Source organism: Anguilla rostrata, chromosome 1 (assembly GCF_018555375.3).
Source record: "Anguilla rostrata isolate EN2019 chromosome 1, ASM1855537v3, whole genome shotgun sequence".
NCBI classification, from domain to species: Eukaryota; Metazoa; Chordata; class Actinopteri; order Anguilliformes; family Anguillidae; genus Anguilla; species Anguilla rostrata.
This window is the reverse complement of record NC_057933.1, coordinates 4,340,830-4,400,102: the sequence shown is the minus strand read 5'-3', so window position 1 is coordinate 4,400,102 and position 59,273 is coordinate 4,340,830. Positions and strand designations below refer to the sequence as shown.

Here is a 59,273-nt window from a genome sequence, read left to right as displayed (position 1 = left end):
TATGTATCTCATGCAGATGCACCAAACATAAAGAAAACACAGGCCAAGTGTGAGTTATAGTAATACACCCATATTGGCACACACACACACACACACACAGTGGTCTTTCTTCCCCTTCCAGACAGAGGTACCCTGCAACGCCTCAGGGTAGCTGGTGGAGACGGAGGGCGTGAAAAAGGTGCGCTGACTCACCCAAACAGGCAGTGGGCCCATCTGGAACAAACCTGTATGAACAACAACAGCACCATGGTTACACCCGCACTCTGCCCCCCCTCGCACCCTCCCAAAAAAAACAGACCTGCCTGAAACCGAGCCTCCTCCCCCCCACCCCCCCCAAACACAGACAGGACCAGATGTGGACACAGGGGCTGGATTGGTATGGGCCGACCTCCTCACCTGTCCCCCAGGTGACACTGCTTCTGTTCTCTTAAATGTGAGATGGGGCGGGGCTGCGTTTCTTTGGGACGTCCGTGGGAACAGCTGTCTGCAGCTGCCATCCTCTTTCAGTGTGTGTTCCCCCTGCTATCAACCAGACCTGAGCCAACTATGTAATTTAAATGCTTTAACTCTTTAAAGTCTTTCCCCTCCACCAATTCACCTCTTTCCCCATCCAAATTTTCCACTTTGTTCAACTCTTTAACCCTCTGTTAACACGTTACCAGTCAGTTTAGCTGACTGGTAACGTGTTCTTCTCTGGAATTGAGACCCCCAGATGCAAATCTCACCTCGAGCGAGTGCTTCTCACCAGTTAGACTGGAACATTAGGAAACACTCCTGCAGATCGCTGTAAGTTTCAATGAATGTTTCATGTTAGCGAAAAAACCAACACTCATACAAAGGAAGAATTATGATCAGAATATTAGCAAAAATAAGCATCTTTTTAAATGAACAATATTCTGCATTGAATGTTACTGGTGTCTAAAATATTTCGAGTAATTATTTGACACAGGTCTGCCATTTACCCAGACAAGACAGTTTTTCAAACTGCAGGGCACACAGTTACCGTTAAAGCTGCCGGCTTGTGTAAATTATTAACGCTATGGTTTCAAGAAATAAATAATTATCCTGGCTTACAAATGCACACGCTTGCAAATTCATAAATGATCATTTTTGCTGTGTGTGACACCTGTTGGTGAGACAACTTGAACATCAGTTCAACAGTTTGTTGCAGTGGCCGTCATTCCCCAATTGACCAGCAGGGGGGAGAAACTGGCAAGATGCCTGATGGAGAAAGAATACTCACGGCTACTCCCTGCCCAATAACCTGTTCTGGCCATTGATGTAAACATAACCTAAGTGTACCTGGAGAGACGGCAGTACCTGGGTCTCTGTTTATATCGCCGTATAAAATTTGAGTTTGTGTGGGTGCTGGGGGACGAGGGAATTAGGATAATAGAGCCACAGAGATATGAGCACCCCTGTTGTCTTTCTCAGACACATGACGTGTCTCTCGCTGTCGTCTTCAGATGAGTTATTCGCTAGCCGCACGGAAAGGGAGGGAAGAGAAAGCAGAAGGGCAGGAGAGAGAGAGCACTGTCCTAAAGTCTCTAAACCCCTCTCCTCCTTGCTTCCTCCTGCTCCTCCAGAGGCGATTAGAGAGAGACCAAGAGGCCGGCTCGTTCTCGCGCGTGTGGGTGCCATCGCAACCTCAGAGGGTTTTCCAGCAAGCGAGGGACAGGAGTCAGCTGAGATACCCCAACGTCTCCAAAAAGCAGACCGCACCAGTTTTGTTTTGGGAGCCTTTGAAGAACTTGACCTGCCTCAGGTTTCTCCGGGGCAATCTGCTATTCAGTCTCATCTGATAATCTCCCCGGTCTCCAGGGTGGATTTACAGCACCCCCCCCCCCCCTTTTACTGAATGGGACCCCTGTCTCCCCCCTCTCCAATCTTCCCAAGAGGGTAATCTCTGTATTAACTCCACCAACCCACCCCCCCCCCCTTCCCTTCACTTAGCATAGATTTCCGAGGGCACCAAATGTGATTAAAATCAAGAGAGGCCCCTTGTTCACATTTCTGGGAATAAAGTAATTTATCTAAAGGGTGATATGTGGTTTTAGAAGGTCGTTGGGATGGCCGATGGCGAGGGGAGGGGGGCAACATTGTGTTAAACGGTCCAGGATTGCGTTAACCTTTTTCAGTGTGCAGATTTGTTTGTTCGCAAAGTGAAAGGGGTTCTAATTCACACCTTTGGAAATTGATTGTTTTGACAGTGATCGCGTCTTTATTCAGAGCAGATAATCGCAGCTATTGACCTGCTGGCTAATGCAGTGGAACTCCTGTCAGGGGCATTATGAGCTAATCTATGGTCTATTAGTCCAGACAGCTATCTGTGCCTCTTGGTGATTCATTTTATAAAATGCCCATCACTGAGACAGAGGATCTGCCTCTGCGTATGGGTTCCCTAACTGGGGCCTGGGCGCCCCAAAATTATTGATTTTTTTCCATAAGTATTTCATTTATAATTCTATGTTGCATAAATGACTCAGTCATTATTTTTTTAATTTGCCAAAAGCATATTTTATGGTTCAGACACTTTATTAGTCACTTTGGATAAGAGCATCTGAAATGACTAAGTGTAAAAATACATCCTTGGTCATACTGTGATTGTTAAATGTTTCTATTAGAATATAATTTTCTTGTAGCACTGTAAGCACAAAAAATAGTAAGAACGTGAGGCATTTAAATGTATCTTTAATAGTGTCTCTCGTGTATGCAGAAAAATCTTTCATTAAAAATTTATATTTGTTTTTCTCAAATCGACACTTTTCACTGGATGATGCAATTCAAAGACATTGTATAAATAAAGAAAGTGTGTTATCAGCAGTCATCAGTGAGAATGGGGAACCTGGTCAAAGTGGGAGACAGAGGAAGAGGAGGATGAGGAAGATGGGAGGTGGTGGGGGGGGGGGTTGTGGGACAGGATCACAGTCCCACTGTCTCCATCCCCCCACCCTCCACCCCAAAGCTCTGTCTGTATCAAGTTTCTGTTTCCACAGCTGTTAGGGATGTTAGCTTTTTCTCCGCTCCTGAACAACATCTATGGGGGGACTTAACCTAAACCCCCCCCCACCCCCAACCCACCCCTGCCCCCCACACACCCCCTCGCCTCCCCTCACACCCCCCCCCCCAATTCTTCCCTCCCCATCCCTGTTCCTCCAAACTTTGAGTAACTACTCATTCGAACTGTACATGATTCTGCTGTCTGAGGACTATCACCTCAGCGGCAGTGCTAGTTTTCTGAGCTGCAGATCCCTCCCCAGTCAATTCCCCAAAACACACCACAGCACCCCCTTCCTCCCCCCACCCCCCACCCCAGTCCAGAGGGGAGGAACTCCATTGGTTTACACTGAGAGTTTGAGTCCAGAGCTGATATAACTAGAGGTTAATGCTGCAGGGATAAATCTGCATGTAGAACGTCAGAATTCCCATTACCTGTATCAACATGGTGGACAATCAGTGGAGTCAATCACATTGCTTGTGCAATAAATAACTATATACAGCCATTTTGATTCTGGATGCAAATATATTTATGTACCATGAATTGGTAATGTTGAGGAGTGCCACAACTGTATTAATAACTAATTTCTGACAAAATTGTCAGTCTATATAACCCTAAAAATTAGGCTTTAGGATCAGAGGTGAAGACGCAGAGCTCAGCCCCTCCCCCTGGCCTGGCCCCTCCCACAGACATCCACAGCTCCGGCCCCCCAACCCCCACCCAGTGTCCTGTCATCGACGGCGTCGTGAATTCTCTCTGTGCGGCCCACGGTCCAAGCTTGCGTCATAAGAATTCCGTGAGGTTCTGTTCCCCCACGGCCCCATTCTTCACCCGTCCCACGCGCCAGAGGGTCTGGGGTGCCCGGGGGGGGGGGCGGCGAGGGTACGTGTCAGAGGGCGAAACCATAGCAGGATGTCAGAGGGGGCCGTGGGGTGGAGTGGGGTGGGGGGATGGGGGGGTTCTGGGGGGGTTCATGAAGGTGGAAAAGGGCGCAGTCCCAGGACCCTGGCCGACGGTCAAGCTGACAGTTGGCAATGGAGAAGAAAAACAGAAGCAATTTCACCACCTGCTGCAGCAGTGCTCAAAAGCGTGTGTTATCCTGGGGGAGGGGTGTGTGTCGTGTGTCGCATGTCGTGTGTGTGTGTGTGTGTGTGTGTGTGTGTGTTTGGTGTGTGTTTGTGTGGCCGTGTGTGTGTGTTTACGTGTGTGTGTGTGTGCGTGTGTGTGCATTTGGGTGTGTGTGTGGACGTGTGTGTGCATGTGAGTGTGTGTGTGTGCGCTTATATGTGTGTTTGTGTGTGTGTGTGTGTGTGTATGTGTGTGTATGGGTGGAGCGTCTTATTTTAATCTCACTTGAGTCCTTACAACGACCGCCTAATCAGCTAAGCTGCTGATTAGATTAGCCCGAGCCCATTTACTTGCTCTCGATAAGCGGATGACGTGAACGGACTCTTTGCAGAGGCTGAAAACTCACCTGGGACAGCCGAGACGGGCCCATTAGCACGTGCGCCTTCCCGAGGACGAGGGTGGGTCTGCCTGTGTGTGAACTTCCTGCCTGAGTACTACTCCCTGCGGACACTGCGCTGAGCTGGGCGATCGGGGACAAAAGGAAGAATTTGCCCGGTCGCACCGGGACCAGTTTTGAACGGTGGGGTTCAAAGATTTCAAAGAGCACCATCCATTTACTGAACGAATACAGTGACCCACCGCGTATCAAAATTTAGCCCAACATCATAGTTAAATACGCATATTTCACATAAGTCCTCATTTTACCTTGGCATTCTGATTGTGATCCAGGTAACCATGCCTACCACTGCAATATGAGCCTTCTCCTGTTAAAGCGGAAATACCTTAAGATATATTTTATTAGTATATGTCTTGTTTCTTTTATAGACATGCATTCATCTTAATGTTATAAGCATGCAGGACCACGGTAGCTATGTCTCATTTGAGATTTGAACTTGCAAGCTATGATTTACAGCTCCAGTTCCGTAACTGCTGCACCCTCTCAGCGGACCCCACCCAGTTTCCGCCTCTCTCTTAAAGGGGAAACGCACCGGACTGCTCTCCACAGGCCCCCAAGCAGATGCCAGCGTAGTGTAAGTTCAGTTTAGCTCACTTTGATGGGAAAAAGGCAGATCAAACTAATTAGAGGGGAGATTTGACCTTTGAACTGGAGGTGGGAGGAAGGCCCCGCCCCTTAAAGTCTCCTTGGCCTATTATTTTTGTCCTCCTTTGCCTCAAGTGGCCTCAATAATGTCCAATCACCTGTTGAAATTTTGTTTTACCCCAAGCTTTAATTATCAGCAACTGAAACGTTGAAATTACACCTGAGGGGGGTCTTGGCAGAGCTGGAGCAGTTGCCGCCGGCAATGGGACGATGCGCGAAACGGGGGGGGGTTATGTGACGCTGCGGTGAAGAGCCGTTCCTCGCCATGCCGACCAGGCCAGGGTTATAAATAAGGGACCCGGAGACAGAGGCCGTGGGCGGGGCCACGCTATTGGTCGGCTTTGATGTGCCCGCGCGGCCCAGCGGAGGACCAGCAATCATCCCGCCGCCGAACATCGGAAATCCCAAATGAGAGATATCTCTCTCTCTGTCTCTCTCTCTCTCTCTGTCTGTCTCTCTCTCGCTCACCCTTTCTCTCATTCTTTCCCTCTCTCTTTTTATCTCTCTCGGTCAACTCTGTTGCTCTTCCTCTTTATCTCTTGCTCTCCCTCCCTCATAAACACAATTACAAACTCGACTATCCCACAGCACCACCGTGAACACACAGGCAGCACAGACAGACAGACAGACAGACAGACACAAACACACACACACACACACACATTCACACGCTGTTCCCCTGCAGAGGGCCTACCGTTTGGAATAGCCTGGGCCTCGCCTGCTCAGCGAATGCCCGTCTCTCCCTCCCTGTCCCCCTGGTCCCCCTGCGCCGAGGCCCCTGTGATAGCTGCTGCTATGGGAGAGCGTGTGAACCGTTGCCCGCAGATAAACTGCTGCCAATTACAGACGGAGACGAGAGCCTGGAAATTACCCTCCAACACCCCTCCCTGTCCTCCAGGGTTCCTCCTAAATTTAGCCTGCTGTTCCCATGGGTTTACCTCACTTCCACCAGCTATGAGTCTGAGGCCTGGTCTGCTCCACTGCCTATTCATTTACACAGGACAGACAACATGGTTCACAGACTTTCCTGAGAGCAGGAGGATATCAATGCAAAAATAACTCACACACACAGACACACACACACACTCACGCACACATACACATAAACATACACATACACATACTCACACACACACACACACACACACACACTCACGCACACATACACATACACATACTCACACACACACACACACACAAACACGTGCATGCACACATATGCAGCGCCAAATGCAAATATGCGCATGCAGACACAAATAAAACCACACATCCATGTACACACACACACACACACACACACACACAGGCACCCTGGTATTTGGTATTTCCAGGCCACACAGTGATCTGACGAAAGAAACTCATGGAAGACTCCATGATTTCCAGTATTTCACGCTATAAGGACGATATGAAAGAAAAGAGATGAAAGTCGGTGTGTAAATGCTAACTGTACTAGTGGAGCACATAATGGCGTAGGGACAGCGTGGACCCATAAAAACCCCAGCAGGTCCAGATGAGCGGCTTCGTTAGCACCGGCAAAACAGTCACCAGCTGTGCGCCAGCTCTCTGCTTCTATCAGCTCCAGAGCCCCATCCGGATTCAAACCTGCAGGTCCAGCTTGTCCTCAACTGCCACGTCACTGTACCACGGCAAACCCTCCACCCCCCCCCGCCCACCACTCCATGGGAATTTTTAACACGGAAAAATGTAGATTTACTAACTGTCCTGCGGTAGCTTGTACGCCCAATATTTCAGCCAAAAATCATACCTGACAGAATGGCCCTTTCTCCCTGTATATTTCAGCATATATTTTGTGTGTTAAAATTCCTGACTTCAAGTGGCTGCACTATTCTTATCTTATTCACCTCAGGAAATATTTTAAATATTTTGCTGAACAACAGCAATAAATAGTACCAAGTGAAACACGTTACCAATAATACAATATAGAGGTGAGGCAGTAATACAGCATAACATTTCTCCAACATGCAATAAAACACAAGAAACTGCGTATAATTTAGGCACTTCGGTGAGCGTTACTGGTTTGTGGGTGAGACGGTGCTGCTCACCCTAGCAAAGCCGGAGCCAATCGGGACGGGTGACTATGCTTTGCGGACCCAACCGACAGTGTTCTGCACTAAACCAGGCTGGGTCCGTCATACGGATGCACTCACGTTGCCTTTTACATTAAGTCATTTAACAGACACTCCTATCCAGAGACACTTATACAGATTCCTTTTTTTTTTTTTTCAGACAATCCACTTATACAGCTGGATATTTACTGAAGCACTTCGGGGGTAAAGAACATTTGTTCAAGAGCACGGTGACTGTTCCTCACCTGGGAATCCCAACCGGAGACCTCACAAGCCCAGCTTCCTGAACCGTCGTACCGCAGCACTGTAAGCTCCTCTGGCTGAGAGCAACTGCCAAAGAGCATCAAGCTAAAGAGCGGATGCTAAAGATTTGATGCTAAACAAATGTAATGTCGCTTCTTCTCTCTTTCTTCCCCGCACCAAAGAAATTTAACCCTCCTGAACCCCTTAATCGGAAACACTGGGATTATTTTGCACAACGCTCCATTCACCAACATGCCCCCCCCTCCCCCCTATCCTCCCCCCCCCTTCACCACCCACCCATTCTCACACCAGGACATCTGTTAATGCAACTAGCTCACAGTATTAGCGTGCGCAGTGTAAGTATCATGGAACTCTAATGCCATTTAAACGGCTCTTGATCACTTAAATCCACCTTAAATTCCCTTAGCGAATACAAAAGGGGAATTTGTGGTGGATACCAGTGAAGGATCATCCCAGAATATAAAATTAAGTTTGATGGGACATGCTTGCAAGGACGGTAAAGTGGATTAATTATTTTGTAAACGGTTTACTTAAAAACGAAACGAAAATCCAACTCACCCGTGCCCCCAAACCCGACCAGCCCCCACCCCCCAGAACCCTGTCACCAACCATATCACATGTTACTCTTAAGTTTCGGTGTAACCGCAACGTGAAACTGTCCAGCCTTTGTGCCACAATGGGTCAATTGACCTGACCAGAGAGAAAACACCCTTTTCTAGAAATTTCCATGGGGCCGAGTTTCCTTTAGCATCCTGTTGCTTGTGTGACGTGCTTCTAGTGTTTAAAAAAAAAAAAAAAAAAAAGTTAAAAAGGAGTGGAGCTATTTGTCACAGTCTAGGTTCCCACAGAGCAGAACCGGGAGCGCTGATTGGCTGACCTTCACTCCTGAAAGGTCACGGGTGAGAGAGGGCAGAGAAGAGGACCTTCCTCTGATTTATGGCCATGCGAGGCCATCGGATCCCCTTGTGCTCAAAGCTGTTTTTTGTTAAGGGGGTGGGTTGGGGGGGGGGGGGGGGGGGTTCAGGCGGTTGGGGTGTCGTGTTTCCCCATTACCCCCGTGGGACGGGGTAGGGTGGGACCCCGGAACCTGTCCAGATGGCCGGGCCCAGGACATGGGGGTGCGTACTTCCACCGCGCGGTTCTGGATACAGGCTTCGGGACCTAAGAGGGGTCACGGGTTCCAAACCCTGCTGTGCCACTCCCCAGCTTCTTTTGGTTGAAAGGCTGAGTGGCATATAAAAAGAAAACAGAATCTGCAAGAATTGCGCTTCTCACCAGTCAGGCGAATACATTATTTACTTTAAGAATACTTTTCTTTTTTCTTTCTGTTTGATACAATGTTCGTTCACTCTGAAGAAGGAGCTTCACTCCGGAGTGCTTGAGACTTTATTTCCTTGCCTGGATTTAATAGATTGTTCCAAGAAGAGGGCTGTCCTTAAGCTTCACAACTCCATGCTCATTTCCAAGGAAGGAGGCTCCTTCTCGGTGTATGCTTATCACTGAATTTTCCTGAAAGTTCAACGCCGGCACCTTACCTTATTCTGGACATTATTTACATTATTTAAGAGTTTAGCTGATGCTCTTGTCCAGAGAGTTACCTTGCTTACATGTTCATACAGTGTCTTTTTTATATCTAGCTGTGTATTTACTGAAGCAGTTAAGGTCTGGTATCTTGCTCCAGAGTGAAATATCAGTGACCTCCTAGGGAGTCCTATCTGTAGTAGTTTAGCCCCTGTGGTGCTTTCAGTTTTCCTCTCAGAAATTCTCTTTTTTAATACAAGGCCTGCATTGCTGGTACTTAATCTAGCACGATCACATTAGCATATGTATGTCATTAACAGTGAATGTAGTGAATTAGCCCGTGATGACTGTGCAGCTTTTCAGCCTCAAAGCCGTCGCCTCCTGGCCAAGCTGGTGCACCTCGGGGAGTTGTGGTGGCAACGCGTGATATTCATGGACTTACATGGCGGAAAGTCCTTCTCCGCGGGGACGTTTAATGAGCGCCTCCTGCCAAAACACTTCCGCTCTTCTGCCGAGAGGCGCTACATCAAAGCGACCCTTTTTTTAAGGAATTATAAGAATATGTGTTCTGCTCGAGTCACTAGAGACGCTACAGCAGTGTAGGAAATTCTGAGTGCTTCTTCGTCGTGAAGCTCATTCCCAACAACCTCATTGACGCAACGCACGCACTTCGCGTCTGCGAACACAAAATCATCCCAGATGTTGTATGTTTCGTTCAGTTATGACAAGGGGATTGCGAAGTGTATGAATTTGTGTTTTATAAATGGTCCGATAAATCCGCAAAGTTAAACAAAGGGAAGTGACCGATAACAGTGGAAGTGTTAACAAAAATCCTAATGGAGCTAGTTTTGCACACTTTCGGCGTTTAAAACAAACACTGTAAAAAAAAAAAATTTAAAAAACAGAGCGAAATTGTTGCCGTGGAAACTTCTGCACAAGCAGATCCGTCCGGTGTTCCAGCCGGGAGAGGGGCTTCAGGTATTGATGGAGGAGTGACATTTCATGGACCCCCTATTGGTTGGAAGGGCAGTCAGTTGTCAGTTACTGGCTTGATTGAACCAATCAACAGGTTTTGCCCTCCATAACAAACCGCACTGATTAAAAAACGAGCAAGTCACATATCATGTGATCGCTCCACACATTTTTTGGCTATGTGAAGTCTCATTTTCCTACCGTTAGCTTGAAGCATGTAAGACTTCAATAGAGTACCCCCGGCTTTTCATTTTGGTTGTTGACAAGTGCTAAAGTGAGCGTGCTAGTGGAGTGCTGGAGGGCTCCCAAAAAAATGGGCCGAGCTTGAAAAAGCTCTCCTTTAATGTGTTTACTTTTCTTTACCACGTGTTTTGTCTTCTTTCAGGGTGAGTCTCCACGCTCCTGCTGGTGCGTATTGTAAAACAAAGGGCTGGGTAAACGACGGTGTGCTCGCGTTGCGGACTCTGAACGTGCGGCCTGGCTTTTTTCACAGAAGGCTTCCGGACGGGACTGTTCCCGTGTGAGAAGTGAGCAGGAGAACTCCAAAAATTTTAGAACGAGCTCCTCAGCACAGAGAGGTCAGTGTTCGGGTCACACATGTTCTCTTCTGTTTGTTGGTTCCTGTCGCCGTGGTGACCACACTGCCCATAGTGTGCACAGTAGCTTGGTTCGCTGCTCTGGTCTGTGTGTAAAGCTTTGGAAGCTGGACTTTGTCAGCTCAGCTGGTGTTTAATGTTTCTCTGACTGCTGACTTCAGGACATGGCAACCCTGGTACCGGAGAGCCACAGGGTTCGTTGGGGCCCCAGCCCTGGTCCTGGTGAGCCGCAGGGTCTGCTGGGGTCCCCCTCAGCCCTGGTCCCGGAGAGCTGCAGGGTCTGCTGGGGTCCCCCCCAGCCCTGGTCCCGGAGAGCTGCAGGGGCTACTGGTTTTCATTGTCGCTCAGCACTTAATTAATCTGCGAAAGCAGCTGAATGAACAGTTAAGTCACCTCAACTGCTCTCTTGGGTCTTACCCCTGCTTGCTAACTGTATGGTGGGTTGTGAGGTTCCCCAGGCCCAGGGCTGGGGTCCTGACACATGCTGTTACCGTGTGTCCTATATCAATGTCCTCTCTTTTCATTGCAACACAGTAATAGTCATGACAAGGCAGACATCATTGTGACCGTGGCAGATGTTCTTGGCATCAGGAAGTTTTTTTTTTTTTTCTTTCCGGAAGGATCTCTGCCAAAATAATGAAGTAGTACACAAAGGAGCTCACTCAGGTGCAGTTGTGTCAATATACCTTCCTGCCTGTTCTCCCTAAACGAAATCCCACATCCTGTGTGTGTGTGTGTGTGTGTGTGGGGGGGGGGGGATGCAGGGGGTTGCCTGTCATCAGCTCTCCATTTCACCTGGCCTAACCTCCCCCATTCCCACCCCCACCACCAGCCTCCATGCCCCCGCCCCTCCCCCTACCCCAGTCCGATTTTTCAAGTACATTACCCCAAATGACTCCAGCAAGCAAGCTCTCTGAAAAACAAAATGGCCTCTGTCATGCTTCAACACATCTACCCATGCCCAAACAGTGCCCTCCCCACACCCCCCCCCACCCCCCAAAATGGCCATGCGCTCTTGGCTTGCACGAAGCAGGTTCTGTGTTTAAGTGCCGGTCGGTCGGATTCCCCTCTGCGTGGAGTTTACACGTTTTCCCCGTGTTTTCGGGTGGGTTTCCTCCGGCCCACTGCGATTTCCTCCCACGGGCCAGAGGTACAGAGGCTCCAGGGCTCGCTTGCAAAAAAAAAAAAATTGGCTCCCTTGTCAATCTCAGTGCGAGAGCGCACCGGCTGAGTAAAGCTTGAAACACACAACAAATAAAATAAATAAATCCGCCGAACGCGGACAGTCGGGCTTCTCTCATGCGTGAGCGGTGCCGCCGGGGCTCAAGCTGCTGGCTCCGGGAGAACTAGGCCAGATTTTACACACTTCACAGGCCCTCAGAACGCTGGCTACTCCACGGCACACATCCCTTTATGCAGAATAAATGCGAGGGGAGGAAAAAAAACTAAACAACAATAAAAATTTTAAAAAGCGCTCTGTGATTCTGCGACTGCGAAAATAGCAGGACTCTACAGAGGGGCTCGTATGGCCTCGTGCTGATTCACATGTACCTGTCTGAAGGAGGCTTTGGACCGAAGGTAAAGATGGGGTTCTGACAGAGGTCTGCCGGCCTTTTGGATCGACGAGCTGCGGTGTATCTCGTCCTCCCTTCGTTTCCCGCTCGTTCGTTCCCCCGGCTCTTCGTGTCGTGCGCCTGAAGTGGGTCACTTGTGTTTTTCTGACCGTCACTGCCTTCAGACAGTCCTCCTCATCCTAATAAAATGCTCACGGTGGCTGGAATGTGCCGTGAAATTGCACCTAAACACAGGCCTGAAATAATACGCTGTGTGAAGCGGCCGACTTCAAACGAAGCGCGGTGTACGGGAATCAACCCGGACGAGATTACAGAGTGAAATTTGCAGGACCTGAACGACTGTTTGTGCTTATTAATAGCTTAATAATTTTTTATTACCAGTTCATGCCGGGCAATTTTCACTCTGTAGTCTGGTCCCGTTTGATTCCGTACGTTGTGCGTTATTTGTGGTCGCTTGACTTTCAGAGGAAATTCTTTCCAGGTCTGTTGCTGAGGTAACCAAATGATGTTGATAGTCGTGTTTTCTGACCCCCCAGAGTTTAATGTTTGGGAAAACACTTGTCAGCATCCGTCCCGGCGACGGGCTGGCCTGTCTCTCAGGGGTTCTGTGAATTTTACGGGATCATGACATCAGGGACTGATTTGAGATCTGGGAGAGCGGTTAATTGGACATCTGCTCTGCACAGCACAGCTAAATATGCTCAGAGGTGTGCCATCACAATTATGTGATTAGAACAATCTAATGCTGATGTAACAATCACTACTTGTAATTGAAAGCAATAGAATTCTAGAACAATGACTTGGAATTTTGAAGAAAAAAGAAACATTCCAAAAAACCCTGCTCTTTAAAGGGTTAAGAGATGCTATTTTCAGTTTGGGTCTGTCTGCAGAACAAGGAGGCTAATGCTTGGAAACCAGTTAGAGGTAGATCCAGGTGACAGTCTGGTCTAATCTGAATTTCGTCTGCTACCATCCGGCTCTGGGTTCGGACTTCCTGTGATAAAAAGGAATAGCCCCCAGTGTTCTTCCATTCCAATTCCCAACTCTCACAGCTCACTCGTGGAACAATGTTGGAAACTATTTTGACATAAGCACGCCAAACACTCGCTTTTTATCGCATGCTTATTATCATGTTATCTAGCATCCGTGGAACAATTTTTCGCCTGTACTTCTGCACAACTTCAGTCCATGCAGTGTTCTGTAATGAAGGGAGTTTCATGTGAAGAGTATGTGTTTTAAATTACAGATGGTTTTTAAAATCTTTTTTACAGCGCATTTTTTTTTCTTTTATGTTTCGTGTTGTACATGTGGTCCTGCCTGCAAATCCACTTTCCCTACACAGAGTACTAAAGACCGGTTGATTGATTGGGGCGGTTGATTGATGGCATTTGCTCAGGTTTGTTGGAGTTATTACTGTATGACATCAGCAGGACTCAGACAGGGAAGCAGAAACCAGTGGAATGTTCAAAACCAGGCCTGACACAATTCTGGACGCACATCGGATGGTTGGTAAGATGTAACGCCAACGTGGACTGGCTGACCTGTTCTCAACGCTGTGCTTTCTCCTGCATCTTAAAGCTACAGGCCCCTAAAAAGCCAGAGTAGTACCAGAAAAATTTGCTATGAGGGTGCCAAGGAGATTCTGTGGTTAACATGCCCAGTCACAGTCACTGGTCATGTTATTGGTCTTGTGTGTGTTAAAATGGTTTCAGGCCCTGAGTCTCCTTCCTGCATCAGGGACTGCATCAGCCTGCAAATAAACAGCGCACATCCCCCCCCCCCCCCCAAGATTTAAAACCTCGGGGCTAAGCCCTGGCAACGTGACCAGAGGACCTGACAGGGCCCACCCAGGCTCAGGGAGCACGCTCTGGTGCCCCTGGGGTCAAACACCAGCCCCCCCTCTCTGCCCCTCTCTGCCCCCAGGTGCTGTTTGTTATGCCTAAGAGCTGGGGCACGAACGGTCAGGAACCAAACATGCGTTAAAAACCTTGTTTTACACAAAACTAAACAGGACGTGTCTGCCTGGCCACACCGACACTTACTGACTGACTTATTGACTGACTGACTGACTGACTGACTGACATAGGGAGACTGTATTCCTCCAGGGAAGCCTACAGGACTGGAGAAAAGAGAGAAAAATAGAGTGAGGGAGAGTGGGAAAGGTAAAAAAAGATGGAGTGAGAGAGAGGGGGGAGGGAAGGAGAGTGGGAGAGGGAAAGAGAGAGGGCATGAGGGAGTGAGAGAGGGAAGGGGAGTGGGAGAGGGAAAGAGAGAGGGCATGAGGGAGATAGAGAGGGAGGGAGAGGGAAAGAGAGAGGGAGTGAGGGAAAGAGAGAGGGTGGGAGAGTAGGAGAGGAAGAGAGATGACAGGACAGAGATATATCATTATTATTAGTAAGTTTTATTGTTGCACTTTATTTTTTATTGCCCATGTATCTCCCTTTCCATTCTTTATTTTTCTTCATTTTATTTATTTATATATGTGTTTATTTATTGCTATTGCCCTGCTTCTGTCTTATGTATTGTTTCAGTGTAGTGCTTTGGCAAACCTGTGATGCCAATAAAGCGTTATTGAATTGAAAGAGAGAGAGAGAGAGAGCAAGAGAGAGAGAGGAGAGGGGGAGAGAGAGAGAGAGAGCTAGAGAGTGAGGTGCATTGAAAGAGGGAGAGAGGACAGATGAGGAAGAACAGCTGCACAGAAGAACAGAAAAGCAGGAAGAGAACGAGACAGAGAAGTAGAAAAATATGGGCTGAGCTACAGCCAGATGAGAGCGGATGAAATAAATAAGAAAATGTAGAATTTCCCGTCCAGCAGCACATTGAAAATGTACGAGACACATGCTCACACCTCAAATATAAAAAATAAGAAAAAGTTGGAAATATAATGCTGCACTTAGTGGCTGCACTTCATTTTCTTCCTGTATTATTCATTTTGTGTTTATTTTAAGTTTTATTTTATTTTGACTGTGAGACTTGAACACAAGTATAAACCATCAGGAAAGGTTCTGTGATTTGTCCTGTGATGATATGTTGTTCTATAACACATTTCTACACTTTGGCAGTGGATGCTGTATTGTAGTTCAAGCCAATAAAGAGAGAATGAGACTTTCTATATTTCAAGCCAATGAAGAATATTGAAAGCAAAAGAGAGGGGGGAAGAGACAGAGACAGAGAGTGTGTGAGAGAGGGAGTGGGTGTGTGTGTGCGTCTGTGTGTGAGTGAAAGAGAAAGAGAAAGAGAGAGAGAGGGGTTGGAGAGAAACAGAGACATAGTGTGTGAGAGAGAGGGAGTTGGTGTGAGAGAGAGAGAGGGGGAGAGAGAGAAGGAGAGTGTGTACATTTGTGAGACAGAGACAGAGTGCACGAGAGAGGGAGTCTGTGTGTGTGTATGTGAGTAAGAGAGAGAGAGAGAAAGGAGAGGGAGTGTGTGTGTGTAAGAGAGTGAGTGAGAGAGAGAGTGTGTGTGTGTGTGGTGAGAGAGAGAGAGTGTGTTTGTCTGTGTGTGTGTGTGTGTGAATGAAAGAGGGAGAGAGAGAGAGTGTGTGTGTGTGTGTGTGTGTGTGTGTGTGAAAGAGAGAGAGAGAGATGTGTGTGTGTGTGTGTGAAAGAGAGAGAGGAGAGAGAGAGAGTTTGTCTGTGTGTGTGTGTGTGAATGAAAGAGGGAGAGAGAGAGAGATGTGTGTGTGTGTGTGTGTGTGTGTGTGTGAAAGAGAGAGAGAGAGAGAGAGAGAGACTGGCTCGCAGGTAACCTGACTCTGGCCAGGCGGTGGCCTCCTCTTCGCCGCTCGCTGTGCCCGTTGCTACTCGCTCGCGTGCCTTTGTCAGGGAGTCGGAAAAAAAGCTCCGCTTACAGGTGTTGGGAAAACGTGAGACAGGAGGTGGGAGGACAGAACAAAGCAGTAAGGGCCCCAGGCCCAGTCCAAAGCCTGAGTCAGCCTGCACCCCTCCACCACTTCCCTTCTGTCGCTATTACTCTGTGTGTGTGTGTGTGTATGTGTGTGTGCGTGTGTGCGTGTCTGTGTGCGGGTGTGTGAGTGTGTGTGTGTGTGTGTATGTGTGTGTGTGTGTGAGGTCGCTCCTCACCAAAGTAGCATAAACACCTACTAATGCAGCTGGCTTGGTTTGGGTCAAAAAAAAAACAATGAAAAACAATGATGGCACAATGGCTATAAACTCCCAAATACCCTTGTGTACAATACAGCACATTGTAAAACCAGTAGACACTATATGACCAAAAGTATCTGGACACCCCTTGATCTGGGGCTGCTTTCATGGTTTGGACTAGGCACCTTAGTTTCATTCAAGGCAAATCTTAATGCTACAGCATACAATCACACTCTAGAAGATTCTGTGCTTCCCCAACAGTTTGGGGAAGGCCCTTTCCTGTTTCGGCATGTCAATGCCCCCAGGCACACAGTCAGGTCCATATAAGAAAGGGTTTTGTCGAGAATGGTGTGGAAGAATTTGACTAGCCTGTATAGAGCCCTGACCTCATCCAACACTTTCGGGACCAATTGGACAGCCAACTGTGAGGCAGGCCTAATTGCCCAATCAGTGCCGGCCTCAGTAATGCTCTTCTGGCTGAATGGAAGGAAATCCCGGCAGCAATGCTCCAAGATCTAGTATAAAGCCTTCCCAAAAGAGTGAAGGTTTTTATAGCAGGAAAGGGTGGACCAACTCCTTATTAATGCCCATAATTTCGGATGAGATGTTGGATGTCAGGTACCCACACACCTTTGGCCATGTAGTATATGTCCGAACCTGTTTCATGGAGAAGTGAGCGTTAGACTCAGGGATGTAGGTAAGGCCACAGATAATAATCAGTGTAGCTTTTATAGTTGTACATAATTATCTAGAAGAACTGCTATTCAGGTGCAAGTCAATTTATACACCTGACTCATACATTCATATGAAAAAAAAAATGCAGTCCTATGAACATGCCAGAATATATTGACGTACATGAACTAACTTGATAAATGGGCATTTAAAGCATGCTACCCATTTCTTTTAAATAACACAATTTTACAATGAAGATCTAGTCACAAATTGCCTAATTACAAACTTGGAAAAGACTACACAATCAATGTTCTTTAGTGTTACATTTCATTTAAGGTTTAACATGTGAGTGGTAAATAAGTATAATATATGCGGTGTGCTGGAGTATGTACGCATGCCCATTCAAAAACAACAAAGAGACATTTACAGACCAAAAATCTTTATTCAGCTTCATTTTTCGGTGTAATTAATACACACTTCTCTTTGGGGAAAAAGGAAGTCCTCTCAAACAAAAAAAAAGAACAAAAAAAACCCCAAAAAAAAACAAATGAAAAACGAACAACACATAGGCTGCACACAGCCATTCTGTAAACATGCAAAGAGAGCAGGTTGTTTTTTTTCCAGAAATGAAGAGTTCCAGTTTTTTTTTTTTGGGTTCCACAGATTTGAATGTAACTGGGCCAGTGCTTTTTCTTTTGTTTTTTTTTCGAAGAAAGCGATTGGTGGATTTATCGTCTCCGTTCGGCCCTCCTCTCCCGCCTCTGGAAAGGCCCTGTGAGGTTTTGTCCCAGGTGACCTGCGCACGTCACACCTGACCGTCCGTCATGTTTTTTTTCAAGTGCATCTCCGAGCCGAAAAAAAAAACACGCCGCGACCCTTTTCAGAGTTCAAGCTTTTCATTACGAAAAAAAAATAGAGACGCGGGATTGGCCGCTGGTGCAGGGGGCGGAGCCTGAGGCTGAGTCTCAACCTTCAATGATGTAACACCCCCCCTAACCCCCTACCCTGGGAACTCAGTCAACAGCCCACAGCTCTTTGCATCAAACTCCTAGCAGTTGTGACTAATGCCATCTGTCAGGACAGCCATTATTTTGGCCATTAAATGTATGTATTTATACATTTTTCAGTCTGGCGATGTGCCACAGACAGTAAATCAATTGAACCTCCTGTCCTACTTGCACACAGCAGCTAAGGCTGTGAAGGGGGGGGGGGCGGAGGCGGGGTGAGGAGGAGCTAGAATGACATCACCATCACATGACTGACAGCTCACGGCTCTGAAGGGTGTTCTGTCACAGCAGTGTCCAGAGAAGGAAGCCACCAGGCCAACCAGTCTACCAGAGGTCTGAGTTTGAATGGCCAAGACAAAATGGCCGCCAGTCCCCAGGTTCCCTTGTACATATTTTACAAATGCAATGAGCTTTTTAAAAAAAACTTATGCTTTAAATAAAAAAATATATATGTTGTTCTTTTCTCTCTCTCACGTAGACTCCCGCCCCCTCCCCCCTCCCCTCCATCCTGTTCAGTGCATTAAGGGCCCAATAGGGGAGCCTTGCATGTTTGTTCCAACGCCTGCGTCAAAAAGTAGTTGAAAAAAACACACACACGCACGTACACACACACACACACACACACACACACACACACTGGGCCAGTTCGGGAATGAGGTAAGCACGGTACACCTAACACATCTACGTCTCCGGTCTACAGAAAACAAAAAAATACCAAAAAACAAAACAAAAAAAAAAAACAGCTTAGTGGTTTTACAAAATAAACTACATGTTGAGAGGAAGGGATATGAGGATTCGCGCACATTTAACATGACAAATGATTGCGGCAACACACGTGCTGACACACAGTTCTCATCTACTATAATTTATGTGCCCTCTTATTCCGGGGTAGCGGGGAAGAAACCAAGGAGATGACATCACTGAAGAGATGAGAGTTAATTGGCTAATTGTGGAAGAGCAAGAGGAATGAATACGGGTGGGGAGTGGGGGGGGAGGGGGGCAAGGATGGAGTGTTCCCCTAACCATCGTCAGGACGACCGTTCATTCACAGACAACAAACATCATTAGCATGAGAATAGGATTCCACTTGTCGTAGAGGAGTAGTGCACTTATCGCAGAAATGCCCCTCAGAAACCCACCTGCCCCTCCAGAAAAAAAAAACTAAAAACATAAATACAGCATAACAACCTGTCTAGAGTAGAAATTCTACAGTCCAGGAACAGAGCCTCAGTCCAGCCTACAGGCCCAAGAGGAACCCTCATGATAATGCAATATACCGAAAAATATATTCAAAATATATGCTATCAAGATACTGCAACACTTCACAATATAAGGGCAAATATAAAAATTATTTCCAGTTGCAGATATTGAAATATATATATATATATTTTCCTATTTCACAATACGCTGCTGTGAAATATATGTATCATTATAGTCCACATATGTACAATATATTGCAGTATACTCCGTTGTCAGCTACACGGTGGACTCTTTGGGGCCCTCGTGGACGGCGTTCTTGCAGCTGTACAGCCACTTGATGACGCGGGCGTTCCTCTCGATGATGGACACGCCCGTGGGCAGCTGCTCGGTCAGCTCCTCCTGGAACAGCCCCTCCCCCGAGTGGCGGGAGAACTCGCTGGCCTCCGAGCCCCCGCCCCCTCCGCCGCCGCCGACCCCGCCCCCACCGCCCCCGCCCCCGCTCACGCTGCGGAGGACCAGCGAGAGGGTGTCCACCGAGCTGGCGCCCGACAGGAAGTTGCGGGGTCCGAGCCGCTCCACCAGCTCCAGGTCCAGGCCGCAGAAGTCGAAGAAGCGCTCCTGCTCGGAGAGCGCCAGCGAGCCGCGGAGACGCAGGTCCGACTTGGAGCGCTGGAGCCCCCCCCGCGACCCCCCACGCCGGGGCACCACCGGCTCCCAGGGGTCCCCGCAGTCCTGCGCGGCGTTCCCGATGGCGTTCCCGATGGCGTTCCCATTCCCGTTCCCGTTCAGGTGCGCCTCGTTTCGAGCCCTCTCCAGCGCGCAGGTCCCGGCGGGCGTGGCCGGCCGACGCTCCGCCCTCCTGCTCTCCTGCCCACTCTCATTGGTCCAGGACATGCGGGAGTCCACATCGCACGAGGGGGTCCTCTCCTCCTCCCTGATCACCATTTTCGGGGAACCCCCCTCCACCCCGCCCCCGCTTTTCTCCCGCATGGAGCCCTGGAAGAGCCGGCGGACGAAGCTGTACCCCTTCAGCTCCCCGTTGGTGCCCGTGCCCCCCCCTCCTCCGCCCCCCCCGCTGGGGGTCTTGCACTCCTTCTTCTGCCGGTAGATGACCAGGGAGTCGGGTCGCAGCATCCTCTTCCCCGTGCTCCTCCGAAGGACGGGGGCGCTGTGGGGGGCCACCAGCGGAAGAGGGGTCGCCATGGTCGTCGTCGTCATGGCGGTCTTCATCGGCGTAGCGAGCGCCGTAAACCCCGCCCTGTTCGCGTTGCTACGGTTGCGCTCCTCCACGTCCAATCCCACGCCCACCTGCCGGTTCTCCTTCTTGGCGTCGTTCTCCTCGTTCTCGTTCTCGTCGCGGTCGCGGGGGGCGAGCCGCCCGGGGGAGGAGTAGGGGGCGGCGGGGAGGCGGCGGGGGGACAGCCGGGGGGTGGAGGAGGCGGTGGTGGACGCCCCGGGGACGGTGAGGGGCCGGCGGGGGGGCGGGGGCGGGGTGGCGCAGGGCACCAGGACGGGCTCCTGCTTGGCGTTGATCACCTGCTGGCTCTTCACGTACTTGGCCTTGTCGGCCTCCAGCCGCTCGACCGCGCTGACGGAGCGGCCCCGCCCGCCCCCGTCCATCTGCCTACGCAGGTAGTCGGGGCCCTTGTTCAGGAGCCGGAGGGGGGAGGGGGACCCGATGGGCGTGAGGGGCTTCATGCTGCGCCGCCCTGCTGGTCAAAGACATCAAAGCAAGCGGAGGGGCGAGTGGGCGTGTCCCGGAGAGCGAGGACACGCCTCTCTGCGCGACCACTTCCTTCGCCTTCCGCCGACGCTCCGCGACGCCTAGGGGACTTTTTCTTGTCCTCCTTTCTCTTGCCAGAGCTGGATATCGGGTGCGGGAACGTTCCGGTCAGGAGCTTCCGGAAGGTTCTCCTTCTCGAGTCGGAGAGAGGCTCCAGGCGTTTCGCGGGGTCCGGGGAGCCGCCCCTCTGGAGGAGGCGACGGGGCGCCGATCTCCTGGCCCGGCTCCTTCTCCGGGGCCCGGCTAAAGTTAGCCGGTTTCGCCGGGTTTCCTGTCGGAAGTAGCCAATCGCGCTGATATCCGTATCTGGTATTTACGCGGCACCCTCGGATGGACGGGCCGGACGCGGGGAATCCTTTACTCCGCCCGCCAAGTTCGCGGCTGAACCAGACGCCCTGCTAGCCCGCAGGAAACCCAGAAATAGCCGCCAGAGTTCACTTTGAATGGGCTGCTATTTTCTGCCTCCTTTTCTTATTTCTTCTCTCTCTTTCTCTCTCTCTCTCTCTTTTCTCTATCTCTCTGTTCAGCTCTCCTCGTTTAATGACGTCCTCTCCTTTGTGTAGGCGGCTGTCGGATGGGGGGAGATGAAGCTAAATGGGCTCTAATATTTGGTCTCGAGGGCTCTTTTTGTTATGGGAGGGGAGGCGGGGGATTCCAGGGTCAGAGGTCACAGCGTACAGGGCAGCACCAGGATGTGCTCCCCGACCCGGGCGGTGCTCGGCGGACGGATAAACGCCCTTCCTCTTCTCCTCTGCCTCCACACCTCGCTCCAGTCCTGACTTCACCCGTCCCTGTGAGAAGAAAAAACAAGACCCTCGTTAGGAAAAGTTATGTGCAGATGTGTTTTGTCTCCAGGATACATACATACACAGATGTTCCCTTAAAGTGACAGTTGACCAAGTTTTTAAATATTTTTTATATTTTTTGCTTTCAGTGCAATTTACTGCACGTCTGAAGAAAGTGCTTTCAGCAAATCTGCTGTCCGTGCTAACACTTGCTGGCATCAGTGTCTAAAAACCACAGTAAGAGTCTATGAATCCACGGGTAGCGCGCACTAAAACTGCAAGTCAGCACGGCCTCCCAGGAAGTTCTTTCCGAGTCGCTCAGTCATACGGACCGTTTGGAAGCGGAGGCGCGCAGAAGACACGCCCGCGAGCCGAGCCCAGCATTTTTTTTTCTCTCTCTCGTCCGGCGCGGAGCGGTGATGACTCACGGCCCCAAAGCCCTCTCTTCCCACTCACTGACCCAGCGGTTTTCCCGTCCGTCGCCATGACGCCACCGCTCAGGCGGCCAATGGCTGGCAGGCGCCCCCCCACCCCACCCCCCCCGGCGGCAGGGACCATAATCCCCGGCTTATGGCGCAGGAGGGCAAACACGAGGAATTAAACTGCGCATTTCACATCCGTAAAACCCCGCCTTCGCCTCCCGCCCCCCCCTCCCCCCCCCCCCCCCCACTCCGTTCATCCGTTTCCCACACGTTACGTAACCGGAATGGAAGTGGGATAACTCCTCCACGCAGAACAACATGAGAGCGTTAATCCGACGGACGTCACAGACGTCCCGGGTCGAGGGGAAAGCGGGAAGCTCCTGACTCGGCTCGCTGGAGCGGCATGGCGAATGTGCGTCGTCTCACGCTCGGCGGGGGACGGGGAAAAAAAATGCTTCTCTCGCTCTCGCACCGAATAAAACCGCCGAAACGCTAAACTTCTAAAAAATTCCCACGGCATCGACGCACCTTCCAGGCCGGCCTGCTGACTCTGAAGGACCACAGCCGAGCACTGAATGAGATTAATGTTTACACACAAGTGTCAACATGTTTACCCCGAATGTGGTGTGGGGCTATAAATCTGCACCATGCAAACTTATGATGGTTTATGGGGGGACTTATATGGTTATTTGGAGGGGGGGGGGGAATGCACAAATTATATAATTTTTCTCATCCCAATTATCATGCTATAATAACACACACATCAGCCTTCTCAACACACAAACACACATGCACATACATGGCTACACTGCACTACACACAGTATCCTTTTGTTTATTTGATGGGGACATTGCAGTTAACAGTCATACAACGTTTTAAGATCTGTCCAACGCATTGCTTCAGTCCTTATTGCACTAAATGTAATTTAATCGGAAACGTCCATACATATTTACAAATATAACCCGAAACGCTACTCTCATATTGCAGGTTTACTATAGACAGGATCACAGAGCATTTCACAAATTAGTTATAAACAGCAGTGGCTTCGTGAAATTACATGAAATTATGAAGTGGCTGTGGTCTGGCCAGCCGAGCCGCTGGCTGTAAACTTAGAGAGCAGTTGGCTGGGCGTGAGCTGGCAGCTCCCGTCAGAGCGAGGCATTTCAGCGTTCGCATCTTCCTGCCGCCGCTGGCGTACGCCGTCCGTGTTGTAATATTAAAGGAAGCTTTCACTTTTAATCGTGTTTTGCATGTTCTTTTTCAGTCTTTATCTGAGGAATTCACTTTTTTTTTTTTTAACAGGAGCTGCACGTATAGTGCAGTCCATACTGTAAGCGTCTGGACAGTGACACAATTTTTGCAGTCTTGGCTCTGTACTCCACCGCATTGGATCTGAACCGAAACAATGGATATGAGGTCAAAGTACAGACTGCCAGCTTTAATTTAAGGGTGTTTACACCCATGTCCAGTGATCCGTGCAGGAATGACATCCATTTTTATCCAGTGTGCTGGAGTAACAGAGCCAACTCAACAAAAACTGCGTCAACGTCCAAATACTTACAGACGGCGCTGTAATGTCACGGGGTCACATGACTCCCGGAACAGGAAGCCGTCAGAAGGCGGAAATGCTTGGGCGAAAAACTTCTTTTTCAAAGAGAAGCAAGAAACGAGCGCACGACCAGGCTCGTCAAACATCCGAGGTGAGCAGAGACACCGCGCTTCGTCTGCGTTCCTGCGAGCGCCTCGTTAATAATGAACGAGTCGGAGGATATTTTTCTAAGCCGCCAAAAAAAAACAAAAAAACAAAGGCTTAAAAAAGCTCCAACTGTAAAAAAGAAAGACGATGTTTTTTTCAGACCCCATAATGTCAGTGTGTGAGCAAGTACAGATGGAAACGACACACTCCAGTGTGTATTATATGTATATATATATATATATACAACGGGTAGCCCAGGATAGCCAGCAGTCAGAAAAAGTCAGTTATTTTTAGGCTATAAGGAGGGCGTGCGCGTGGTGGGGTGACCCAGCGAGCCAGAAGAGGTTAGCAAAATAGTCCTAGTGAGGAGTCCCTGAAGCTGGAAAGAGGTTCTCAGCAACGGCCGAGCGTGTCATCGCTTCGCCACAACGCCAAGCCCCACACAGGAGAAAGGGGTTTCTGTCCGCTCGGCTGGTAGCAGATTATCAGGATTGTGTGGATGCCAGTTTCTTTCATTTATATATTTATTTTTATTATTATATGAAAACAGGTGGGAGGAAAAAAGGCAGTTGAGTCTGCCGAGGACAGAAAAACCACATCCGTGTTTCCTGTGCTGCTATGAAACCTGGGGGGGGGGGGGGGGGATGACTACTTTTCATTAATCCCCACCCCCCCACCCCAAAAAAAAAAAAAATCCACAAGCTGGCAGTAAAAACATTTCTTTCAAGCAGAGTTTTTTTTTTTATAAGGAACCACATCTGTGCCTAATGGACGAGCTGCAGACTCCAGCCCTGGAGAGTAACGGCATTGGCCGGTTTTTGGTGTGTATCAGCAAATTGTGATTGGCTGTATTCCACGTACACCGTTTCCAAGGCCAAAAACCGGCAACAGGACAGAAAGGAGTTTGTGACCTCCGGCCTAATGCAGCTGACGTATCAGAGACGGACTCACTGTGTCTGACCCCTGACCTCTGAACCTAAGCAACATTCATTGGAGGGCATAAGAGCCTGCCGTTCGATGACCTTCGTTTAGAAACGATCGCTGATTCTGAGCACATCTTGCGCTCTTGTAGGAGGTAAGAACGTCTGGCCGGTCCGGGCCGGCCGCACATACCGTACTGCTTACGCTCTGTTTTCAAGTCCTCTCAAAAAATTACTGAAGGATAAAAGAATTTCACAACGTTATTCAAAGGTACTCACTTCAAAGCTCGAATCCCTTGCAGGATACTTTTGTAACAGCAGTTCAGGGATTGGCTGCCCACCGCATATTGACTGGTTGTGATGTAACAATGGGTGTGGATTTTTCTTTTTTTGTGTTGCTACATTGTTGCACAGTTCACGTTGTTACATCACAACCAGGTTCCCACAGCCTCAGGAAATGAGAAGGAAGAGCCCCCCTCACCCCCCCCCCCCCAGTACAGTAGGGTGACCACCACTTCCTGGTTTGTAGCGTAGCACCGGGAAGAGTCCTTGATTCAAGCACCAGGTGTGACTCAAGAAACACGAGAACATAAAACACACACAGAGCCGCTAATTTTGGTCCATCCTGTGAGAGAAGAACAATGGATAGAACTATTTTTTGAGAGGAAATATATTGGTATTCTTGCCGGCCGTAGAGGAATTCAGGTCATATAATGCTGCAAAACAGCACAGGGCTTCCAGTAGGACGAGGGTCAAAGGTCATTAAGGCGACTGCCGCCTATTATGCCGGCGATACTGATGAAGCCCAAGACAAGCTGGAAGTTACAACGGGGCTGAGACGTTATTTTTGGCCAGCCTCAGAAAAAGCTTGCTGCGTTCGCTACAGAATGTAAGGCATGAGTTAGACAGGCAGGGATATGGGAGGAGCGTGGGGTTGGAGAAGAAGAAGAAGAAGAAGAAGAAGAAGATAAAGAGGCTAGGAAGGAGAGATATAAAGAGGCTAGGAAATACTGGAGATAAAGAACACCCAAATTCCAAAATCACCTCAAAATGAGAGAACTAACACAATCACGTGAAACGCCTGCAAGATGACTATGGGTGCCCTGCAGTTATTTACGAGTCCTTCTACCTCATAAGAGACTTCCACACCTTTCTAATTTTGACTGACCCCCACTCTGCCACCCCCCCCCCCCCCCCCCACATCCCTGCCCCCCCCATCCCGCCAACCCTTCAAAGTGGTCCGCTATAAATCCAGAGCAAAGGGGACTGCAACATTTTCCAGATGTCTGCCAGGAAAGGGTCCTGCTCCTGGGAAGGTTCTGGGAAGGAATTTTCAACAGGTGCTGGGGTGGGGGGAGAGGGGGGGCGGCGGGGGGCAACACCCTGGCTGGGGAACATAGTAAAGCATTAGGCATTGTGGTAGGATGCAGGGCGGGGGTTGGGGGCACCCTTTCCCTTGTGTAATTTAGGATTTTCGGAGCAGGCCTTATGAACAAAAAAAAGGATTGTGGTTTAAATTAGTGTATGAAACCGCCAACATATGACATTGTCATCGTTGTGGTACGCTCACAAGCCAGAACGTGAACTTCCTGTTCAAAATGAAATTTTTTTATTTGATTTTCTTCTTAGTTGGCGACAGGGAGACATCTCCCCCCCCCCTCCCCCTTACAAGGCTAACCGTGGTTAATGCCTTTTGAGCGTTTTATTCCAACAGGAACAGAGGTGACGGGTGCACTGTGAAGACCAAACGGTATCGCTACGAAGCTACTGCTCCCCATGGACGTTTGGGTCAAGGGTGAAGGTTTCAGGCTGGGCTGCATGTGATTGGCTTGGACGTGGGAACAGATATAAGCCAGACAGGCGTAGGATCATACACGAGGAATCCTTGGCCTTTGAATGGAAACTAAGCCCTAATCCAGTATTATTTTATTGATCCCTGAACTGGTGAACAAAAAGTTTTTAAAAATCATATTTCTAATTTGAGACTGTCAAGATATCTTATTTTCTGCATCCAGGGTCTTTTAGGATGACAGCTAACTAGAAGATTGGTCTGTAATAACATTTATTTATTTATTTATTGGACAGATCAATTTACTGTCAAAAAATAATTCTTGAGTGAAGCTGGGGATTTCCTAAAATTCCTCAATTTAATAATTCCTGTTCCATGAATTCCTTCCTACGTTTTTCAAAATCAATTTTTTTACTGAAACGCTGGTCTCTTCCAAAGAGAAGCATTTAATCTGGGAGTCCTAGGTAGACTACACACCTTGCTCAGACCCCCTTACCTTAAAACACAGACGACTTTTGGTACATAATAATAATTCATTATTATATTGTGGTTTTTTTTTTTTTTTTAAATCACTTTTTAAATTCAAATTTAGCTTTGAGTTGTGAAAGCAACTGCCTGAGGAGAACCAGTCAGTGAGTTCTATGGTGGGGGTTTTACGTACAGTTGCACAACTGCTGGTCTAACGCAGATCGATGCACATTATCAATATTTATTACAGACCCACACCCCCAGTCCTACGCGAGACACTGCCCATGGAGGAAACAGGACTATTTATAGCCTCTGGCCAGCAAGACTGCTGGCAGAACCTTGTTCTGGACACACAAGGGCATTCCAAGCCTATATAACAAAACTGTAAGTGCTAATGGACCTATAGATCAAAGAGATCACTGCAAAATAGGCACATTAAAAGTTCATAGCATTGAATGCTGAGTGAGTGTGCAAAAGGTTTAAGGCCTTAGGAACATCAGGATTTCGGGGTCACTGTCTCCCTCTATTTAATCACCTTCTGTCAGTCAGTGAAAGGATAATAATAATAATTATTATTATTATAATAATGTATAAAGTACATTATGTAAGAAGCACTTTGCAAATTAAAGAACAAGGCAACAATAAAAATAATAAAAAATAGAATATATAAAAATTGAACAAGGCAGTTAAAAAAGCCTCTTAAAATAAGACAGTATGTTACAAGTAAGCAGAAGTGATCAGATAAAGTTAATATGAATGGAAAAGAAAGCCCAGTTTTAAAACAAAAACAGTTTCAGAAGAGGATTTAAAAGCAGTTAATGTTGACTGAGCTGTGATGCCTCCCTGGCAGAGATGTCCTCACTCTAGCGGCCTGCTGGGGGCCGGGGGGGGGATTGGGGGGGGGGGCATGTCCACACTTCCCCTCTCACGTGGGGGCGGGGCATCCCCTTCTCCCCGGCCAGCCCACGGTCACCCTAACGGCAGTTAGTGGCCAACAACGGCCTCCATTGAGGACAAGGACACAAACCTGGACTCCGCTCCACCTTTTTCTGCCCCTGGTCTCCGTGTAAAGCCCCCAGATTTCCCAATAACGCCATCAAGACCTGCCTTTCTCCTCTCCCTTTGAGAAGCAATTAACCCCTGCTGTGCCCCCCCCCTTTCCTTATCCCTCCGACCCCCCCGTGGATCTCCCCGGGCCTAACGTTCTGTCCAGCCTGCAGGGCGGGGGCTAAGCCCGGTTGTTCTCCGCCCTCCCCCCCACCCCCTCCCGGAAGAGGAAGAACACATTCTGTGTCTCACTGCTTCAGAGAATCTGGACAAAATGGGCCCTGATGCAGGAAGGGGCAGAGAGAAAAGAGTGGGTGGGGTGGGGGGCTGGGGGGGATTTGGGTAGTCACATGATGATCCTGGCTCACCGTTAGACTGGGGGGTAGGTGAAGCCAGAAAGGGGGGGAATGGGAGGGGTGGAGTTAGGTCCCCTAAAAGCACGCTCAATTTAGGATTTTAATCAATTTCGCGTTTTAATTATCTGACTGCTCCAGGCAAAAGCCCCCCCCCCCGGTTTAGGACCGTGAAAGCAGGAAAGGGTCGGCGGGGGGTGGTGGGGGCGCGGAGGTGGAGGGGTGGGGGGGGGTCGCAGCAAAGTTCAGAACAAGGTTTGTGCAGTGAGGACAGTACAAAGGAGCCTCTTTAACCGAGCCCCTCTCTGTTAACCCCCTCCCGTTCACCCAGTGCAGTGTGCTTGAATTCTCTGAGCTACAGTCAGATAAGAGACCATCTCTTTTCCCCCTGAAGAGGGGGGTGACAGGACTGCAGGGAAACAGTGGACTTATTCCTAGAGTCGGGGAAGGAGCTTGTTTTAAATTTCGGAAAGCTTCTGCGTTTAAAAAAAAAAAATCTCTGTCACATGATCCACCCCTCCCTCCCCTGCCTGAAAACACACTCTCTGCCCCAGCAGAGCCCCAGCTTTGAAGAGGGGCATCTGGCGCTGCTGCTTCGGGAACCGAGGGGCAACTTTATGCCTTGTCTCCCCCCCCCCCTCTCTCTCTTCCTGAAACATCTGGCTCCCCTCTGCTGTGCTACGGTGTGCGTGAGTGTGTCTGTGTGTGTGTGTGTGAGTGAGTGTGTGTGTGTGTGTGTGTGTGTGTGAGTGTGTGTGTGTGTATCAGTGTGTGTGTGTGCGCACGTGTGTGTGTGTGTGTGTGTGTGAGTGTGTGAGTGTGTATCAGTGTGTGTGTGTGTGTGTGAGTGTGCGTGCGCACATGTGTGTGTGTGTGTGAGTACAGCCATGTACTGCATTTTCTGTCTGAATGAAAGCCAAACCTACAAACTCTATAATCTCCTGAAAGGCCTTTTTTAACAAGCCACCCGCTCTTGTTAACACGTCTGAGGGACACAATACCTTCAAGGAACTGTGCCCTTCCAGGACTTCATTTTGACTTAATGACCACAATAATTATTCATCATCAAAAATGAAAAAAAAAAAAAAAAACACGCTGGCCTTTAATTGCATTCAGCCATTAAACCAGCAGCCGCAAAGGAGCCGGACTAATTGTCCCTGAGGGGGCCTGTCGCGTGATTAAAAAGAGCGCCTTTCATTGCCAACCTCATCAGAAAAAAGAAGAAAAAGAGAAATAAAATGTGCGTTATTGATGGGCGCAGACAATGGCGCTGCCTGGCCGGGGCGATAAGAAGTAGTTCCAGACGTCACGTCTCATTATTTCGCCTCCCGAAAAACAAAAAAAAAAAACTCCGGGGCAATAAAATAAAAGTAAAGACAGAGCAAGGGGGACGCCCCGCGTCACCCACCACCACCCCCCCCCCACCACGCCCCCAAAACACAAAGTGGTCCGGCGTAAATCTGACCGCTCTTTGTGCGCCCTTGAGTGTCGTTCGGACGGGCGATGTACGGGCCTGTACGCCCCTTCCACTGTCCCGCCTGACAAGGGGGGTCACGGGGGACAACTTAGAGGGCCACCCCCCCCCCCCCCCCCAAAAAAAAAAAAAAAAAAAAACACGAGGAGGGTACTTAACAACGTCCAGTGCGCCTCCTTTGTCATTCAAAGCTAATGACCGTTAAGGCAGAACAGGAGCATCATATCCTCCTGGCAGAGCAGAGGCGCATGCACAGACAGGGCCACCAGCGGCTGGCCTCGTACCCGCTCCCAACAAAGGCTCCGGCAGAGCAGGTCTCCCTCAGCCCAGCTCTGGGCTTTGTTCAGCTGCTCTACGTGTGAAAAACTAGCTTTACTAAAAAAAAAAAACCCCGAAAAGCTTAAAAGCACTTGCTTCCGCCCCCCTTCCCGAAGAGCCGCAAAACCCGGGAAAATTACCTGGGTCGTTTTTGTCATTTTGACGTTCCGAAAACGCTGGTGAGTGTGTGCGGCGTTGCCCCGTCTGTACGAATTAGGGCCGGTAGTGCAGGCCATTGTTCGGTTGAGGGTTCGGTTGAAGGAAAGAAGATCTGGAGTGTAGCACAGCGGGTGAGGAACTGGGCTTGTAACCGAAAGGTCACAGGTTCGATTCCCGGGTAAGGACACTGCCGTTGTACCCTTGAGCAAGGTACTTAACCGGCATTGCTTCAGTATATATATCCAGCTGTATAAATGGATACAATGTAAAAATGCTATGTAAAAAAGTTGTGTAAGTCGCTCTGGATAAGAGCGTCTGCTAAATGCCTGTAATGCAATAATGCAATCTGTCCTGCTCCAGCACTGACCGAACGGAGCAGCGCTGACACAGCACTGACACGGCACAGACGGCGGAGAGAGAGAGACGGGACACAGGCGTGATGAGAACCGCACGACGAACTCCCTTTTCTCCTCCGCTGCAGGACCTGAGCTCAGCACACTCTTTAATCTGGGTGACCCACATCGTCACAGTCATGTTGCAATCTCTCTTCCCGCCCAATTTGGCAAGATTCTTTATTCTTTTATCTCGGCCGAGATTTAGATTAATCCCCCTCCACCAAAGAGACAACAGAGCCGCCACTTCAAAGGACTGTAACTCACAGCTTTAGACCTCAGTGGTCTCGGTAAATTAGGCCAGACGTATATATTTTCTAAAAAATTCTGCCCTCATTTTCCCCCCAGTTAGGAAAAGCCACTTTGTGTGAGTTCATGGCCGTGTCCTTCGCTGTCACGCGCTCACCTCCAAAAACACTCCTCTGCTTCCACGTTTCACTCCAGAGTACACCCAGTTAGCTGCACACAGACAAACCAGCACGCTTCACAAAGCTTAGAAACACTCACTTTTTTACACGTATTTTAACCCCTTCAGGTGTGAGATCACAAATATGTGATTAGACTGTTCTTAACTGAACATTCTAATTCTGATGTCACAATCACTGCTGGTGACTGACAGCAACGGAGTTCTAGAACACTCACTTAGAATTTAGGGGGGAAAAAAACATTCCAAAGAACCTACTCTTCAAAGGGTTAAACTGTCTCAATGTTGGGTTAAACATGCCGGCCACTTCCTGGGCGGGACTCGAACCCACAGCCTTTCCGTCACCGACTCCCCTGCCTCACGCTCCGTACGGCCGTCTCCGTGGTAATCCGTAAGGCGATGCAGCAGCGGTGCCCCCCCCCCTTTGGAATGTTAAGCTGCTGGTGTATTGCCTTACTGTTGACGAATGAAGCAATGAGGAGGAGAGGGGAGCAGCCCCCAGGGTGGGGGGGGGTGGGGCAGATGAACGGGTGTGGGGGGGGTATTTGATGGACGCAGGGAAAGAGTACCTTGTGTCCTTGACCTCATGCCCTGCAGGTACAGTGTGTATGTAAACCAAGGTCCTCCCGGATAGAATAACTATGATGAGTAATCATCAGGTGTTGGGCTGCCAGCAGTTGGGGGGGAGGGGGGGGGCGGCATGGAGACCCCTGGAGGGAGTGAGGTTGTCCTTCATTAGTGCATAATAATTATGCTCAGGGATGTAAACATATTTACAGTTATGCACAAGTTATTTACAAGTCTGCGCATGTATGCACAAGCATACACAGTTACGCATAAGTATGTGCAGGTATGCACAGGTAACCACAGGTATGCACAGGCGCGTGCAGGTGTTCTTTATGCGCAAGGATGCACAAGAATGTGCACATGCGTACATGCGGGAAGGCACACGCACGTGCAAGTATGAGCTAGCATGCGCAGGTCTGCGCAGGTCTGCACAAGGCCTGTGTCAGTACGCGTCAAACGTCAGCAGCCTGTGCTACTGAGCATCTGCCTCCTTCATGACTGAGGGCCGTTCCAGGTCAAATAACCATAAAAACGACATTCGAGACGTAGCGAGAAAATGGCGATAACAGGCGTTAGCGTGGGAGCGGACTCCTGTCTGAGCAAATGTAACATCTCTCTTTCTCTCTCTCTCTCTCTCTCTCTTTCTCTGTCCCTCTCTCTCTCTCTCTCCCTCTCTCTCTCTCCGTTCTCGGAACCTGCCTTAAACACATGTATAAATCCACTCCCTGTCCCCTGAGTTTTTTAACACATCCTAAATTATGAAAGGCACTCCTCGGAGCGCCATCGCTTCGGACCGCCGCACCGCGCGGACGTGAGAGCGTCTGACGCCGCTAAGCGCTGGATTTTTAGTGTTTTTTTTTTTTTTAAACAGGGGAACCTGTACATTACGCAAAGAGTCGACCCACTTTTGCAGCGCATTAGCGGCTAACGCAGAATGGAGAGCTTTTCACACGCAAGCCAGGGTCAGGACCAGTTTTTCATTTCCACTCTTGCCTTTTTTTCGAGATTGCGTTTGTTTGGTCACTCGCACGCTTCCCCTTATCCGTTTGATAAAGGCCGGACGCGGAGGCGATAACAGCACCCATGTGACCCTAAATCTGATAGCCATACAGGAAGCCAGGAGCCTATAAGAACGCTCCATTTACGACCTTCGGCCTCTCCCATGCAGCACACGGTGGTGTCATTTTTACAGGGAGATCTATGAGGCACTTGGAGTCTCTGGAACTTTACCGCAGAGGAATGCGCACGGCACAACTGCAGATCGATCTTTAAATTCATTCACTGCTCACTTCACTCATATTTCTATTCTTGCCCCCCCCCCCCCCGTGTTGACATTTACATGAATGTAAAACATTGTCATTGTTGAGGACAAAAACTCTTTTTCATCTGAATAGTTACCTGAAAACTTTCTCCACCTCTTTCCATAAGAAAAAAAAACGTCATAATCATCGAGGAGGGGGCTGTGCTAGCACATAATATTGTAACAACGTTTCAACAACATAATGGGAACATTTTAACAGCAAATGGCGTTAATATCCATTCTGCGGATATGTGGGTGGGTAAAGGTGGGACAGGGGTGCAATACTGTCACATTTGCCCCCCTCCCCCCCCAGAGGTGCAAATCCAGCCGTAATAAATGTTGTTTCCCAGCACGCTGAGCCCTGAGATGGAGCTTCTCGTTCTTGGCCGGGGTAACCGGGGAGGCCACATCGATTACCTGCCCCTCTCCTCTGGACGAACGCAGGCCTGAATTCAGCGACAGCAAACAGGCTAATCACTTTCCACCAGCACGATAACGACATCAACAAGGCCGGGAATCGATGGCTTCAGCCAGCACTGGAAAAATCAATGCGCACTGCCTAGGTCTATTAGACCTCGATCTATTCGTCATTATTTCTTTCAATATATATATATCTTTATATATAGCCCAAGCAACAGCCACCACGTCAACTAATGCGTTTTCATTCCAGCAATTTGATAGCATTGCATCAAAGTTAAAAGAATGTTGTGAAAATAGTATACGTCAGGTACACTGAGCAGGACAGGCGTATGCTGTGTGTCAGGTAAGGTACCATGTCACAGGTGTCCGTGGGACAGACTCAGTCAATATTTTTTACGCTGGTCCATAACTCCCCCTCTTTCCCAGTCATGCCAATCTGTTGGGCCCGCACAATCTGGGAAGCTGGGCTCCTTAATTAGTGTTCCCCCCAGCTCGGCCCGGCCCGGCCCATCACTAGCAGACCCAAAACGCCACTGCTGAAATCGGTCCTGGGGCCAGAACGGGCAGGCACCTAACCGCCAGAGTCAGTGTGTGTGTGTGTGTGTGTGTGTGGTGTGTGTGTGTGTGTGTGTGTGTGTGTGTGTGTGTGTGTGTGTGTGTGTGTGTGTGTGTGTGTGTGTGTGTGTGTGTGTGTGAGTGTGTGTGTGTGTGTGTGTGTGAGTGTGTGTGTGTGTGTGTGTGTGTGTGTGTGTGTGTGTGTGTGTGTGTGTGTGGTGTGTGTGAGTGTGTGTGTGTGTGTGTGTGATATGGTTTATGTTGTAGTTGTAGTTGAGTGTTGTGTGTGTGTGGTATGGAGTGAGGTGTGTGTGTGTAGGTGTGTATGTGGTGTGTGTGGAGTGTGTTTTGTTAGTGGTGTGTGTTGTTAGTTGTGCTTGTGTGTGCGAATTGTGGAGTGGGTCTGTAATGTGAGTGTGTAGTGTGTGTGTGTGTGTGAGTAGATGCTGTCGGTGCTGGGTGGTGGTAGGGTGTGTAGCAGGTCGTGTGTGTGTGTGTGTGTGTGTGTGGGGCGGGGGGGGTGGCTGTGGCGGAGGCACGGGTAGGGGGGGGTGGCGGCTGCCACCGTGATGCGTCTTCCGCCCATCAAAAGGCCCGGGTCCATTATCACGCGCCAGCGACGAAGGGGGCGGAGCCTTGTGAGCTGATGAAGCCTGGCAGAACCGGACGGAACTCCGCGGGGCCGGGGGTAATTACGGGACTGGGGGGGCGGGGACGGGGGGTGGGGCAGGACCAAGACGCCCCCCCCATCCCCCATCCTCACAGCTGTCACCACAATGCCAGGGGGCTCGGGGGGGTTAATGATTTAGCTGTGGACCGTCAATAATTAATGGAGCAATAAGTAATGGATGTGAATGACAATCCTTTGTGATTGCAATAACAATTAAAATGTTGAGGATTTAGGATATGTTAGCACTTCTGTCACCATGGTTACCACCACAACTACAATTAGTCTGAAGTGGGAAGCACAAGTATTACCCCACTGAAGAGTAGCTTTTTATAATGTTTTTTTTTTTTTCAAAATTCTATGTCAGTGCTCTAGAACTCCACTGCTGTCAGTCACCAGCAGTGATTGTGACATCAGCATTAGAATGTTCAGTTAAGAACACTCTAATCACTTATTTGTGACCTCACACCTAAAAGGGTTAATACTAGTAATACTGCACACTTAAAAACCAATGAGACACAATCAAGCCAAACACCAGAGCAATGCTGTGACTCTCTCCACATTACTGTTGAACTGAGGCACCTTCCTCCAAAACTATTAAAAACGGCACCGGCAAATCCCCTCATTCTGTTCAGAAAGTTCAACTTCAGTTTTTTTTATTCAAACAATTTTTCGTTCCTGAAATGGTGCCCAGAGGGAAGTTCCCACAGACGGTGTCCACAATAGACCAAAAAAAAAAAAAAAACCAACGAGAGGGAAACAATAAAGTCAAATTGTAAGCTCTCAGTCCCTGACGGTCTGTGTGAGGAAGACCAAGGTCCGTTTGAAGTCTCACAGTCGCGCCTGTCAAATTGGTGAAACCAGCTGCTTCACACACACTCTCTCTTTGTTCACACACACACACACACACACACGCACAGACACACACACGCACACACACACACACACACACACACACATGCACAGACACACACACAAAACACCTCAACCTTTACCTAAAGTGCTGGGGGGGCTAGTGATGTCACCTAAAGAGTCCTTTCCCCTCTAATTAGGAAACTTGAGCCACCCTCCGTAACTCAAAAAGCCTTTATGGCCCCAGCAACCCCCCCCCCCCACCTCCCCCATCCCCCTCCCCAACACCCCTGCTCACGAAAAGGGCAGGAATTATAAAGACAAATGTTTGATTTTTTGGAGACGGTTGTTTACCGGAGTGCGTGTTGTGAGAGAAAATACAGCCGAACAACCGGCTCAAAAAAAAAACAAAAACCACTGCAGACGAACGGGAGTAAAACAGGAAAAAGAAACAAAAGCCGTCTGAGAACTACAACCGTTAAAAACTGCCATTTGCGGTAGAAACAAGGCCCTGATTTGGGCGGCTTTTTTGTCGAAGGCTTGATGCGGCACGAACCCATGAGATGATAGGTTTGCCTGATCTAAAAAAAGGAAGGCACAGAAAAGGGACACAAAATGAATGAGTGTATAAATGAACCAGAATGCAGTGACAACCGACGCAACAGACACAAACACAACAGACACAGACACAGACACAACAGGCACAACAGGCACAACAGACACAAACACAGCAGACACAACAGACACAGACACAACAGGCACAACAGACACAAACACAACAGACACAGACACAGACACAACAGACACCACAGACGCAACAGATGAGTCTGTGCTGTAAAACTGATTCAGATCTCAACATGCAGGTGGACAGCCTGCTTTTCACATGACTTCTCGTTCTTACAAAATCTTGCAAAACCGGCCTTGCAAAATGATTCCACTGGCTGTGGTCGATCTAAAAATACAGACCTTGGTGGCAGATCAAGGCCAACAAATAAAGGTGGTTGAGACTAAAAGGCAAAAAGATGCTTTCTGGAAGAATTTTTTTTTTTCCCCCCCAGTACGAACGACCGAGTTTCAGAATGTCTGCTGACGGCTGCGGCAGTCTCTCAAACTCAGCGTCAAAATCTCGAGTTGAGAGGATGAGACGGATCCACTCAACCAGCTCATAACTCGTTGTCATGGAAACTTGTTTAATTCGTTAACCAGTGCTTGTCGCATTACTCAGTAACGTGTGTAATCTTCACTAGCTAATATGTGACATTTGTTTTTGTTTTTTTAAACTGGTTATTCTAATGTTTTATGAAAGTGCATATTATTGACTCAGTCTGCTTGCTGTCACAGTTCTGAACTTGATCCAGGCATTAAGAATTCTTTTCCACACCACAGATAGCAAAATGTACAGTGTTAGCTCAACTCTGCCAGAGTTAATATAACCCAGAACACTTCACTGCATAAGCAAGTGTGTAGATTTGTGTTTGGCAATGTGTTGAGATCATATCAGCCTATGCACACATGACTGAAAACGTAACTGTGGAGCTGACATTTTGTGGGGAGAATGGCATTCCCTTGACTGCCCTCCCACACACACACACGCACACCCATACACACACACACAAACCACTCCTAAACACACACACACGCACACACACACACGCCATACCACACGCACACTGCCACACACACACACACACACACACACACACACATGCCACACGCACACACACACACGCACGCCACACACACGCACACATGCCACACACACACACACACACATGCCACACACACGCACACATGCCACACACACACACAACACACACACACACACACACACAACACACACATACATACACACACGCACACACGCACACGCACACATGCCACACACACACACATGCCACACGCACAAGCACACACACACATGCCACACACACACACGCACACATGCCACACACACACACACACGCCACACGCACACACACATGCCACACACACACACACATGCCACACACACACACACGCGCACACACACACACACACACACATGCCACTCCTAAACACACACGCACACACACACACACGCCACACCACACACACACACACACACACACACACACACCCGCGCGCACACACACACACACACACACACACACACACACGCACACACACGCACACACACACACACACACCACTCCTAAACACACACACACACCCATACACACACACACACACACACACACACACACACACACACACCACTCCTAAACACACACCGCGTAAACCCGCCGGTGATATCCGCCCTTTCGGAGCGGAAACACGGCTGACGTGTGATTGGTTCTGCCGTCTTGATGATGTCAGGCCTCCTGTCAACAATTCCGACTGAAGATGATTTCTGCCCTTGTGCGAGCTGCCACCCCCCCCCTGCCCCCACCCCCCCTGCCCCCCATCCACCCAACCCCCCCCCCCCCCCCCCCCCCCCCTCGCTCAGGGCTCTTTCCACACACATAAAAAGCGTTTTTTTTCCTTTTCTGTCTGGTCTAACAGGGGGGGCGTCCTGCTTCAAAGTCTGTTATTAGGCTTAATATAAATGTGAGGTGGAGACCAGCGGGAAACCTGCTGTGGCTCCTCAAGTCCTCGTGTTTTAAACAGAGGTGAAAAGAAGGAGGGGGAAAAAAAGGAGTTTAGACACCAAATAAGTTCCCCTTGGCAGCGTCATGATAAATCCACCGTGGCTTTTTCCGAAAAACCCTATAGAGCCATAAGGCAAGAGCAGCACATGTGACTGTCCATCTTGGGAAAACAACAGGCAGGGGTGGCGGGGAACGGGGGGGAGGGGGTCTGTGAGGTCGAATGGGAATTACTTGCTGCCCCCCCCCACCCTCAACCCAAAAACAGCACTGTTTTACATTAGATGAGATCAGATTAGATGAGATAAAACTCTACCGTCTGCTTTTTGCGATAATTTGTTTGGCATCACAAAGCCAAGCGTTCCCTCTCAGACTGAACGGCTTCGCTGAACACGCACTGAGGGATTGTGGGCAACGATGAGGAGTAGACAGTGGACAAGTGCAGCCCAGCGAAAATGACTCACTCATTCCTTTTTAAAAAATTAAAAAATAAAATTCACAGATCCAGCTGCTCTGAGTGCTGCAGAAGACGCCTGTGTTTGGCCGTAAGTACGAGAGCACACATCTGGTTACTGTAAACAGTACAGACTCGAGCCTCTGCACTGCAAATGAAAGAGATTGGCTATCACGTCCTGGTGTGGGGGGAGGGGGGGGTCCTTATACTATCAAAAGGACAATTTCAGTATATTTTTTTGTTTGACCTTCAGAGTCCTACTTCCTTACATGTGTGTTCTCTTTTTTTTCCCCCCCTTCAAAGATAAGTGTGAACGATCGCACGGTGTTTTGATTCACGTGAAAAGTGACGCAACCTTACATGCGTTGCTTTTGAATTAAAAAAATAATGCAGGTAGGATGTGCTGAGTGAAGACCAGTTTTCTGCGGACGGGAACCCAAACCGTAACCCCTGAACCCCTGAAACCCCTGAAGCCCTGAACCACTGAACCCCTGAACCCCTGAAACCCCTGAACCCCTGAACCCCCCAGCGAGTAACTGTCTGGGTGCCGACCGGCCCAGCGCTCACCACAAAACATGTAGGAACCGCGACCTACGAGGAAACTAAACAAAAAGGTTACAGACGTCAAGCTAACGGCGAGGTGTTTGATCACACTCAGGGCCTCGTCAGTCAAACACTAAACGCCAAACTCTGGTGGCCTGGCCTTTCTCCTGGCTCCTCCCCCTACCCCCACCCCCACCCCTCCCTCCCTCCCTCTTTCACCCATCTCCTCAGGGGGTCTGGACTTTCCATCCCTCCATCCATTTGGTCAGTCTTTCAAGCCAGTCTTTCCAAGGCCTGTGCATGCCGGAACCTAACAAATGTATAACGTTCTCTTTTTCTCTGTCTGTCTCCCTCTCTCTCATTCTCTGTGTCTCTCTCACTCTGTGTCTCTTTCTCTCTTTCTTTCTGTCTCTCTGTTCCTTGCCCCATCTTTCCCATCTCTATCTATCTTCGTCTATCTCATTCTCTCTCTCTCTCTCTATGCATGTCTTTCTATTTTATTTCTCTCCCTCCTCTCTATCCCTGTTTCACTCATCTCTCTCTTTCTCTATCATTCTAAAAACCAAAACCAAAACCAAATCGCACTAATCATGGTTTCGGGGGGGAGGAGGGGAACGTATGTCATGTCTTAACAAACTGAATCATCCACCAGATATGAAAAAAGGACCCCCCCTCCCCCCCCCCACACATACACATACACACACATACATAACAGCCAATCAGCATCATCCTTCCTGCCCCGGCCACACGACAGCCGCCAACCACCTCGCGTGAATCGCCTGCGGGATTCGATCAAAACCACGGAAAAAAAACCCTGAAGCCTTCCGCTGATCACGAACCCCCGACGAATCGCCCGTTCCCCCGTGAAAACCCTGCACCAGGGAAGCACCGCGGCTTTCACCAAAAAAAGGGAGAACTCGTATTTCCCCCCCAAAAAAAACGGTATAAACACAGAGCAGGAGACAGCGGAGACGGTCCCGCATGCGGTCGGCAGGGCGAGGAGGAGGAGCGGCCCGAAGTTTGGTCTAGTCCCCCGGGGATGTTTAGGCTGGTCGCGAGCAGCACACGCTACAGGCTCCACGGCAAGTCAGGCCCGTTCCTTCAGCGCACAGCGATCAGCTCATGCGCTGCACGCGTCCACAGCGTGCCTTGTGTGCTGTGGGGGGGCGGGTTTGGTGTTGGAGGTGACCTCGCTCCGTGAGCATTGAGATACCCTTCACAGAAACAGAATATACTGCAGCATATATTGCAAATATGTGAAATGTCAACTTTTTTTTTGGAAAATATAATGACTTTTAATATTATGAACTCTCTTTTTAATACATTGCAATATCTGGAAATAGCTGTGATTAATATACATATATCATTATATATTATCTTGACAATATATTTTATTTCAATATATTTTCAGTGTATTCTGTCTCAGAGATCCCTGAAATATAATTCTGCCGATTTCTGGGGAACAAAACTCACATTACTGTTCACTGAGCGGGATTGTTTTGGTCAGCAGGCAGCTAGGGGTTCCCTGAAGGTCACCTTTGAGCACCTTCACATACAGCTCAGTTAAACCTTTCCTTTTCTTTTTTTGTTTTGATGTCACCACCCCCCCCCCCCCCCGGAGTCTCGTTGTTGAAACAGCAGAGGGACTTGCTCTGCTGTTTCAACAACGAGACTCCAGTTTGAGGCCCCAATCACAGTGTGCTGACTTCCCTCAAGTATGAGTTTATGTGAGTCCAAAGGGGGAATCAAATGTTCTCTCTCTCACCGAGTAAATTTAACTTTATATGTCACCTGTGCCACCTGACAAAGGATTGATGGAATCTATGTTGAGGCTACACAAATAAATTATACGCCTGGATGTGTGTATAGAAAGGAAGGAGCCGTAGCAGACGTTAGATTAGCGAACCACCGTCTCAAATTTCGGCCAATTACAGGACAGTTGCATTTAAATTGGTACTTTAATTTCTTAAATTAAGTTCCCTTTAATCTTCTTTATATGAAATTAAGCCGGTTCTTACTTTCTTCCTGGCCCGGGGCCATTCATTGAAGCACATGTAAATGTTTACACAACCCTGGCCTCATAACCCTTTGGCCCCAGGTAGCAAACAGATCTTGTTCAATCAACGGTTTTTCGTGGCCAATTGCGGCAAGGAAGGGGGAGGGGAAGCACCTCACGAACACAAACCTCACGAGCTCGCGAAACTCCAGGGTCTGTCAGGAAGTCTTCTCGCCGTTAGCACGGGGAATGGGACACGGCGGATCGAATCGGGCCCCGCGTATAGGTTTACACGTCAGAAGATTAATTATCGCACAAGTCAAAGTCAGGAACGACTTAAACACCGCCGGGCTAAAAACTACCCACGGCAAATCCCTTAACGGAAAGGAAATGCACATGAAGCGACATGACTTGGATGAATTTACTATGCAGTTCCTATGAAATCATATCTACGAGTAGGCCTATATATATATATAGGCTACGCATCTTGAATTTCGCACATTTCCTAAAAATAGATGTTAATTTTGTGCACGGCCTCTCCAAAAATAACGACGCGCACTGAGCGCCACTGAAAAGTCAGCGTATCTTTAAACACAAGGTGAGGAAATGTAGCTGAGTCGAATAACTCCACTGGTCCTACGCAACTATTGCACTGAAAAAAAGAAAAGAAAGCATGACTGAGCCGAAAGGAGTTTCAATGGGACACTGTTGCCCCGTTAGCTAAATTTCCACATCCAAATAACGCACTGACTCACTAATTACATTCGAGTTGTCACAAGCATTTTATTTACACGGCGTTGCGCTTTCGTAGTCCACCTCGCTCTCCCCAATCGTAAGTCACAGAGAAGGTATTCCAGTCTTGACGTTTCAAAAGAATTGTCCGTTGCTAAACATCACATACACGCCCGTAAACATAGCTGACTGTAATTGTCAGATACAACGGAAAGTAAAACACTGTAATTCGTTTTAAATACACAGGCTACTGCCAAATATTACATCGTTCAACCAACGAACTAAACGGATTCATGCTATTTATTCATTGTTGTTTTTATGAATCTGTCATTTAATAAACTTTTGTCTTTTTGGTCACCAGTAGGCTATCTAGCAACATAGCCAACACTAATAACTGTATTGATATAGGTCACGTACTGGACTAACTCGAAGTCGAGCTCAGAGTGAGCTGGCAGTCAGAATCATTTGATTGCTTAAAGTAAAGCATCAAGCAAACGATTTATTATAGGACAACAAACGCAGTTATGGACATAATATGACGTTAGTAAAAGCCAGCTCACTTTCAAAGGAACCGCAAAAGACACCAGGGGACATCGGGTTCAGCAAATTAACCCACATTTGTCAATGCAATGAGGACGTCAAAAGCAGTTTACACGTATTACGCGTTGTAACAGCGGCAGTACGCGCATCAGCTGTAAATGCAAAATTAATCAAACTGATTATCACGCTCATGATGTGAAATGATCAGAGCGCAAATGTCAGATGGGTTACTCCAGATAATTCCATACGAGCTTGCCATTAAAATGCATGAAATACTCTTACCTCTTGTTTTTAAGCACCTTTTGACACACGTGCCGGCAGACCGCTTGACTCCTCAAGTCGCGGCTCGAGCTCTTATCACCGCCAAAGATGCAAAATCGCGACGCCGACGTGTGCGAAGTGCCTCTGCAGTCGCGAGCGCTACAACGAGGACTGATTGGGCGACCGCAGGAAGCGTGCGCTTCCACTAGAATACAGCAACTAGCGCTCTCTCTCTCTCTCTCTCTCTCTCTCTCTCTCTCTCTCTCTCTCTCTCTCTCTCGCTCTCGCTCTCTCTCTCTCTCTGCGCTGACTGCGAAAACCTTGCGGGTTCTGTCAGTGTTAAGTTGGAACTGCGGAGCCCAAGGGCTTCCGCTACAATAGGGGGTGGTCAGGTATAGCCGTCTGTAAACTGATTCTCCCCATTCCACCTAAATGAGGTGGGGGTGGGAGATTTAGGTCGAGGGGGAGAGATGAGAGGCGACGAGGTTCTCCTCTACGCAGTTTGGTACAGTTTATTTTGGTGCCCACTCCCCCGCGTCACGTGCTGCCCAATACAGTACTGTTATTCACCCACTTTTGCCCAAATCTTCCCGATATGTGAATAGAGTTGTTGTCACCTATTGTGGTAGCATCCCGTTTATTTTATATTATCTACAGTTGTCCGCTGCCACAAATCAAACGAGCACTGCCCGAAGGCCATGAAGACTAAACCCGTCGTCTGTACACACGCACACACAGGCACAAACAAACACACACACACACACACTACAATATAGATTTATCTATATCAATTTGTCGATCCGATGCACAGACTATTAGCTAGGCAGTTATTTTTGTGGGTGAAATAAAAAAAAATACAGCTTGCTACTGCCATAACTTTGAGTTGGATTATAAAAACAATGGAATATTATATTACTATGCACAATACTATACTGATCTGTGCTTGTGGAAAACAGGTAGCTACACAGAATTTGCACTATAGGGAAGCCAAAAGAATTTCAAAGTCAAATCCAAAAAATGATGCATCCCGTATGATTATTTTCGTGCTGGGAAATGAAGAGATATTTAGGAGCAAAACATTTGGACACACTGTTTTTTCCCCCCATAGTGTCTGTCCAGTTCTGGATTTACTGTGAGCAGAGGGCATTCAAAAGCAAATACTGCAAAGTAACTTTTTTTTTCTAAACTCTGGGAAACACAAAGAGTGATCTTCCTGGAATTGACCTGCACATTAAAGTCTGGGGCAGATTAACTCTTTTGTTTGCAGGATAAATGACACAAAAGAGGAATTTTCCAACCAGTCACTCTTTTGTCTTTAATATTATCATTACTATTTTTTCCGAAGAGAAAAAATAACAAAAAAATAACTATGAAGCCATCCGTATCACATTCTTGGAGTGACTCAAATGTTTCGAGAAGCCGGACAAACAAGCCCAGAGGAAATTCTGTGACTGCAAAATCTGATGGGGGGGGGGGTGATGGAGAAGTGAAGAGATACTGCATCTGGGGTACCCCCACCTCCCCCATGATGTCTGTGAAGGAGACCCAGACGTGTGCGTATGATAAACTTCCTTAGCATCTGACTTCCTGTTTGGGGGCAGTTTCTCATGCAGTTCATTTCAAATACCCTCAACAGCCTTGTTGTGGGTGTTGTGTAAGGCTGTGACAGAGAACACTTGACTGTTTTATTTGGTGTGGGTTGGGGTGGGTGGGGGGGATGTTCTCAGTAAAAGGGCGGGGGGTGGGGGCCATTTTAAAGAGGGCCTTGGCACAGAAAAGCTTGGGATCCCCTGACGTTAACAGAAAGCATGTCCGCTGTTATCGTTTGCCCTTTGCTTTGAGAGCTGGCCACAGATGCAGGTTTAATGGAGGCGAGCCTCCTGCAGGTTTCAGACAGCGGCCATCTTGACTGGCTCCACTGTCGGCTGGCGCCTGACATACTGTGGCTGTGTCGCTCGTTGCATTGGTGGCTGCTTCGCTGCTGCATCAATGGCCACGTCTGTGGGATCGAGACCCAAACGCCAACCGTTTTCCTACTTTTACATAACTTATATGGTTTCGATCTTGATTGTTTTTTTTTCATTAGGCAGGCGTGTGTTATCAGATTCAACACAGAACAGGGTACCTGCAGAGGAATTCAGGTCTAAGGTAATGTAGGGAAGTCAAAGTCCTGGAGGGCTGTGGTATCTGCAGGCTTCTGTGGGTTCCATTCAATCCGCAGTCAGTCCAGGCCTCAGAAAGAAGACGTGTGGCCTGCTCAGCCAATCGCTGACTTAAATCAAGTCAGCTGCTCTGTAGGGTGAGGGGATCTGGAGAATACTCAAAACATTTAGCCAACTGACTAAATACAAACCATAAGTCCTCCCTCTCGCGTCTGCGTTCCTGCTCTGGTTTTCCTCCCTGTGCGTAGCGGAGCCCAGGCCGCTGTAGTGACACGGAGGTGGAAGCTGAGGCCGTGTCTCAGGCTCTGGTTTACACGAGGAGGTGCGGACGGAGACGGCAGGTCGGCGTTTGTTGTGGTTAGAGCTGGGAAAGGGAGAAACGACTGGGAGAAACGGGCGGGGGGAACGACCCGGGGGGAAGACAGGCTGCAGATGGGGCCGAGCCGTGAAGTGTGTCTTAAATCTTCTCTTTTTCGGGGACGTTTTTTTCCCTCCCCCTCTCTTTGCTCTCTCCTCTTTTTCCTTCTCCTATTTTTTCCCGCCTCTCCTCTCTGTACGGACGGTGCTGGAGATGGGGGGTGGGGGGGGGGGCAACGGGTGTAGTGGGGGAGAGGTGAGCCACACATTCCTCACACCTGTTTCTCATTCTTCCTCCCCTCTCTCTGTGCCAGCCTACAGACGCATACGCACACACATACGCACACACACACACACACACACTCACATTACACCCACATACTGCTGCACACACACGCTCCCACACAGGCATTACACAACGGACAGACAGTGCACACATGTGTGTGCCCTCACGTGGAGGTAGCGCAGTGTTTTGCTTTAAATACAGTGGAACAGGAAGTCTGGCCTCCGCGCTGGTGTTTTCCCAGATAGGTGGAGCTTCACTGGGACAGAGGTGAGGACTGCCGTCCATCTGTCCGTCCGTCCGTCTGGTGAGCGGACCATCCGCGAGGAAGCCGTTGTTCCTGAGCCAATGGGAGAGGCCGAGTGCACCCCCCCCTCCCTTGCCGGGGATTCCGACTTTATCGCCTCCCTCCAGAACTCATCACCCCGCCCGCCCCTGCTCTCCACACAGCACGTTTTTCGATAGCGGGGAACATTCTCAGACAGGGTAATTGGCTCGTCTTCATCACGCGGTGGGGGTGGGGGTAGGGGTGGGGGGGGGGGGGGTGGCTGCTTGCGAGTCTTCCTTCCTTTTACTGAGGCCAGACCCGGTGGAGTTTCCTTTGCACGTTTTAATTCATTTAATCTCCTAAACGTGTTGGTTAGGATTTAATAAAACAGGCTGCAGGCTGGATTTCAAGTTGAGTTGTGTCAGTTTAACAAGGGGGAGGGGGGGGGGCGGGGATAGTTGGAAATGAGATTGTTCCTTACAGACACCATGAAGCCTGCTTTCATACAGTGGACAGTTAAGGCCTGGAATAGGTTGCCAGGTTGTGTAACAGAGACATGCGTAGATTCTCGGTGTGTTTGAGGTCAGGTGTGGCACTGTGTTGGATGGATTCTTTCTAGAAGAGGGCTTTAGAAACTCACCTGGCAGCCCAGTGCCCAAATTTTGATGATGATGAAAATGACAATGATGATGATGTTTATTATTATTATTATTATTATTACAGTGTTTTTATTATACGCTGGCTTGGTGCTCATGGTGGTTGGAGACCCAGGCCTGCATCCTGATCCCGGTCCCCCAGCACCGATGCGTTTTCCCCTGAATGACCTCGCGTACAGTACAGCCCCCCCCCAGTCTGCCGTGTTTATGGGAAATCTCTCCTTTCGCGCTCCGGGGAATACAACACACTTTTCTGCAAGCTTTTCCACAAACTGTAAAATCCATCTCCCTTTATGAAAAATTCAGCGCCTGATCTTTTTTTTAAAATTCTCGAGTGAAGCACTCAGCTTTTCGCAAATGATGGAGCTTCAGAAAACTGAAAAAAAAAAATCCACATTGAAGGATGGAACGAAAAAAGAGGTTTACAGATTCACACCCCACCTATGAGACCATGAACGATGTCCACGTCCCTTCTGTCAGGCGATCTTACAATGTCTCTTACGACATCTCAAGATATCTCCCCCCACATCGTCCACCTCCCAGAATTCCTTCCCGTCTTAAAGTTGATTTGAGTTTGTCATTGATGATTGATTGATGTCAGCTCTTCAGGCAGTAATGAGGCAGCTTCCTGGTCTGTCTGTGGTGCTGCCATTTGCCAGAATCTCCTGCTTTTATTGGCCGCTCGTTAGCCATGTGGTGCCTATTAGAGTGGGGGGGGGGGGGGGGCTGTTAATGAGTCTTTGCAAAAAAAGAAGTCCCGCCATAATTTCAGTGGGCGAGGCACTGCCCCAGCACTTCACCTCAGCGCCCCCTGGAATTCGTCGTACCTACGGGTACGGGACCGACCCGACCCGATTGGAGGTCAGGGCTGGACGAGGTGGACCGCGGGGACTCTGTCAGCACCGGGACGTCTGGCCCAGAAACCAGGTTACCGCTTACCGCCGGTCCCACCCGCTCAACGCCAACGGGGGGGCGGCAACTCACTTCTGAGCGAAGGAAACATGACCTCACATCCAGGTCACTTCCTGCGTTTCGCCATGCCTTTCCTCTCTGCCCAGACAATCGCTGTGGGCGGGGATGTGGTGCTTGGCAGTGGGGCAAATTTTCCTGGTGGGGTTGGGGGGGGGCGTGGAGGGGTGTGTGTAGAAAAACTCTCACCCAAAAATATCGTCACCTCAGTGACCGAAAACCTGCGGTACTGAAAATCAGAGAACATCCTATTTCTGGCATGTTTTCCAATTAAAGGGAGGCTTGTAACCATATATATGTATTCATATTCTATATATATATATATACATATATATGTACACATATATATGTTTATGTTGTTTTGGGTTAGTTTTGTTGGTAAAAAAAAAAAACTTCAAACATCAAACAGGCCCTCTCAGCTGAACGCGCGGAACATTCCGGAACACACCGCAGCGGTCACATGGCTTCGGAACGGTTTGGGAAAGGGAACGTTTGCCTCCGGGTCCCACTCCGGAACATATGGTGTTTACACAGAGCAGGGCAGGGCAGGGCAGGGCAGGCCTGGGTCCCACAGCTCGGCCTGCGACTCCACTCTGTCTCCGTTATCTCGCAGATTTTTACCTCTCCCACCACCGCCCCCCCCCACCCCAAACTCCCTCCCTCCCTGACCCACCCTGACCCCCCCCCCCCTCAAAACCATCCTCACACCGATCCCCCCGCCACGTTCACCTCTCTTTGTTTGGAGTTTGCGTCTGGCGAGGAACGCCATGCCTTCACGTTGTTATGTTTAACGCTCGTTTTCTCACAGGGGATGAGACAGAGGTGCTGCTTGGCTGTGGGGGGGGGATTTGGGGGAGGGGGGGTCTGTTTACAGCGGGTCAGATAGCGGCCGGTGGAAGCTGCTGTTTTACTTAACCTGACGCAGAGCCCCACTGATGGATGTGAGGTCTGTGTGAGACTCTGTGTTTGTGTGTGTGTGTGTGTGCGCCTGTGTGTGTATGGGGGTGTGTGTGTGTGTGTATAGGTGTGTGTGTGTGTGTATGAGTGTGCGTGCCTGTGTGCATATGAGTGTGTGTATTTGTATATGCGTGTGTTTGAGTGTGTGCGTGCATGTGTCGGGTGTGTGTGTGTGTGCATGTGTGTCAGTGTGTGAGTGCGTGTGTGTGTGTGTCAGTGTGTGAGTGGGGTGTGTGTGTGTGCGTGCATGTGTGGGGTGTGTGTGTGAGTGTGTGAGTGAGTGTGTGTGTGTGTGTCAGTGTGTGGGGTATGTGTGTGAGTGTGTGAGTGAGTGTGTGTGTGTGTGTGTGTGTGTGGGGTGTGTGTGTGAGTGTGTGAGTGAGTGTGTGTGTGTGTGTCAGTGTGTGAGTAGGGTGTGTGTGTGTGTGTGTGTGTGCATGTGTGGGGTGTGTGTGTGAGTGTGTGTGTGTGTGTGTGTGGGGTGTGTGTGTGAGTGTGTGTGTGAGTGTGTGTGTGTGTGTATAACATCTCCCCCTGACTGCTGCTTCATGTCTCTGTCCCCCGGATGCCTATGGAAACAGCCCCACACACAGAGAGACAGAATCCTCAGCGACCATTCATATAAGAGGAATGTGCGGATGTCATGTTTTCCTGTTATTAAAAAATAATATTTCTAGAAAAAAGAGGGGCCGTGGAAAGCCCCCCTGCCCCAGGACTGAGCATGACGCTCGGTGGAGATCTCTGGTTTTTCGCGGTCCTGCTGACAATGAAGTCACGAACATCAAATGGGGACATGAAAATATGTATGTGAGAAAACATATGTAAGTAAAGCGCGAGTGAATACAAATCAGAAGCCACTGATGATAAATCACTATCTTTGTAACTGCAAGTAGGGATGGGCTAATCTTATCTTAACTGTGATAACAAGCAAAGCCAGGACTGCATAGTCTATGCTGAACATGATGCAGGTTACTTTTTACACACTATATTCCTGATTCAATCTGATTGGTCAATTAGTACCACAGCACAGTTGACTGTTAACTGCATGGATTCTCAGTCCTGTTCAAACAATATTTGCATAAGTAATCAGACGTGATCAATACTGTACTGATTTCTGGACTGAATTCTTTTGACACTCCGCTAGAATCTGAAGTATCAATGCCCTGTGATCGATTCGTCCCCCACAAGGTCAAGAGCTTGAATCCCACCAATCCTTTTGCAGGGGGAGGGGGATGGCGGAGGGGCATTGCGGTTAGAGGTTGCAAGTTCAAATCACAGGTGTGGAAGGCAAATAATCTTGTGTCAATACATTTTCAGCTGCATAAATGCAAAATGTGTGAACTGCAAGTTGCCTGAGGGTGAAAACGACCCCTGATAAAATAATTAATGTAACGTTGATTGTTTAAAATTGGCTCTGTGGTCAGAATACCTGCCCGTCATAACACTGAATGACCCAGTTAGAGACCGAAGTCTATGAAACACAGGAAATGGATGGAAATTAAGGCCGCGGTCTTTATTTGGCTTCTGTGGCCACCGCAAAAAAATTTTCTGCAATAACAATAACACGGGTGAACTTTGACCTCTGCCATCTACAGCAGGGGGTACAGTCACCTCTAGCTGGCATACACACAGACTCCTCACTCACGCACACACGCTCCTGTGTGAGCAGCACCATGGTGAGCAAACAGCTCTCCACGCCTGAGATTAAGATATTCTATTCCAAAAATATGGTTTCACCGGTGTGTATGAAAGACACCTTTTTTCCTGCTCTGAAGGGCCAGATGTTGGTTTTGCGTGGGTGTGTGTATTTGTAGTTCTTTCCTCACACAAGCCTCTCCCTTCAGGAGCGCATGACAGACAAAAAAAAAATCGCCCCTCGAGCATTCGGGCAACTCAGAAATGGACCGTCAGTGTTTTTTGATGTTACAGATCTTGCATCTTCTGCGAACATTTCACATTTGAGATTGCATTACATTTACATTACATTTATTTGGCAGACGCTTTCATCCAAAGTGACGCACAATAAGTGCATACCGAAGGTCACTGGAACAACTACAAAACACAGGTCTGATAGGGCACAATACTCAACTCAAACTAGTACTCATCTGGATAAATAAAGGGTGAAATAAAGTGTAAAGAAATATGGCAGCCACTGAGAAATCAATCGGAGCTCTCGCGGTTCATACGGTAAGCAGAATGCGAACTGTTCGATTCAAGACGGGCGAAGCAGCCATAATGTTTTTTCTGGAAACTTCCACACGTGGTGAGCCTCAGGGCATTTGGGTGCCAGAGATATTTCAGCTTTGGGCAGCCCAGCTTCGCTCAGGCAGATGTGGACGCTCGGTCTGTGTTATTTTGGCATCGGCTGGCCAAATGCCGCGGTCTGGTCGATCTGGCCGAGCTCCTTTGTCGGGGGATGAACCCGGAAGGACACCGGTCCCGGCAGGAAACGGCTCAGACATCAAAGACGGTGCTTCGATAAGAGACGGGTTTTTGCAGAAATACGGCCAAAAATAGCCCTCGGGGAAAGCTGGGAAGGATCTGGGAAATAGCCGGTCCAGGACAGACACGTGGGCGCTTCCAGGGAAGGAATCTACAATGGAAACATCAGGGGAAAATAATAGCAAAGCCCTAGTGCCACATCACTCCGGCCCAGTCTTAGAGAGAACTGGTCACCCACTCTAACTCTCGCCCTGATTCGCCCATTCAAGCCAATTTCACTGGTGACTTGTTTTCTTTCTTGTTCTCCCTGCACCATGTGACTCCTCCCTCCTTGACGAGCGTGTGACAGAAAAGGTCGCCCCTGGATACCAGGGTCCAGCAGGCAGCGCTCGTCACGTCTCCGCGGGGGGGGGGGGGGGAGTCGAGGGGGGCGGCAGCGGCAGGTGGAGGTGTGTTCCCATGGCATCGCCTACCACCTGTTCTCATGTGTAGGTACGCGTTTTGGGGGGCAGGGCCACTAAGTGCCCCACTGACAGGTCCCTATTGTCCCCCTCTCCCCTCCTCCCCCCCACCCCTTTTGTGTGGGTGTCCCCTGTGGGAAGGGGTGGCGCCCACTCACTCTCCTCACTCTCTCCGGAACTTTCTACCTGCACCGACACGCCTGGATCGCCAGCTGCCCCTTCTGTTGTTCTGGGACAGTGGCAGCCTTCGGGGGGGGGCTGGAGTGGGGGGGGGGGTCCTGTCATCACCCCCCTCTTTCAGGAACAGGATGCAGTAAGTGGGGTCAGCTCGTAAGAGGAACCGGAGATCGAGGAGATTCGGTCTCCACCGCCAGGTTCGACTCTCCCTTTCTGTGACACGCTGCGCCCTGATTGGTTCGCCCAGCTTCCCCTCGGTTTTCCCACTCATCCCCTCTCCTGTTCTTGCGCTCAGCCACCGCAGCAGGGTGACTCTGGAGTCTGAACCCAGGGAGGCGGAGGTTAAACCAATCCCACAATGCCGAGTCAAGCAGCCATCTTAGATTTAGGCCTTCACCTTTGTACAGCACTGAAAAGGTAAGACAGTTAGTGAGTCTCCAAAGCAAAAAAACTAAAATTCGAGAAAGACACTCTTACACCCCCTCCCCTCACCCCAAAAATGAATTATAAACGTCTGCATCGACTGCCCCTCTCCCTAGATGGAAATGCACCGCGGCGCCTCGTACGACCCCGGAGGGGGGTAAAAATACCCCCGTCGGTTTCCGCATGCGCGTGTGTGTGTGAGGGAGACGCTCGCTCCGCCCGCGGGCGTCTGGGCACCACATGCCCCAGGAATGCGCCTTTTATTAGCACCAGGAGACCAGCGGGCGGGCGGCCGGTGCCACGCGAAAGGTGCCCTGCTCAGCGGGTAACAAAAACAACCGCACCCCCCCGCCTCCGTCCCGAACTGACCCCCCCTTCTCCCTCTAACGGCGAGGGGAGGGGTTAATGGCAAGGGGAAGGGGCTATGGGCGAGAGGAGGGGCTAATGGCAAGGGGAGGAGCTACTGGCAAGGGGAGGGGCTAACCAGCGGTTATGCCACTTTCTAGAAGCAGCAGGAGAAAAATGTTTTCTACTTTCCAAGGCGATGATTTGGATTTATCCTTAATTTTTCACTTGATGATAAAATGCCAGGCCAGTGTTTTTCATTTCCCTCGCAAACACAGCTAGTTAATTCTGCTCACGTTCTGATGTGGCATAACTGTCAGTGGCAAAATGGCAAAAACACCTGCATTTAATCGTTGAGTGAAAGATCAAGGGAAATTTAGGAAAGAAGGGGGGATAGCCGAGCCTCTCTTTCGTGCTTCGCCTGTCCCTCGTTCAGCAGGAACAGCGAGCCGAGCTTCAATGTCTCCTTTTGCTTTTTTGTTATTTTCCCAGGACACTGGGTGAGACACACTGCATGTGGCACCTTCCGTCAGAATAAAAATGCCGGTGTGTCACTAATGAGTTTACCCTCGCGGAGGAGAAAGCGGTTCGCGGACGCCCTTCAGGAGCGCCCTGTCCTTGGCGAACGCTGCACCTCTCAGAGCCTGCCGGAACGTTAGCACGCGCCCTTTCCAAAAAAAGCTTTTAAATAGACCCTTAAATACATATTTTTTTAATCCCGTCATCGCGGGCCTAGCTGCACGAAGCCGGCTGCCCAGCGATGACCGTGACGTTAGGCCGCATTTAGAACTTTATGACATTGTGTGTGTGTGTGTGTGAGAGAGAGTGTGTGTGTGTGTGTGTGTGTGTGTGTGTGAGAGAGAGTGTGTGTGTGTGTGAGAGAGAGTGTGTGTGTGTGTGTGTGTGTGAGAGAGAGAGTGTGTGTGTGTGTGTGTGTGAGAGAGAGTGTGTGTGTGTGTGTGTGTGAGAGAGAGAGAGTGTGTGTGTGTGTGTGTGGAGAGAGAGTGTGTGTGTGTGTGTGTGTGTGAGAGAGAGTGTGTGGTGTGTGTGTGTGAGAGATGGTGTGTGTGTGTGTGGTGTGTGAGAGAGAGTGTGTGTGTGTGGGTGTGTGTGTGTGTGTAGAGAGGTGTGTGAGAGTGTGTGTGGTGAGGTGTGTGGTTGTGTGAGAGAGAGTGTGTGTGTGACCGTGCATGTGTGTGAATGTGTGTGTTTGTGTGCACGTGTGTCTGCATTTGTGTGTGTGTGTGTGTGTGTGCGTGTGCGCTTGTGTGTGTGTGCATTTTTTGGTTTGTTTTTGTAGATCTGTTTCTCGCCAAATGGTGCAATGAAACCCAATGAGCCTCCCTGTGCTGTCACTCAAAGAGAAGGACCCCCTGGGTTTACATGTAAACATGCCATTACACCGTTTCAGGCTGCTTTTCACACCAGTGGACCAGCACTAAAACTTGTTCACATGACTCGAACAAGAAAAAAATGACTGTGATGTACCTTGTATAGGATCCCACATTATTTAGATTCCTTCACATAGGACAATTTGTGCACTAATAAGGCTAATACACATTAAAATACTCCCTTTCCTCTGAGGAATAGGTTGTAGGCGTCGAAACGTCAGTCTACCATGCTCATTAAACAGTGAGTTAACTTATGCCCAAAGCTCAGTGTGCTCCTTTGGTCCTTATTTCGGGCCAGTCCTCGTGAAGTGTCCAGGATAAGGAGTGTTTCTTAACTGAACATTCTAATGCTGATGTAACAATTACAACTGGTAACTGAAAGAGTTCCAGAACACTGGAAAAAAAACATTCCAAAGAAACTACTCTCTATAGGGTTAAAATACAGGCAGGCATGTTTCACATTGCATGGGTCCGCCCGCTTCTTTCATATGGCATGTACTTCCGCTACACGCAAAGCCACACGTCAGCTTGATTGGACCTGTCACCAGGAAGAATAAAGTTAATGATACATCTTAATATTTAGTGACATTTCGGGTTGTTTGTGGGGTCCGACGCATCACAGCGTGAGGCCTTTCCTGTCTTTAAGAGGACATTCTTCTGCAGGGCCCAATAATCTTTGAAGGAGTCCTTGGGGGCCATGCGGGGGGGGGGGGGGGTTGGTGGTCCAGCCGGAGCCAAACGAGGACGTGTCCGGAGACGAGCCGATGACGAGGGGGGGGCCTTTGCTATTACGTAACCCGGGCCCCCCCCCCGGCCCCCCCCCCCCCCGGATTTAACGCCCGTTAGGACACGGAGCCGTCGCCACTCAAAGCGTGACGGGTGCTGTGTCACACCGAAGCGCCGGAACGCGCACAAGAGGCCCCATTGTCTGGGCCCCTCACCGGGACCCCCCCCCCCCCCTAGCGGGGGCCAGGCCGGGGCCGTCCGCATAATGGGACTCCTATTTTTTTTACGAACCTGGAGGGTCATCTCTAAACCCCCTGAGCCCCTGGGTGTCGGCTGGCTTTTCGCGGCTCCGCGCTTCGGGGTTTTATAAGGCGTGACCGCGGCTGCCCGTTAGGTCCAGGACCCGTTCCGGAATGCGCCAGAGACCGCTCCGGAACACCAGACCGATCACCCGCTCAGCGGACCGACTGTTGAACGAGGGTTTTAATAAAAAAATTTAAAAAAAGGGGCCAGGTTTAAGTTAATGTGTTTAAGCCCCCTGTTATAACCCAAAAAGAAACGTCCCGGGCTAATCCTGACCCAGCGGTGACCTTGCCCCGTACACACACACACACACACACACACACACACACACACAGAAATCCCCCCTTTTGCGCTGCTCCTGCCAGAACACCCTGTTTACAATATTTGGAGAATGTAAGCTCAAAGTTGACCAAGCTACGGTGAGAACTGGCCCAATTTGGACCGGTGTGTAATCTAACCCAAAACCCCTCCAGGACCTAAACAACTACTGCCGCCAACTGGATCTCATCAAATGGCCTCGACCTAAGCTGAAGACTTTATGATATTTACTTTTTTTTTTTTTTAAAGGACAGCAGTGATTTATGAACACGGAGCGTAAAAGCTTGTTTTCCTAACACTCACAAAGCCAGGCTAGTTCACACACTGGCAGGATTGGTCACCCGGTGTGTTCTGCCGATAGTGTTTTCTGTTGTTGTAAAAACACCCTTTTCAAAAAATTAAAAAAATAAATAAAAAGGCGATAAACTTAGGCCAGATTTTGAGAGAACAGCGCTTCTTCAGTCTGTGAGTGTTTGGCAGCTTAGAATCAGTGTGAAGTGTAACCGACTGCTTTCTGGTCTTTGCGCATTCGAACGGCTGAAAGAACCCCCCCATGTGAACTTCACACTTCATATTTATTTCAGAGAGCCCGGCTGTGCGATCCCGAGGCCCAGTCCTTATCACTGTGTGAAGGAGTCAGGCGTGGAGCCCTTCCAGAAGTCAGACAGTTGTTTCAGAAGAGCCCGGCCTACGGGCGACCTTGGATATCCCGATAGATGCTCTGTGGGAATGGACCCTGGACCCAAACTTTCTGGAAGGACCTGTCCAAAGTTTGAGCCCGCCCTAAAATAACCCTCAAAATGTGTCCCTGACCTTTTCCCATCACCTCTAACCACCCCCCCCCCCACCATCCCTCCCTTGCCTCCCCACCCCTCTCTCCTACATGTTGCTATCTCTCTACACCTTCTGTGTTGTGTTCAGGTGACAAAGTGTTAACGCTGGCAGGCTATAAACAGGAAAACAAGCCAGGGTCGCTGGATCTGTCAAGTGTCCCAGAAAGTTTAACCCTGCCCCCCCCAAAAAAAAAAAAAAAACTGACCCAATTGTTGAGTGATACAAAGCAGGTATCTTAACCCCCCCCCCCCCCCCACACCCTTGGGTAACCCCCCTCAATCCCCCCCCCCCGGGTAACAGAGCGTTTAGGGTATTTTTTCCTCTGCGAGCACAAGGGCTTATTTACCTTTCTGTGTAAACTGTTTGCCAGCCAGCACCTGCACGTTAAGAGCAGCCTCAACACAACAGGACATGCCGCACGCCGCTTTCGCTGCGGAGGTGAAGCTGGGCGCCACGGGGACGTCTTCAAAGGAAGAGACCTGTTTGTCTTGGCGTAGACGCTTCGGACCCGAGAGGGGATCTGCGGTGGGGGGGCGAGGGGGGGGGGGGATATCCCACAAACCCCGCCGCACCACCCCGTAAAACAAACGGGGCGATAACAGCGCGATTAAGCGCGGCCAGCTCCGAAAGCGGGTTAGGTAAACACGCCGGTTTTTTTTTTTTTGTTTTGTTTTTCGCGGCGCCAAAGGCTTAATGTCTGAACTTCCTCTTCCCCGCGAGCCCACTTCCTGCCTGGCCCTCGAACCCCCGCTTACTGGAAATCTCCCCGTTTCAGAAAAAATCGAATCAGATCCCCCCCCTAAGTCAAAAACAAACACTCCTGGAGAAACGGGCTGTGTTGCAGATGATCGGACCACACTGGGGCTTAACAGTGCTGAGGCTGAGTCGGAGGAAGGTGTGGTCTCTGTGCACTGCTGAGGCTTATCGGGAGAGTCCGTGCACAGTGAAGAGTCTTTACTGTGGACACAGCTGGGCTTTTACAGAGAGGGCCGTTTTCCGTGCTAAGCTGAGTCACAGCTGTTTCTGTGAAACGCCACTGGGCCAGACAAACAGACAGGAAGAGCACGCTAAACATCCATTTGTGTGTATGGATTTCATATGTAATACGGGTTTCTCACATCTTGGTTTTTTTTTTTTTTTTTTTTTGGTTCACGTCTCCTTGCCAGAAGAAGAAAGTCAGGAACGCACATCCAAATGTGATGAGGTGCGAACTAACAGTGCAAACTCAAACAAAAAGCCACACACTCTTTCTGTTTCTGTGTTTTCTGTTTTACTGACAGTTTCATGGCACAGTCAGTGGGGTCTAAAGGTTTTGCCTCTTTCCCACACGCAGACCTACGCCTCCAGCTGTTTGTCCGTGGTGGTATTTGGGAGGTATTTTTCTGTCTGTGTGTTTTTTGTCCTGCTCACAGATGGGACCTTTTTTTCCTCATTGAAGCTCGAACACACCGGCATGAACAGCAGCTGCGTCAGCACGACACAGATGAGGAGGAAGAATAAAAAGCAAAAAAAAGAGAGAAAAGAAAGAGGGATGAAGAGGAGATAAGGGGTTGGAGAGGGAAGAGGAAACAAGGTCCTGGGTGGGGGGGAGGGGTATTTGTAGTGTGTGTGTGTGTGTGTGTGCTTGTGTGCGTTTGTGTGCGTTTGTGTGCGCGTGTGTTTGTGTGTGTAAGCCTGTGTGCGTTTGTGTGTTTACGTTTATGTGTGTGTTTATGTGTGTGAGCGTGTGTGCACGTGCGTGTGCATGTGTGTGTGTGTTTGTTTGCATTGGCCAGGCACAGGCAGTCATATTCCCATTCTCATGTCCTAAGGGCCTTGGGGATAGGGAGTATTTGTTTGCAGGAGCGGGGTGGATGTGGGGGGGCTTAAATCTCTGGGTGGGGGGTTTAATGTTGTGGCAGGAAGTGGTCAGGGAAGCAGTTCCAGCAATCACCTCGGGTGTGTCACTAATAGCGTGTTTCTAAAGGTGTGTATGTGTGTTACAGAGAGTAACCGTATGTGCACGTATGTGCATTCATAACTGTGTGAACGTTCGTGTGTGTGTGTGTGCATGTGTGTGTGAGAGAGAGAGCTCATTTGGGTGTAGTCCCTTCTAAGCCCCTCTGTCCTCATGGCACCAGTTGGCGTAAACTGGCACCATCAAGGAGGAGGGCGGGGGGGGGGATTATCACACCCAAGTCAACCCTAAAATACAGATATTAGCTGCGTCGTCCAACGGGAGGATGGCGTTATCGCCGAGGAGGCGCTGCATTGGACGGATTTAGAGTGAAGTCGGTGCAGCCCAGGCCTGACGGTGGACAGGCAAAGGAAGCGACAGCCTGAGTGTGAGGCCTGAGGCTTCCTGCAGGAGCTCTCTCCAGCTTTCCGCTCCACACGGCCGGCCTGGCTGTGGGCCAACGGCTATTCATTAGACATGGTTCTGCCACAGAGGACAGAACCTTGCTTCTTCTTCAGACATCTCTATCTCTCTCTCTCTCTCTCTATCTCTCTCTTCCTGTGTCCCTCTCTCTCTCTCCATCTCTCTCTTCCTATATCCCTCTCTCATCTCTGTCTCTCTCTTCCTGTCCCTCTCTCTCTCTCCATCTCCCTCTTCCTATATCCCTCTCTTTCCCTCCATCTCTGTCTTCCGTTCTCTCTTCCTCTCTCTCCTCCTCTTTCTCTCTCACTCTTCCTCTCACCCTCTCTTTCCTGCGCCCTCTCATTCTCTTCCTCATTCTTCCTCCCCCTCTCTCTTCCTCTCTCACTCCCTCTTATTCTCGTCCTCTTACTTCCTCTCTCTCTCTCTTTCTCTCCTCTCGTTCCTTCTCTCCCTCTCTCCTCTCTCCTCTCTCTTCCTCCCCCTCTCTCTCTCTCTCTCTCTCTCTCTCATCCCACTGCACGGCTGTCATCTCAGGTATTTCTGCATGGACGCAGATGAAGGATAATGAGCTCTGTGCTCACGGAGGCAGTGAAGAGGAGGAGTCACCAGAGTGGCCGATTTCCCCTGGCTCTAGAGACAACAAGCCCCGCCCTCAGCTCTGTCAGTGCTAAAGATGTCTCTCTTCTCTCTGCGATCGCTCTGTCAGTGTTAAAGATGTCTCCCTTCTCTCTGCGATCGCTCTGTCAGCGTTAAAGATGTCTCCCTTCTCTCTGCGATCGCTCGGTCCATCGTTAAAGATGTCTCCCTTCTCTCTGCGATCGCTCGGTCCATCGTTAAAGATGTCTCCCTTCTCTCTGCGATCGCTCGGTCCATCGTTAAAGATGTCTCCCTTCTCTCTGCGATCGCTCGGTCCATCGTTAAAGATGTCTCCCTTCTCTCTGCGATCGCTCGGTCCAGCGTTAAAGATGTCTCCCTTCAGCACAATCACTCAGCTTGAAATCTTTTCTGGTGAGACATTTGGTGATATTTATCCTGTTTGGTCACGAGTCCATTCAGGTCTGCCCCCTAAGATTCTTTTCATTGCGTGATTCTCAAAAGACAACGAGGGCAATGTCACACGTGCATTTTTCCGCATTA

The 59,273-nt window shown here is 49.3% G+C and overlaps 1 protein-coding gene and 1 long non-coding RNA gene across 2 annotated transcripts; both read right to left on the bottom strand.

Annotated features, from left to right (window-relative positions):
* Window positions 1–3,729: 3,729 nt before the first annotated feature.
* On the bottom strand, window positions 3,730–4,984 carry LOC135234901 (uncharacterized). Its single transcript, XR_010324239.1, has 3 exons — window positions 4,772–4,984; window positions 4,473–4,586; window positions 3,730–4,019 (listed from the first exon to the last, which is right to left on the bottom strand). It is a non-coding gene; the product is annotated as an uncharacterized LOC135234901 (long non-coding RNA).
* Window positions 4,985–17,379: 12,395 nt separating this feature from the next.
* On the bottom strand, window positions 17,380–43,002 carry fam110d (family with sequence similarity 110 member D). Its single transcript, XM_064297828.1, has 2 exons — window positions 42,727–43,002; window positions 17,380–21,738 (listed from the first exon to the last, which is right to left on the bottom strand). The coding sequence occupies exon 2, from the start codon at window positions 20,860–20,862 to the stop codon at window positions 19,441–19,443; it is 1,422 nt and encodes a 473-aa protein (XP_064153898.1). The 5' UTR covers window positions 20,863–21,738; window positions 42,727–43,002; the 3' UTR covers window positions 17,380–19,440.
* Between the last annotated feature and the right edge of the window lie 16,271 nt (window positions 43,003–59,273).

What these genes read in the sequence shown, in the direction of transcription:
- fam110d (XM_064297828.1), bottom strand. Translation starts at nt 20,862, where the DNA reads ATGAAGCCCCTCACGCCCATCGGGTCCCCCTCCCCCCTCCGGCTCCTG.